Raw genomic sequence first — 72089 nt, 5'->3', positions numbered from 1 at the left:
CTGTGGCTTTCATGGTTTGGTGGGCTTAGCAGACATCTTCCAAACACAATGTGTTCTAAGAAACATGGTCAGAGGCCATTGTTCAACCCTCCCTTTGAGGAAACAGAAATTGTTGGGCTTATGTTCATCATATGTTAAAAATAAAGGGTGGGGGAACCTAGTTGGCCTCTGCTAAGCCCTCTGGTTTCCAATTAAATTATGCAAATGTTTCCAGTGAACTCACAGAAAGGACCCTTTAGAGAGCATCAAAAGGAATACCTTCTGAAATTAAACAAAATGATGTCATAGTTGTTTTACAGTTATCACCTCAAATTAGTCAACTTCTAGTTCTCTGAATAAGGAGTCTGTAAGAACACTAAAGCTTCACCTGCTATGCTACTCCATAAAAACGACCCAATCAATGTTCACGCTTCCTCATTTTGTTTGATATTTGCCGAACCAAAACACTCTCTCCTGGGACATTGATGTAAGCCCTGTCTAGCTCTGCATCTAAAACAATGTTCACTTTGTAATGCTCCACTTCTACTGTGGGATTTCTGTTCCTGTTTGTAACTTCTTGGCAGATCCAGTGACATTAGGATCCTAATAAGATGGATGTTAGTTTGTCTTATCTAAATACTGTGCTAGGCATTACATCTCTACACTGTCAACTGGCTGTTCCTAGATTGTATGAGCACTGCAAAGATCAATAAGGTTTTAACTCACAGTATTAAAAAATATATTAATCATCCTTACTACAGCTCATTGCTATAACAAAAAAATCCAGGAATTTTTATTTTAAAAATTTGTCTGAATGTTCCAATTGAAAGCCCACATTCAAATGAAGCATGAACTTGGATTAAATGAACAATTTTATGAGCAATCTTATCTCAGTTAAGAATTCTAATTGATTGTGTGATTACTTTTTAGTTAGCAATTTTATTTAAAACACATTTAGAAAACAAAGAGACTTCCTATTCATTTCTATGAATCTTAAATGGTTAATTATAGTATAAATTCTATATAATTTTGTATACTAAAATAGAAAAAATCTTTAGAGACATGTTTAATCACTTGAATCTAGTAGTACTGTGTTTATTCATTCATTTTTAGTCTATTAGCGTGTAAATTAGATTTGATTTGGTTGCTCTGATTGGCTTAATTGCCCCAGTTACAGCTGAAGTACAAATAAAATTGTAATAAATTGAGCAGATGCTTAACCTACTCTACCAAGATCTTTAATAGTCAATTCCAATTGTAATTTACATTCAACAATTTAACAAGACCCTTGGGAAACATATTTGATTATTAAAACAAGCTGTTTGTTTCTGTATATGATAGAAACAAGACCGTTGTCTCACATTCTCTGTCCTGGTGTGATTTTTTCTTGTATTTAATTTTATTTTCTTTTAGAACACAAAATTATATATATATATGTATATATATATATATACATATATATATATATAGAGAGAGAGAGAGAGAGAGAGAGACGAATAGATAGATAGATAGATAGATAGATAGATAGATAGATAGATAGATAGATAGGTAAATGTTTATAGTATTTAGTCAAGCTCCTTAAAATGTATTATATCCAAATAGAAGCCAGAAAGCAACAAATCCTGTTACATTTTTCCATGAGAATATTTAGTGATAGTTGTCTTTTGGCTGTATTAATAACTGTTCTATTGCTGTGAAGAAATTTCTATGATTAAAGAAACATAAAAGAAACCAGTTTTTTGTAAGCTTGCTTAAAGTTTCAGAGGATGAGTCCATAATCATCATGGCGGAGCATGGCAGCAAGCAAGCAGACATAGTTCTGGAGCAGTAGCTGAGCTCTAAACCCACAATCCTTAAACTGGAGGCAGAAAGAAAGAGTGAATGGGCCTAGTGTGGGCTTTTTAAACCTCCAAGTCAATCCCCAGTGATATAATTCCTCTAACAAGACCACACCACTCCTAATCCTTTCTAAAAGTCCCACCAGCTGAGAACCAAACATTGAAATACATGAGCCTAGGGAGGCCATTCTCATTCAAGCCAACACAGTGGACAATGAGAAAAACAGAATGACCATAGCAATTGGAAAACAACTTGTCCCACCATTCAGTATTTGCATGTGACTTTACACCTTGCTTATGTTGAAATTTAAGTATTACAATTACAAGAAGGTATGTGTCAGCGTTCTAATGTCTTCTGCAGTCTCTTCACTTTGACTTGAACAACTAGGAGGACCCAGTCTAAAACTATGAGGCCCTCTTAATAGCATAGATCAGAGACCAGCACACAGTCACTCTCCATTTCCTCTGTGGATGGATTTTATGTCTAGGTATAATGAGTAAAAGTCCACAGGGACTATCAGTCATTTTGCATTAAAGTTTGAATTTAGGGAATAGGAAATTTAATTTACAAATAGGTTAAGATTGCAGTTTGTGTGAAAATGGAATCATTGGAATAAAAAGCAAATTCATTGGGAAGCTGCTAATCCTGAAGCTAAAAATCAAGTGCATATAGGAATCCACAAACTTCAACACAAGGAGGAAAATACATCCCAGAGAAAGCAAGAAAGTAATCTTTTTGCAACAAACCCAAAATAAGATAAGCACACAAACATAATTCTACCTCTAACAACAAAAATAACAGAAAACAACAATCACCATACCTTAATATCTCTTAACATTAATAAACTCAATCCCCCCCAAAAAAAACCATGAGTCTGAATATGTAATCAGGCCAGCATTTTGCTGCATACAAGAAACTCATCTCAGTGACAAAGATAGACAATACCCTAGAGTAAAAGGCTGGGAAATTTTTTCCAAGCAAATAGTCCAAAGAAACAACCTAGGGTACCCGTTCTAATAACAAATAAAATAGATTTTCAATTAAAAGTTATCAGAAAAGATAAAAAAAAATACTTTTTACTAATCAAAGAAAAATCTATCAAGATGAACGCTCAATGCTGTACATCTATGCTCCAAATACACGGGCACTCACATTCATAAAAGAAACTCAACTAAATCTCAAAGCATATATTGCACCACACACAATAAGAGTGAGAAACTTCAACACTCCACTCTCATCAGTTGACAGATCATGGATGCAGAAACTTAGCAGAGACATGGTGAAACTAACAGAAGTTATGAGCCAAATAGATTTAATCTTAAAACATAAGAATATACCTTTTTTTTCAGCACCTCATGGTACCGTCTCCAAAACTGACCATATAACAGTCACAAAACCAGCATCAACAGTTACAAGAAGATTGAAATAATCCCATTCATCCTATCACATCACCACGGACTAAGGCTCGTCTTCAATAACAAGAAAAGTGACTGAAAGCACACACACACACACACACACACACACACACACACACACACGGAAGCTAAGCAATTCTCTACTCAATGATAACTTGGTCAAGAAAGAAATTAAGGACGTTTTAGAATTTAATGAAAATAAAGGCACAGCATAACCAAACTTATGGGACGCAATGAAAGGAGTGCTAAGAGAAAAACTTATAGCTCTGAGTGCCTCCAAAAAGAAACTAGAGAGAACGTACACTAGGAGCTTGACAGCACACCTAAAAACTCTAGAACAAAGAGATCAGATATACCCAAGAGGAGTAGATGGCAAAAAATAATCAAACTCTGAGTTTAAATTAACCAAGTAGAAACAAAGAGAACTATAAAAAGAATCAACAAACCCAGGAACTGGTTCTTTGAGAAAATCAACAAGATGGATAAACCCTTAGCCAGACTAACTAGAGGGCACAGAGAGAGTATCCAAATAAACAAAATCAGAAATGAAAGGGGAGATATAACCAAAGAAATTGAGGAAGTTCAAAAAACCACCAGATCCTACTATAAAAGCCTATACTCAAAAAATGGTAAATCTAGAGGAAATGGACAATTTTCTATGAAGATACCTGGTACCAAAGTTAAATCAGGATCAGATAAACCATCTAAATTGCCCCATAACTCCTAAAGAAATAGAAGCAGTTATCAAAAGCCTCCCAACCCCACCCACAAAAAAGACCAGGACCAGATGGGATTAGTGTAGAATTCTATCAGACCTTTATAGAAGACCTAATACCAATTCTCCAAACTGTTTCGCAAAATAGAAACAGAAGGAACACTACCCAACTCATTCTTTGAAGCCAAAGTTATGCTCATACCTAAACCACACAAAGACCCTACAAAGAAAGAGAACTATAGACCAATTTTCTCATGAAAATCATTAATGCAAAAATATGCCATAAGTTTTTTGCAAACTGAATCCAATAACACATCAAAATTATCATTCACCATGATCAAGTAGGGATCCAGGGATCCAGGAATGGTTCAATACATAGAAATCCATCAATGTAATTCACTATATTAACTCAAAGAAAAAGCCCACATGATCATCTCATTATTTGCTGAGAAAGCAATTAACAAATTCAACACCCCTTCATGTTAAAAGTCTTGGAAAGATTAAGAATTCAAGGCCTAAACATCAAAGCCAACATTAAACTAAATGGTGAGAAACTTGAAGCAATCCCACTAAAACTAAGGACCAGACAAGGCAGCCCACTCTCCCCCTACCTATTCGATATAGTACTAGAAACCCTGGCCAGGGCAATTAGACAGTAAAAGGCAGTCAAAGGGATTCAAATTGGGAAGGAAGAAGTCAAAATATCACTATTTGCAGATGATATGATAGTATACTTAAGTGACATAAAAATTTCCAACTGAGAACTCCTACAGTTGATAAACAACATCAGCAAAGTGTCTTGATATAAAATCCACTCAAACAAATCAGTAGCCTTCTTCTCTCAATGTATAAATAGACTGAGAACAAAGATAGGGAAAAGATACCCTTCACAATAGTCACAAACAATATGAAATACCTTGGTGTTACCCTTAACCAAGCAGGTGAAAGATCTGTATGACAAGAACTTCAGGTCTCTGAAGGAGAAAATTGAAGAACATCTCAGAAGATGGAAAGATCTCCCATGCTCATGGATTGGCAGGATTAATATAGTAAAAATGGCGATCTTGCCAAAAGCAATCTATAGATTGAATGCAATCTCCATCAAAATTCCAACTCAAATCTTCATAGAATTAGAAAGTGAAATTTGCAAACTCATTTGGAATAACAAAAAACTCAGAATATCGAAAACTATTCTCAACAATAAAGACCTTCTGGTGGAATCACCATCCCTAATGTTAAGCTATATTACAGATCAATCATGGTAAAAAATAGCATGGCATTGGTACAGAGACAGGCAGGTAGATCAATGAAACAGAATTGAAGATGCAGAAATAAACCCACACACTTGATTTTTGGTAACTTGATCTTTGACAAAGAAGCCAAAAATATTCAATAGAAAAAGCACAGCATCTTCAACAAATGGTGTTGGTTTAACTGGCAGTCAGCATGCAGAAGAATGCAAATTGATCCATTTCATGGCCTTGTATAAAACTCAAGTTTAAGTGTATCAAAACCTCCACATAAAACCAGGTACGCTAAAACTAATAGAAGAGAAAGTAGGGAATATCTTAAAACACATAAGCACAGGAAAAAATCTCCTGAATAAACAGCCCTCTTAAGTCAAACTCCTAGGCAGGAGTAATGCTGACCTAGGGATTCTCTAGTGCTCTTAAAAAAGACAGCATCATTCCGCAGTCAGAGAATGTGAGCACAGAAAGACTCAGACTCTGGGTTTTAAGTGGATTTCAGAGACAATTTCTTTCAAAGTAATACATTGCATGTGATACGACAAGAACAAAAATCTGTGAGTCCGGCTTATTCTCAGGCTGCGTGATGCAGTTTATTTCCCTGTACAACCTCAGCAATGTACTGTGGATGACCACACAGGTTGAAAGAACTGAAGGCAGTGTCATACCTTAGTGGTCACTCAGAAACTGGGACCTCTGCTTCTAGATAGCTAAGCCCAACTAGCTTTGGTTAGAAACACGGTGATGACCCAACATAGTCATACCACGACAAGTGAGTTTTTGGCTATCAGAGACTCTGATCTCAATCTGTAGAGACAAGTAGGCATCGTGCCTGACTCCTGAGCTTGCTGATGGGATACCATGTGGAGATCAGAATACCAGAATGTGTTCAAGGGATGGAAATGGTGGTTGTCATCATCTAGATCTTTCCAGATTTTTCTGAGAGAGAGGAAACTTTCCAGTGAAACTTGTGTTTGATTTCCAATGTATTCATGTGTGCACTTTTTTTTATTACCCTTATAGTTTGTTGGGGAATTATCACTTTTTACACTTAGGGTGATAAATGAAGAAAAACAATGTAAACAGAGATAGAGGAGAAACTGGACGACCATGGGGTTCTCCTTAAGGGGTGTTGAGGTCCTACAGAACTACCTTATAAATCTCATCTCTTGTATATTGACCTTCATTCAACAGAATCTCTCCCCAATCCTATCTCTGCACACATTTGAAAGAGATGATGGAGAAAAGCTACTAATTTAGGAAGAAAACATTATTTTATATTGCTAGATGTTTGTAGTCATAGGAGACAACCATTCTTGTGTGCACAATAAAAAAATAAAAGAAAAAATAGAAGTACGGTGAAAAGTTTTAAGCCAACTGTTCATTTGGAAACTGTTTCATTCCATCATGTTCTATTCTATCGGCATCCATGGCGACATAACCCTCTGCAACCCACCATTGCTGTTTTGATATTTGTTATGTAAGCATGACACACATTCTCTCCCTAGATAATCTATGCAAGGCTCCAAATTCATTTAACAATTATGCCATGCCGTTATAAAAGAAGAAAGAAAATATTTAATTTATAATTTGAATCTATCTATGTGATGCTTAAATGATAAAAAGAGGCTTGACTTGATGTGAACAATGCTTGCAAAAAGAAAAACAAAATGTTAACACACTAGACAGGAAAAAAATTAATCATTAGATGATCATTCAGCACAAATAATGTTCACCATAGATAAGTTGAACAAAAATCTTGAACACAGAAAATTATGTAATTTAAAATTATAAAAAATATGGTGCTTGTTACTTTAAAAATAAGTTTTTATTCTAGAGAAAATTATATATATCTGTAACCTCCCTCCTATATCTCTGTAACCTCCCTCCACTTGGGATGATATAGGAGGGTCCCTAGAATTCAGGACATAGAAAGCAGCCGGATCAATACAGAGAGACTGTCTGAAACCTAAAGAGCATATCATTCTAAAAAGTCAAAACGTATTGCAAATGATATCATATAATTTTATTTAAAATATTTTCTACAATTATGCAAGCAATTTTTTCTTTGAGTGTATGGCATAGTCAAGTGAACAGAAAACATCAGGTGCTGGGTTCTATGTGTGATGAGGAATGTGAAGAAGATTCTGTTGACTCCTTTGGAGGGAGACTCCTCTTCTAATTACCCATTATGAAGTGTCTGAGTGTAGTGAAGGGGAAGAGCTAAGTCACATCCTGAGAAAATGTCCTAAAAGCTCCTAAGACTTCTTATCCCTCACATACAAGTTTCCTACAGGTTTCATTGTTAATACCACAGTTACATTCTGATGTCAAGAGGATATATTTTAGTGAGGTGATTTTATTGGCCCCCTTTCAGATAACTAAATCTAATTCACAACTGATTTTTTGTCAGTGAAAAGTATGCTAAGCACCGTCTCATTGTGCTTTATATTTTATCCAGGTTTTGCTTATAAAATACACCCCCCCACACACACAGCAGATTTGTGAGAAGTAAGGATCATTTTTTTTTTTTTCTTGTTAATGGGAGACTCTGGAGAATATCGCCTTTAAACTCAGTACAAAGAACTTTAGCATTCTGTAGCATTCCCCTGCTTCCTAACTGGAGTTCATGACTATCAGCTTATTGTCAAGACTCCGTTATTTATCTGTATCCAAAACAGCTGATAAGTCCTTTGCAGGTAGTCTACATAGTTTTTTAAATGAACTCTTATCCAGTCTATTTTTTCCTCCATTTTGGATACCTTCTTCTATTTCTGGAAATACGAGCAAAAATAAAATATTTTGCTTCTGCTACTATGGAATTCATCTGAAGATTCACAGGTGTCCCTCATTTCTCCACCTGGAGAAATGCTACTTTTGTTCCTCCTGAGCCCTACCTGACAGTCACAAGAATTTGGCGTGCTGTAGATATCATTAGGCAAAGCTTCTGAGAATTAAAATTCAACAGAAAGACCAATGCAGTTGGAGGAAACATTGTGACGGCTTAGAGGTATGAGTACTTTTTCATCCTGTACACAGCCTTAAATTTTAATGCCTCTTAAGTTATGTGCTATCTATAAATTGCTCCCAACTGAGAAGAGCATCCCACATATAAAATAAATGGTGACTTGCAAGATTCCTGGAATCACTTTAACCTGCAAAATCTTCAGAGATGAGCATGTGTGCTTGTGTATGTGTGCATGTGCATATGTGTCCCAGAGAAGGAACGCCTTCCTGAACACATGACACTTCTTCAGTCAAATTTAACTATTATAAGCCTCTTACAGCTAATGGTGTTGTCCTATTGACATTTTCCTGAAACTATGGATTACCACCATATAGTAGCTTATAACAATATAAACTTATTATTATAAATGTAATTTTAAAAGATTCATTCATTTTATTTATGTGTCTGAGTGTTGGACCTGAATGCTTGCATGTGTACCACATGTGTTCTTGTTGCCCACGATGGTCAAAAGAAGGCAAAATCTCCTGACAGTAGAATTATAGATGGTTGTGAGCCACCACATGGGTGTTTTTAACCACTCATCCACCTCCTTTTTCTTCTTAATGTATTGTTTTTCATCAACTATACCCAGAAATTCCTGAAGTACAACCAAAGTATATCTTCCTCACCCATTGTTCAGAAGTTGAAAATTTAAATTGAATTGTTTTCCTATTTGTGATATTGTGGTACAGACATGAATGTTATGTGTATAAATTTTTTAACTTTGACATGTCTTTATTTCCAGTAGGTACACAATGGAACAGCCAGATCACTATGTAAATTTATTTTTAACCTTTTGAGAAATTGTCAAAATGTTTCCCAAAGTGGATACATCATCTTCTATTCCCGTCAGCAATAGAGGAGGGTGTTGTGTCTTGCCAGCATTCATTATTGTCTGCACTTTTATCATATTTATCCCAATGGGCGTGAGTGATGTCTCCCTGTGGTTTGGATCTACACTCACCTAATGAGTAATGGTGTGCCTTTCATAGCTCTGATTTGGAAAATTTTTATTTATCTTCTATTCTTTTTCAAGCCCAACACATTCCAAGTCAATTATTTACTGCACATCATCTATCTAAATCAGGTCTGAGCCAAAATTAAGAGCATAGAGCATCGTTGAACATGGCAGTGCTCTGGCCATCCATTCTACACTTCATAGGATGAGTATGGAAAGATTTGTCCTTAGCTCTGTGGGTCAAAGTTCATTTTTAGGTTTTATTTAATAAGTACAAAACTTAACACATTAATGAAGTTGTATGTCTTCTAGGAAGTTTTACTTTCATAAATTACTCTAGTGCTGCACACACAGTAACACACACACACACACACACATGCACAATCTATGTTGTCAATGTATTGGTATTTAAACAATAGAAATCTGTTTTGAATCAATGTAAAATGCTACCAAAAGCAGTTTATAGAATATTCTTGCTATTTCATAAACACTCAAGAAGGCCCTAAATTCATATTCTTGTTTCTTTTACTTCTCTTATAAACAAAATTGCTGAGCTAAATTATTTCTTAATCATTCCTTATTCGAAGGTGGGCTTATTTAAAACAATTCTCTTTGGTTTCAAAGCCATAGGAAAGTAGACCTAAAGCTAACTAGAAATTGGCATGCTTGGTTGCCTTTTTAAATGTTCCAGTTTACTCTGAAGTCTTTTAGATAACACATAATGAGTCTTTAAAAGTAGCCACCGTTTTATTAAGGCAAGATTCCCACACGGGGAAGAACATACAGAGCTGTGATCAGAGGCGACAGTTGGTTTACTCTTAACCATTTGATCACGCAATTCCTCTACCATCTGTGGGAAGCCACACAGGCAAACGTGTCATCACATCTAATAATGAAAAGAAAAAAAAAAACAGACAGAACATGCTGGAGAAACAGTCTGGTTTAATTACCCTATGATGATGTTCCTGGAGAATTCTGAGGAAAACTTAGTGTATGCAAGTTATTTATACTGAGGTAGCCAGAGATGTGGATTGCTTAAAAACAAACTGACAACAAGACAACAGCCAAAAGGATGCACACACTCAGGATTTCCAGTTGGGAGTGAATAGGGTAGAAAGGTCAGGTTGTGGGAAACATTCTAAAAATAGAATTCTAGATTTGTTCAGCAAACAAATGATCTGGCCATTGTCTATAGTAAGCTAGAAAGAAGCTCAAATTTTATTTCCAGATCAATCTATAGTTTTGCTGGGGATGGAGACGATGTGGTCTCAGGAGTGTGGAAAGAATCAGGATTGACCCATAGTCTCCTGATAAAACTGTCATTGGCTTCCACTCTCATTTTTTTCTTCTTTTAATTCTGCAATGAAGACCAGAATGAAATGCATTACGAGCTCCAGCTCAGGTGTTTTCACAAGGCCTTTCCCCTTCCCTAGAGCAATAGGAATTATGTTTTGGGCAGCTTAGAACAGATAACAAGGATGCAGTGATATCTAACATTATCCTTATCAGTGCTAACTTCTGTGACTCAGGATGAGTGTCACCCTCCTCCCCTCATGCTGGAATCTGTAGATGCCTGTATGTGCTTCTCTGTATCTGGGGCACTGTGCACGTGCCCCTATGCACATACTTCATGTACATGCCCATCTGTATTTGATTGTAGGAAGAGAGTTATGTTATGTGCATGTTTTTGTCTCAATCCCAGATGTGGGATATGGGGCTGCTTCAGTTTGCCCATGGTCATTAACTATGGATAGCTCTTGCTCTAGGAGGGGCATGATTTTTGCCATATTGGATAGTTTAATTCTGGGGACCCTGGAGAGGTAATAATACATGCCAGCAGGGTTCCCAAAGAAGAAGATGGCTGTTCCCTTCTCTTATTCCTGGCTGTTGTTGTGGTTCAGCAAGTGGTCCTGAGCAAAGAGACAAGAAGTTGGAAATATCCTGGAGAAGGTTGGACTTGCCTCAAGGAACCAGATACCCCTAGTCAGTATGCAGTAGTCTAAAAAGATCTATGCCCCGTCTCCCCTCTTTCTTTCCTAACTAGTGTTGGGGAGTTGCAAGGGATTAGGGTATAATAAGGGATGGAGGGCGGTAGAGATATAAGAACCCGATAAAATAGTAAAAATGATATGCTAGCATACGCCCTTCTGTACATCACCTATGTACATGCTTCTGTGCAAAGCATCTGTGCGCATGTCCCTAGGCTCATGCCCCGGGAGACAAGGAGCTGTTCCATCTGTTTGCACTTACGCTTGCTTGTGTCGTTGATACTTCCAGTGATCTCCAGTATGGCTACCTCCAAGAAGTCCCAGAGCTCTACCCTCTACAACGGGCAATGCTCCTGTCTCTAAACAACATTAGGATTATCATGTCAAAATGAATGAGGACAGGGAGGAATACCGAGGGAGTGATGGCTAGCTGGTTGCTATCTGTAGTAACATCAAAATAATCCACAAATATATTTTAAATTTGTAATAAGTATCAAAATTGCCATTTTAATTAAGATCTGTTTCTCCTTGGATGTCTTGTCTTTTAATAATTATTTTGGATGGAGTATATTTGTAGAGAATGAGTTTGTGTCCCGAGAGTTCATTCTCACACTATCTGTGTCTGCTGCCCTCTGGAATATTTCATTTATTCATTCAATAACTCTTTCAAGCTGTGTGCTAGCTTCACGAGGATAAAAAAGAGAAAAAAGAAAAATTCAAATGTACAATAATAAAAGCACGGTGCAACTATTCTTCCTAATTCATATACTATGAAAATAATGCCTCATTTCTCATTATATAATATTACAAGGTAAGAGAAATTCAAACTATTCATGATAATATGTATGGTGTGCCTCTATGTACATGTGTCATAGTGTCATAGATTTCCCATGCAAATGGAACTGTGCACATGAATGTATACGGGTATAAAACGTCTTCACCTAGGTCAGAACAATTGAAATATTTATTATAAGATTATCTTATTCCTTTTCAGAAATATTTTAGTGAACCTCTCTCTTTCAAGGTTTAGAGACTATTCCAAATAATGTTATTATAATAGCCCTTAAGACAGACTATACCTCTGTTCTCATCATGATAATGAATACAATTTGTAAAAGTACATTCACTATGTGAAAAAAAGGAGGCAGTTCAAGAAACCAAAGCATGGAAAGAAGATAAATTGAAATGATGCTAGAATTCTTTTCGTTTTTTGTTTGTTTGTTTTTTTAGTTGAACAGTGAGAGTCTTGCAGAGAATGTGATGTTTGGGTGAAGACCAAAAGCAAATGATTGTATGAATCACGAAAATATCTAGAAGAGCATTAGTAATATTCAAAATAAGTACAAATTATTTTTTACTTGTTTTTCTTCCAATACAAGCCAAGGGTGACTCATTTTACTTTTAAATTTCATAAGAGAAACATGAGCTATCCACATAGGAAATTAAGCGTGGTATATTTGGTTTAAGGAGTAAGTATATATTAAAATATACATTACATTTAACAACCCATTAAACACTGTTTTACAAGATGATACTTCACCATCCGATATTTGGTAGTTTTGCATTTTGGTCTTTAAACTATCAACAGGTTTCAGATTCCTTTTACAGGAACGTCCAGTAAGTCACGTATTCTGAGGGGACAATTTAGTTTTCAATAAGCAAAAACCTAAGCTGGAAACAGTCACCAGCACGATTGCTTTGTAATATTGGAGTTTGAAGTGGTTTTATGCTAAAGCCAAAAATGAGATACATAATCACAAGCATGATTGACAGCTCTTCAGAGTTTCTGTAGAGATGAGTTAGTAGGCCTGCCATCCATACCTTACTATTAATTAACCGAATTTCAGAATCAGGTTTTCTTATATTTATAAAAATTCATCAAAGCCTATTATGGGTTAAAATGTAAGAATATGTAGCATATAATAAATATAAATACACAGAAGCTACAGAATGGTCACTGACTGCCCACAGTAGGTCACAGGGTTTAATGAATACCTAGACGTTGGCATTATTCACTCCGAGTCACAGTTACCAATCTTTAATAACACCCTCTCACGACCATCAGCCCACACATGGAAACTCCCCAGTGAATCTATTTAAAGGGAAGGTAATGGTTTAGGGAATGATTCTTCTCTTCAGCAGTGTAAAGTAGATAATGAAGGCATTGCTGAGCAAAAACCATTGCTGTCTTCAAAACACTGGGAGCCACCTTTGGAAAACTCAAGTTTGGATGTAGTGCAGTTTCATTTGACTTCAAGACCAACTCCTTAGTAGAGAAATATGGGGGTTGTATGATTTTTAGAACAACAGAATTATGGTGGGAATTGATCATAGTTTTGATCTCTTCTAACACTTGTATTATTATTGGCTCAGAAAGTAGGCAGAGAAAGCCCCATGGTGAAGAGGAAGAAAGGCTCTTGAGTTTCTTGTGTATAGCTTATTTCTCAGAGGATCTGGAGCTAAGGTTTGTGTCTTAAAGCTCTGGGATCGTGTTACTTCTTGATAAAGCATTGACTCTAGCTTATGTGTTCTTGCTGGTCCCTCCTGCTGAGTCAAGTGAGGTTGAGGCCTCGCTGTCTCTGCCAGGTTGTGCCTCCTCTGTTGTGTACCCAACTCTATCAGATGGACTGCTGTGTATTCTTGAATTTTTTGTGAGTGGGTCGAGCTTCTGCTGCTGCTGTTGACATGTGAGCTGAACTGTCAGTATCCAGACAACACAGATGGGAGTGGCTCCTAAGAACCTTCCTAAACAGGTCCACTCCCCACCCCCCACCCCCATATCCTTTCATTCCCACTACCTCTGGTGGGTGATGGGCTAAAATGGAGGTTAAAGCATTTAAGAATCATCATTAAAAATAAAGTTTGAAAGAAATTAAAATTGCAAGTTTCAGCAAAGGTATAATAATGCCAGGGACATAGGATTGCGGGTTCTTCACTAGCTGAGATTAAATAAAACCCATGTCACTACTTTCCCATCCTAATAGGCAGACTGTTTTGAAGGCTGAGGTAGGATGACTGGAAGACACATCACTTTGCCCCTTACTGACATTCTGACTGTAGCTTGGCCTCATAGTGGTTGTGCAAATTAAATGTTCATATGAGTCAAGGATTTAGGCGATCACTTAGAATGTAGAGAAAATTCTGAGTGGCACTTGGCTCTCTTAGTCACAATTGACATTTATAGTGATCTTTACGTGAAGACTACCATAGTCAGTGTGGAGCATCAGTGTTCATGATGGGGAGGGGGCAAGATTCCCAAGAGCCTTCAGTCTAAGAATTGATATCAATTAGACCCTGGACATACTGTGTTGTTGCTCACTTATCAGATCAAGACATTGTCCTATGAGTCTGAACATCTTAAGGATAAGCTGCAATATAGAAAATTGAAAAGCAATATAATGATTTACAAACTGTCTCTTGTAAACAGACTAGCATTCGGGTGGTGATTTTTTTTGAGAGAAGGAGAAAGCATTAAAAGGGATACAGCATAATTTAGTATGTCTGTCGTTTCAAAGATTAGGAATCATCAACTGAGCTGTTGGGCAAACATGTTGCTAATGTCATCTGTGACTCTGTGGACTGCTTAGAAAAACGAGAGTCTTAGGTGGTTTGAGGATGATCCATTCATTCCTGTGATCAGTTTACTTAATGAACCACTTGGATCTTCAGTGTGCTTTGACAGCAACAGGAAAAAATTAAATTTAATCTTCTCTATAATTTCTGTGAAGGTCTTATTGACTAATACTTAATCTTACAACAGTGGTTCCTGAGAACCCTGTTCTAAGAAACAGGAGATAAGATCCTTCCAGAAAAAAAACAAGTCATGGTTGATTCACAGAAAAAAATAAAAAGAAAAATGTGAGTGATTTGTGTGCAGAATATTTTTTGTTTAACTTTTCCATAAGTAAATTGTCTTCAGAATTTGGTGCATATTATCAATAGACCCATATCAAGTGGGGACAATGAAGTCAAAAAAAGAAGTGAATGAAAGTTAACAAGAGCCCTGGAACTCGGCCAGGCTCGGCATGTTTATGTTCACGGACAGGTGGGCTGTGATTTTCAAGAGCACATATGTTATATATGTCTAATTTTGTAACTAGTCCATTTAGCAGTATTTTGCATGCCAACATTTGATAGGATTCTACCCACGTCACATTCAGAAAGCCAAGATACGCGAACAATTCTGAAACCTGTTCAGCATAGGACCTTAGAGCTTTAAGACGATTTAACAGACAGCCTATGCTTCCAAGCCCACGAGTTCGCCTGCCAACTTTGCAGGCTGTCTCAGAAGCTGCAGGGCAGTAAGCAACTGTTAACATCGGCTGTGCTATTTGTGATCTTTGGAGACTCATCCACCGGGAGCAGGACCGAGAACACTGTCTCCCAGAACATTACATCCATAGTCTCAAAATGAACAGCAGCTTGATTTGATTGCAAGGCACAGTGGGGAAATTATAAAAAGCATATTGGAGCTTCAGTTTCATGGGACCTGTCTACCTTCCCAACACCCCTTTCTTTCATTATGAAGGGCTTACCGAAGATATGGGAGGGATCCTGTGGCATTGGGCGACAGGTAGCAGTTTACCTTCCACATCATGGTGACCTTGGGGGAAGCTGTGAGGCTGTGCTGGCTGAAAGGCAAGAGGGGTTTGATAACCACCATGTGTGTTGCAGGGACATTTAGAGAAAGAGAATGAAGTAGAGGCATGCTTAAACAATCCCTTAACTCAAGAGACAGTGTGGGGGAGGAGGCAAGCAAACAAACAAAACCCCAACATTTTAGAGAAACTTGTTCTCTGCAGAACAGCTTCCCTGATCTTTTGAATATTTCTCAAAGATTTCCCTCTGATTGTTCTAGGAAATAATCCAGACAAGCTTCCATTTTTTGTTTGTTTGTCATTGTTGCTTGGTGTGTTTTATTTGTTTGTTTGAGACATGGTCTCTGTACATAGCGTAGCTATCCTGAAACATACACAGTAGACAAGACTGGCTGCAAAGTCCCAGAGACCTACAGGCCTCTGGTCCTAGAGGACTAAAATGAATGGGCATGTGTCACCGTTACCATGCTGCTAAGGCAAACTCTGTATGCTGGTGGCTCTGACACTGCTGGCCTGACAGAGACTTTTCCCACACTGCAATGTAGCTGGCTGTTGAGAATCATGCCCAGGCTCAGACTCCTGAAAGACTTAAGAGTGATCAAAAGTATCCCGAGAGCTCTACAAGAGCCACCTGCTGAAGGTACCAATGTCCCAATGTCCGCTGGACCCAACAGCTGCTGGGAGTCCTCTCCGGATTCATATGCTTCCCGATTTCCCCTCCTCTTTTTTTTTCTCATCATTTTCCTTAACTGGGGATCAGTAACGGGTCTTAGGTTCCAATTTCTAACTTATTTCTCGGAGGTTCCAGTGTCCTGAGGCTATGAGAGTATGGAATTAGAAAGATAAAATAAGAAGAAAATGTTATTCATGAATGTGCTTCGAAGTATATAAATGTGCATGCATGCACTCAAACCTGCAGGGTTGCAGGTCTGTGCCTGTTTATGAGCCGCAGCCACTCATGTCGTGCTTTCAGACTTAAGTAAAGCCCCAGTACCTCTCAGCTTTCGTATCAGTTTCTGATCTTGAAGAGGTTTTCAAAGGCCATGGCTGTGTGAAGGTCAATTCTGCCGTCTCAAGGTGGTTTTGCTATCTGGCTCTCAAATCCAAGGTCGATTTCCTCTTTGCTCAGAGGAAGATGGCGATAGGAATGGTTTCTAATGCATTCCTTCCGTCGGTAGCAGTTTGTCATGGTTTCATTTTCTACCCCTTCCCTGTCTGCCTCACTCACGGTGACCAATAAGCCTTAGGAAGATGGAAAATATAACAGTTTGCTTATTGCGTTGTTCCCAGAAAGTGAAGCTAGTGTATAGTTAACATGTAAAGGATGCTCCATGGTAGGGAGCTTGCATTCAGACCAGATAGCCTGATTTAGGTCCCCAGATCCCACAAGGTGGCAGAAGAGAATCAAATCCTAAGAGTGTCCCTCTGACCTCTGCATGCATGGCCTGGCATGTGTATACCGAAACACCGCAAACACACACATAAAAAGATATGTGAGTAAATAAATATTTAATAGGTGATATTGAAAAGACTGACTAAATGTTGTGAGAAGAGTAAAACACACACACACACACATACACACACACACACACACACACACACACACACACACACACACACACACACCTGAAAAATTAGTAGATGGATAAACCAGTTGGTTCATTAGTGATTGATTTTCCAGCCCTCCCCTGACTCATGAAGAGGTTCCATTGCTTCCTGGTCCAAGACTCAAATTCAAAGACAAACACAGAACTCAGAGAACTGAACAAAGAGGTAGGGGAAAGAGGAAGGAGGCCAGGGAGTTAGAAAAGAGGCAGCTTACAGAAACCATTGGTTTTGAGGGTTGGCAGAGAGGAAGGTGAGAGAAGGTTCTGGGCTTTGGAAAAAAAGAACTATGCTAGGTGGGTACTGTGTCAGCTGAGGAGAGTGGGAGGCTTGTAAAGAGGCCACAGAGAGAGAAGGAGGGGGCAGATGGGGTGGAAACAGAGGCTTCTAGTGCGCAAGAGAGTAGCTATGAGTCCTGGGTCCCCCACAAGCCTTTATTGTGGGAACTGGCTTCTTTAGTACCACACTGGCTTCTTCCCTGCTATTTCAAGCCAGTTTGCTCTCTTGGCTCCTGTGCTCTCATGTCATCATCTAGCCATGGTCTCCTACGGTCACTTTTCCTGAACAATAGCAAACGGGGGGGGGGGACTGTCTACTATTCTTCTCTGTATTCTGACTTCTTTTCACGCTCTGAGAACCAAGGCATGAAGTGTGGTGCCAAGTACGGTTTAGGTCTAACTTTTGGAGCTACTGTCTGAGGGTCGGCTGGCTCAATGTCAAAACAAACAAACACCAACAGCAAAAACGTAAGTTCCACGGTGTCCCCCACATTGCCTGGCCCGATTTTTTAAAGTATGATTTAAAATTACGTGATGGGAAATACTGTTCCCAACAGACTAATGTTCTCTTTCCTTTCTTCACATTCATTACAAATAGGCAACAAGAATTCATGTTTTTTTATACCTAATGGTTTTTTCCATTGCTATTCGTAAGCTACATTTAACTTTTATATGAGCACTGTTTCTTTTTCCTAATACACAGGTCATATAGATTCTTTGCATTCATTAAAAATATGCCGACATCTTGTACATGAGGCCCGTGTTCAAGTCCGGTTATACAATGGCTGTCAAAACCATTTCGCTTTCTGTTGCCACTTGGGAGACTGATCTATGAGTCATGCTTTTAAATCTAACCCTGCAGACAAGGAAAGAACTCACTGTCTTTAATTACAGGACAACGGGACAGTGACTAACATGGAAGAGACAGAAATCAGAGAACATTTCACCACAAAATAGCTAGTCATCATAAATACACATAAGAAAGGAGGCATTTGGATAGAGGCCTTCGAGGGAAGAGGTCTAACAGAAAGACCTGTGTGCATCAACAAAACCCTGGCCTTTACACAACACCAAAGAAGATCACTGAGAGTAGACATGTGGAGGAGAGTGTTCAAGCCAGTCAGGCAATCTATGAAGGCACATGGAAGGGGTATTTTTTTAATTGATAGGGACAAAGGTTCCAGTGTTTTTTACTGATGCTATCAGAGTTTACGTAGATAAGATCAAGTCCTATTTTTTTATTCTTCTCTCATACAATGTCTCCCAACTAAAGCCTCCACTCCATCTAAGTTGACAATCAAGAATAACTGTCAAGATGTGCTTTGTTGAATTATTAAACAGATAAATACATGAATGCCATCAGTTATTATAGAGGTAAGATATGAGCTATGCTATCACTTAATGTCTTAAATGATACCATTAGGCAGAGAAATGTCAGGTATCAATTGAACTCATGAAAGAATAAGTGTGCATGGCATTAATTCGCTAAGAATCAAATAATAAATTCAAAGACAAAGACCTTTAAGCTGATAACCATTTCCAGTTTTCTGACTATATCAAGATAAGAATTTAACTGAAAAAAGTTATTTTAAGAACGTCTTCAAAAACAAATTCATTAAAAAGAGCATTACAAAGTATTAGTGATAATAGTGTCCACAGGAAATATATTACCAATAATATTGCATACTATATAGTTTAAAAAATAAAAATGTTGATATATAGTTTTTACTTAATTTTAGTTGATAAATGTAGATAGTTGTAATGTAATGTCTTCATATAAATTATAACATAAATGATTAAATCAAGTCAATGACCATAATTATAATCTCATATGTTTATTTTTGCATATGTTGAGGACAATGACATTCTGAGATCTCAGCAGACTTCTGACAGATTCAGCCTGTTACTGTTCACCCTAGTCTATACCTGTGCAGAAGAGTTCTAAGACTTATGCCTACTGTTTACTCAAAACTATTAAAGTGTTTATGGGCATCCAATTTTCCTTCACTTTCCATTCTCCTAAACATTCTATAAAGTATAACTCTACCATCTTTATATATGTCTAATCTTTTAATATTCCATGTAATTGTAGATCACACAATTAAGCAAACATCTTAAAACTATGAACACGTATCAAAAAAAGAGATCACATGTCAATAAAGAATTCAGTTATATATTAAATAAGAATTATGAAAAAATATTTAAAGACCAACAAGAATATATCTATATATGTATATATATACAATTTCTTATATGTTTGTAATTGAATATTTATAGTTGAAACTTCATGCAAAAGTCATAAATGCTGCAAGCAGAAGAGGAGGATCTTTGTTTCATAGTTTGCATGCAAAATGGAGAAGATTCTAAAACAAGAAATTTCAAACAAGTGCATGGTTCTGTTTCTCTTAAAGCAGCTGTAATGACGTTTTGTCAAGAAATTTAAACAAAAACATAATGATATTAAGGGCGTTTTAAGGCCCAACATATATTGTCAAGATGTATCCAAGATAGAGTTACTAATATGCATGGGAAGTTCTTCACAATCAGAAAAATATACAAAGAAGAAATCATGCATAATGATGTCATTGAAATGTGGAATCCTGCATACAACTTCATGAAAAACAAATACTAATGACAAATATATATATATATATATATATATATATATATATATGTATGTATATGAGAATGTGTGTGTGTAAATATATAGATAGACATAACTTTTTACACACATATATAAGTTTTCCTTCTTTATGATAATTACAATCTTTGAAGTTCAGAAAAAAATCTTAAAATTGAACATGCACATATAGACACACGTTTATACACATACATGCACACATACACATGCACATATATACACATACAGCATGCAATCTGTATCACTGAGAAGAAAATAATTCAAAATAGATTCTTCTTCAAATTGTGTAAGACTAGGAAATTTTTTGATGGTCTTGGCCAGGCAACTATATTGTTGAATACTCATGGATGTATCCTCCATGTTGTATCGAAGGGACACTTTCTTTTTTTTTTTTTTTTTTTTTTTGCAAAATATTGTACCTTTTATCAAGGTATGTAAGGAGAAATATTATATATGGAACACTGTTATATATTAATCATATGGGGTTTTTTAGGAATACATTTTAAGGTTGTAATTAAGTATTTGTGGGTACATATATATATACATATGTATATATGTAACAATAATATAAGAAAAGAGGGTATTAGTTTGAGGAGAGGGGGGAGAGAAACTGGGAGGGGTTGTAGAAAGGAAAGGTGGATGTGATACAGTTCTATTTTAATTAAAATATATTCTTTTTTTTTGTGAGCTTGACACAGTCTGTGAGTTGTTTCTGGGGTGTTCAGAGCTTTCTGGGGTTAGTATCCCATTATCAGTGACTGCATATTATGTCTGTTCTTTTGTGACTGGGTTATCTCACTCAGGATGATATTCTCTAGATGCAGCCATTTTCTTAAGAATTTTGTTAAGTCATTGTTTCTGAAAGCTGAGTAGTACTCCATTGTGTAAATGTACCACAATTTTTGTATCCATTCATCTACTGAAAAAAATCTGGGTTCTTTCCAGCTTCTGGATATTATGAATAGAGTTGCAATGAACATTGTGGTGCATGTATCTTTGTTGTAAGTTCGAGCGTCTCTGGGGTAAATGCCCAGAAGTGAAGTAACTGGGTCTTCATGTAGTACTATGTCCATTTTTCTGAGAAACTCCCAGACTGATTTCCAGAGTGGTTGTATCAGTTTACCACCCCACCAAAAGTAGAGAAGTGTTCCTCTTTCTCCACATTTTTGCCAGCATCTGTTGTCATCTGTGTTTTGGATCTTGGCCAATCTGACTGGTGTGAGGTGGAATCTCAGGGTTGCTTTGTTTTGCATTTCCCTGATGGCTAAGGATGTTGAGCACTTCCTTAGATGTTTCTCAGCCATTCGATATTCCTCGATTGAGAAATTTTTGTTTAAGTCTGTACCCCATTTTTAATAGGGTTGTTTGATTCTCTGGTGTCTCACTTTTTGAGTTCTCTGTATACCTTGGATATTAGGCCTCTATCTGATGTGGGGTTAGTAAATATCTTTGCCCACTCTGTTGGTTGCCATTTTGTTTTCTTGACAGTGTCTTTAGCCTTACAGAAACTTTGCAATCTCATTAAGTCTCATTTGTCAATCTTTGACCTTAGAGCCATTGGTGTTCTGTTCAGGAAATTTTCTCCTGTGCCTATGTGTTCTAAGGTTTTCCCTACTTTCTCATCTAATAGTTTCAGTGTACCTGGTTTAAAGTGGAGATTTTTGATCCACTTGCACTTGAGCTTTGTACAAGGAGATAAGAAAGGGTCTATTTTCATTCGTCCGCATGCTGAGTGCCAGTTGGATCACCACCATTTGTTGAATAGGCTGTTCTTTTTTCATTGAATGTTTACAGCTCCTTTGTCAAAAATCAGGTGACCATATATGTGAGGGCTCATTTCTGGATCTTCTATTCTATTCCATTGCTCCACGTGCCTATTTCTGTACCAGTACCATGCAGTTTTCAGCACAATTGCCTTGTAATATAGCTTGAGGACAGGGATAGTGATTCCCGCAGATGCTTTCTTGTTGTTGAGGATGGATTTCGCTATTCTATGTATTTTGTTATTCCAGATGAAATTGCACATTGCTCTTTCCAACTCAATGAAGAGCTGGGTTGGAATTTTGATGGGGATTGCATTGAATCTGTAGATTGCTTTTGGTAAGATGGCCATTTTTAAAATGTTGATTCTTCCAATCCATGAGCATGGGAGATCTTTCCATTTTCTGAGATCTTCCTCAATTTCCTTCTTTAGAGGTTTGAAGTTCTTGTCATACAGGTCCTTTACTTGCTTAGTTAGAGTCACACCAAGGTATTTCATGGTTTTTGTGACTATTGTGAAGTGTATCTTTTCCATAATTTCTTTCTCCACATGTTTGTCCTTTGAGTATAGGAAGACTACTGATTTGTTTGAGTTAATTTTATATCCAGCCACTTTGCTGAACTTGTTTATCAGCTGTAGGAGTTCTCTGGTGGAATTTGTGGGGTTGCTTAAGTACACTATCATGTCATCTGCAAATAGTGATGTTTTTACTTCTTCCTTTCCAATTTGTATCCTTTTGATTTCCTTTTGCTGTCTAATTGCTTCAGCCAGGACTTCCAGTACTATGATGAATAGGTAGGGGGAGAGTGGGCAGCCTTGTCAAGTCCCTGATTTTAGTGGGATTGCCTCAAGTTTCCCACCATTAAGTTTGATGTTGGCTGTTAGTTTGCTGTATATTGCTTTTATTATGTTTAGGTATGGGCCTTGGATTCCTGTTCTTTAAAGGGACACTTTTTAACAGGCATCTTGAACCTCTGGCTCGTACAATATTTCTTCTTCTTCTTCTTCTTCTTCTTCTTCTTCTTCTTCTTCTTCTTCTTCTTCTTCTTCTTCTTCTTCTTCTTCTTCTTCTTTTTCTATTTTTAATACAATCATTTTTGTTGGATATTTTCTTTAGTTATATTTCAAATTTTATCCCATTTCCAGGATTCCCCTCTGGAATCTCCCTCTCCCATCCTCCCTCCCTCTTCCTCTATGAGAGTGTCCCCACCAACCTGCTCTCTCCAACCTCCTTACCCTGGCATTCCCCTATATTGCAGTATTGAGTCTTCACAGGGCTTATGGCCTCTCCTCTCTTTGATGCCTGATAAGGCCATCCTCTACTACATATGCAACTGGAGCAATGGGTCCCTCCTTATGTAGTCTTTGACTGGTGTTTTAGTCTCTGGGAGTTCTGGGGTGTCTGGTTTGTTCATATTGTTGTTCTTCCTGTGGAATTAAAAACCCCTCAGATCCTTCAGTTTTTGTTTTGTTCCTAAATTCTCCATTGTGGACCTTGTTTTCAGTCCAATGATTGGATGAGAGCATCCAACTCTGTATTTATCAGGCTCTAGCAGAGCCTCTCAGGAGACAGCCATATTAGGCTCCTGTCAGCATGCACTTCTTGTCATCCACAATATTGTCTGTGTTTGGTGACTATATATGGGATGGTTCCCTGGATGGGGCAGTCTCTGGATGGCTTTTCCTTCTGTCTCTGCTCCACACTTTGCCCTGTGAATATTTTTGTTCCTCCTTCTAAGAAGGACTGAATCTTCTCCATCTTCTATTTTACTCGACTTGTTTGTAAGGATTGCTGTATAGATGTGTCACTTGCACTTGGGTAGACCACAGTTCATGCAGTGGTTTGAATATGCACGGCTCAAGGAGTGGCATCATTAGAAGATGTGGCCTTCTTAGAGTAGATGTGTACCACTGAGCCTAGATTTGGAACTTTCTCTGTTCCAGGCTGGTTTGAATTCAGAGATCTGCTTGCCTAGTCTACTAGGAGTAGAGACTTATAATACCTTGCCTGCATCTAAACATTTCTTGCCCAGTATGCATGAAAAACTGGATCAAAAGCATGTGTTAACCAGTGTCAAGATCTGGTTCAGGCTGATCTTCAAGCTTCAACATCGGGATCACAGGTGTGACCTCCCCTTTTAGTATTGTCATTCATTTCCTATGTGGCCAAGTTGATAACCAGGAATAGCCACCACAGTTCCTGTGTCTCTGTATTTTGGCCACGTGGGGTCTCTGTAATAGTCTCCTTCTGCTGTTGCATAAAAGGAATCTTCTCAAATGAGGAGTTAAAGCTACACTTCCCTGTGGGGATAAAGATAAGTATTTAGAATAAAGCCAAAAATTATATTCTCCATTCCGGTCCATGACCTCACTAGCCATAGGTAGTTGGCTAGGGTTAGAATACCAGGCAGGAATTTTCCTCTTCTGAGCAGCTCTTAAGTCCAATCAGACAGTTGCTGGTTATCCCTTGGAGGAAAGTACACCACTGAGGATTTTGTTCTGGTACCATCACTACTGTGGTTTGTAGGCTTAGAAATCCAGAGAATCAAATAACCCTATTTAAAAATATGGTACAGAGCTAAACAAAAGTTCTCAACTGGGGAATACTGACATGCTCAACATACCTAGTCATCAGGAAAATGGAAATCAAAACAAACCTGAGATTCTACCTCACACCACTTAGGATGGCTAAGATCAAAACCTTAGATGACAGCAGATGCTAGCGAGGATGTAGGGAAAGAGGAACACTTCTCCACTGTTTGTGGGTTGTAAGCTGGTACAACCACTCTGAAAATCAGTCAGGTGGTTCCTTGGGAAATTGGACATAATACTACCTGAAAATCCAGCTATTCCACTCCTGGGCATATACCCCAAAGATGCTCCAACATCTAACAAGGACACATGTTCCATTATGTTCATAGCAGCCTTATTTATAATAGCCAGAAGCTGGAAAGAACCCATATGTCCTTCAACAGAGGAATGGATACAGAAATTGTGATATATTTACACAATGAAGTACTAATCAGCTATTAGAAACAATGATTTTATTAAATTCCTAGGCAAATGGATGGAACTAGAAGCTATCATCCTGAGTGAGGTAACCCAGTCACAAAGAAACACACATGGTATTCAGTCACTGATAAGTGCATACTAGCCCCAAAAAACTCTGAATACCCAAAAAACAATTACAGTTATTATGAAGACCACAAAGAAGGAAAGCCAGAATGTGGATGCCTCTGCCTTTCTTAGAAGGGAGAACAAAACATGCATAAGAGGAATACAAGGCCAAATAGAAGAGCAGGGATTGAATAAAAGATCAGACAGAGACTGCCTCATATAGGTATCCCCTCCATATGCAGCCACCAAACCCAAGCACTATTGCTGATGCTAAGAAGTGCTTATTGGCAGGAACCAGATATGGATGCCTCCTCAGAGGCTCTGCCAGAGTCATGCAGATACAGTTGAGGATGCATACAGCTAACTACTAGACTGAACACAAGGACCACAATGTAAGAACTAGAGAAATGACTGAAGGAGCTGAAAGGGTTTGCAACCTCATGGGAAGAACAACATTATCAACCAACCAAACCCTCCAGAACTACCAGGGACTAAAACCAACCATTGAGTTTCCACCCCATTTCTATCAGACTGTGTTCTCATTTTCTATAATAAATATTTTATATTCCCTCCTTTGTCATGAAACTAACTGAGAATTATACTTGCATATATATATATATATGCCTGAAAAAACACATGGAGAGACCCATGGCTCCAGTTGCATATGTAAAGAAGGATAGCATTGTCTGGTATCAATGGGAAAAAAGGCCTTTGGTCCAATGAAGGCAGATTTTCCCAGTGTAGGAGAATGCCAAGACACTGAGATGAAGAGGGTGATTGGGAGAGGGAGCACCTTCATGGAAAGAAGTGGAGGGTGAGGAGGGATGGGAGGAAAGAAGGGGAAAATGTTTTAAATGTAAATACAGAGAATATCCAATAAAAATTTAAATTAAAAAAGACTAGGTAGAGCAACTAACCATCCCTCTTCCCTTGGAAGCTTTACACAGTGCCTTCTGGTACTGAGTTCTAGTTCTCTGGGACAGTACCTGCTTCACAAACCTATTTTCAGGCAGACAAACTGTAACATACTTTTAACTGAATACCATGGGAAGTGATTGAAACAATAGAAGCAAGAGAAAAACATTATGTTTCTCCTCTCTGCTTGAGGGAATCTTCCTAGAAGCCAAACCTCTATTATCAATTTTTTATTACTGCAGTGATTTGAATACTGGATTCTAAATTAATTGATGTTTGCCGCTTGCTCAAAGTAAGTGACCCATAAGTATTTGTCAGATGAATGAATGAAGCTAGAATGCATTGAGAAATATGCTCTGTGTGAGGACCCTTCACAGTGGCTACTAACAGCTGCTTGTATTCCTGATTTGCACATAAGGAAAGGTGGTTCGACAAACTGTCAAATAACACAGAAGTATCTAGAATCTCATCCTCATCTCAAAGCTCATGTTCTTTCCATCCCATTCCTATCAGACAGTGACCTTGCTTTCTATAATAAATATACTATACCCCTTTCTTTGAAACCACCTGAGAATTATACTTGTAAATATGTGTGTGTGTATGTGTGTGTGTGTGTGAAAAATCAATACAAGAATCCCAAGTGTAAAATAATTAAGAGATAAATGAAAACCGACTTATTATGATATAATGCACAGAATACCTAGATCCTACTGTAGCAGAGGTTATAATGAAACTCTCTTCCCTTTACAAACAGACTTGCCACAACTCTAAGCTGCACAGTGCTTCAGGAGACAGGCTCTGGTGGCTCAGATACATGAGTCCCACTGTAGTGGACTACAGGCTATTCTCCAAAAGCCAGTCTTCAATTAGATCTTAACTGGACTTCCAGGAAGTCATTATACATTAAATAAATTAGTGTAAATATGCTGTAAACAGAATACAATTGACTAACACTTTCTTCTCCCCGTTAAATGTGCCTATTACCACTTTAATAGCTTTTCCAAAAATGCCCTAAAAGGGACAACTGTGGTTTTAGGGACCCTTTGTCCTCCTGACCCTTAATAGCTTCAAGGGAAAGGAGGGAGATTTTAAAGTGGCTTAACATTGTAGGGATCAGATTACTACATTGGTGACTAAAGTTAGCTAGGTCTACCCAGTGAAGGAAATGTAAACGAAAGTTTCTGAATCAAGCTCCTCTCCATCTTTCATGCTTGAGGTCCTTCCAGACTGGCCTCATTACAGTCCTAACCTTGTCAATGTAGAACTTAAGTACAATAGAAAACCCCAGATCACTGACCAATTTATGTGAGAAAGGTATAGTTGTTGACTTGAGCTTACCAGAGTAAGGCGTATCCTACCCCAGAACACTGTATGTTCCACACTGACTGACTGCTCTCTCCAGGGATGCTGTGTCTCATTTTGAGCATCAAATCTATTGAGCTACCAGTCCGAAAGAGAACCATCTTTGGCTGTCAGTGCTAGATGCAATGAGTGCCTCTCATATTTCTGAAACATATTTGGCTCTTGTGTACCTTAAGCATATCTTAACTGTGATAGTGCACTTAATAAACACCCCATTTGATTTGAAGTCCCATAGACTGCATTGACTCAGCAGAGCCCTGCATTTGCATCAGCACATGTTGGAGATGCTATTTAAGCAGCTGTCCAAATTAGTGCACTTAGCCTCATTTCCTTCCTTGGGGGAAATCCTATAATTTTTCTTACTATGAAATTGTTGTAAGAGGCCTTAATTGTTTGTATTCCCTGTTGCGAATGAGTCCCCTGGAGCTGTTAACAAATGACTCATCATGAGCCAGCCTAGATGGTCTCCAACATCCCTTCTCAGCTCCAACATTCTATGATTTTATCAGCAGAGTGCTAATTTGCTTCATTTCTACACAGCTAAAATGTCACAGGCAGATAGCGAGGAGAAAGTGGAGCTCACTGGACTGTCAACCACTTCTGTATGCAGAATAGAAGGGAAATGGAGAAGGGTATCTAGGTACCATCCCACTGGTCATGGTGATGAGATTAGAGTGTATCTTCTAGATTTCTCAGAATACTGTTTGCTTTTATAAATGGTTGGAGCAAGGAAGAAAGTCATGTATTAGAAAAGATGCTTTGAGAAAACGCTCCTGGAAATGCAGGGTTATTAAAAACAAGAAAAGGGCCACAGAACAAACATTGATGAGAGAGGAAGTTGCAGGTTTAGATGGTAGTTGTGAAAAGATTTTTTAAAAAATAAGATATTACCACCACTTTGCTAGACCATCATAATCCCTAGTTATATTCTAAATCTTAACACTACCCCTACTGATAAGTGTGGCTTCCAACCCTCTTCAAAGAAGTCTCTCTTTGCAGAGAATGAAAACCTCCCAGAAAAGTCACAAACTGGACTCAGTGCAGAGATTAAGAGACTGTAGGACTCTCAGTCTTCATGGACAGATACCCTGCATTTCTGGATCATGGAAGTGGAGACGGAAAGATTGCAAGAGTCAGCTTACTAGGAGATCTACTGTGAAATCATCTCTCCTAGAAATAGCTACCTAAAACCAGAACAGTTGAAGCATCATTCGACAGGTTAACATGGAAGAGGAAGAGCTTTGTCCCACCCTACAGGTAACTAGTGACTGCTAGGAAGGCAGTTGGCCTCTCTCAGGAATGAGCCTTTTTATTAGTTGTCCAATGCAAAGTGGTCAACACTGGAACCATACATATGCAAATGATAAAAACAACTCAACAAGTTGTGCCTGTATAAATAGATGTGCATAAACACACACACACACACACACACACACACATATACATACATGCATGTATATGTATAGCAGTGACAATTAGGAGACCATGAGCTTGAGGGTGGGTATGGGAGAGGCTGGAGGAAGAAAGGAAGTGATGTAATTCTATTTCAACTTAAAAAAAAGACACACACACAGATTTGTTTTCTGATCCCGATAATCTTTTTTTTCTCCTCTGATACTAGAAACTGAAGCCAGCCAAGTACCATCCCACTGAGCTTCATCCCTATGTCCTGCCTACATAGTCTTGAAGAAAAACCTTTCATCGTTGTCCTCCAAGGCTGTGGTAATGGGCTAGGTGCCAAAAGACTCCACCAGACTCTGTTAGAGCAATGTGGTAGGTCCGAGGAAGCTTTCGCTCGGCTCTACATGCATGTTCTTGTTAATTGTTGTTACATGTATGTGTATATACATATATGTGTGTGTGTGTTTGTGTGTGTGTATAACTTACTTAGCCAGTATTATGTTATTTGTATGTACATCTTCATTGACAAACACTGGCCAATTCTCTTTTTTACTTTATCATTTATCTTTCTCTATATGTGTATAAAAGTGTACAATCAGGTGTATGTGCGTGCGTGTGTGTGTGTGTGTGTGTGTGTGTGTGTGTGTGTGTGTGTGTGAGTGTGTGTGTGTGTGTTTAACTTGTCCACAGGTGTCTATGCATATATATTGGCCAAAGGAGCCTGCCTTATGTCCACCTCATTCTCTATCTCACTCATTTGAGGCAGGGTCTCTCATTGAACCTGGACGTAGGCTAACAACCAGCCTTTTCTCTCCAGCTACAACAGCCCAGTGTTGTAGGCACATGCAAGTAAGCCTGCCTTTTAAAAAGTCGCTGAGATCAGATCTCAGGTGCTCAGCTTTGTACAGCTCCTCATGTTATTCACACCTGGTCTCTTGGTTTCCCTTGTAAGTATTTACATGAAGGGTGTGCCCTGTTACCGAAGCCATAGGTTTCTACTTCAGCATGATCTGATTCCCTTGACACCCCTTCATGCCTCAAACCTTTCTCATATGTTGGGTGTGTTGAGTCTTACTCAGATTCTATTAATTGTTTCATTTCAATACCCTCTTCTTGCCCTTCTCTTTCTGATCCCATTCTTCCCACAGATGTGGCTGCTACCAAAGTTTTCATTGCTCTCTCCTTTGTCAATCAGTTATATTGACATCCTACTATGGAGTCTTATATTTAGTTCTCTACTGACATCCTACATACTAAGGCAGCCCTATCCCATGATGCATCAACTTTCTGTTTTGTTTTCCCCTGTTAATAAATAATTTTACTAGTCTTTCCAAGAACAAATTGTTCATTTATCACCTCTGGAAAATAAAATACTACTACACATAATAGACTAGAATGTTCTTGTTTATTTAATAGCATGTTCTGATCACAGGACTAGCTCCAACTTTAGGAACAGGAGTTATCAGACATGACATCAACCCTCAAGGAACTGCCTGCTTCTTTGCAAATCATAAAGTCACTAACCAAATGTAATTTCCCTGAAAAGTTTGATAGTGAAGATTTGACCAGACAAGAATGCTGAGATTTTTGTTTAATGTGTCTTTATGCACTTTAAAATATTTAAGACACAGGAGGCTTATTGTGGCGAATGGACTTTCACTAATAATGTGAACATATATTGTGAGTCTTTAAATAAAACCATTGAAGATTAAAAAAGAATGGAGGAAATGTATCTGCAGAGGATGTTATGGAGAAGACATAATGGTTAAGGGAAGCACCCTTAACTCCAGTCTCAAAGAAAACAGTTCAGCATATACAAAGCCCGTACGCAATAAGAAGTCCTGAGACTGAGAACAGAATGGGAGATTCTGTAGTCACCATGGCAGGCTTCTGAGAATCCCACTTGCAGACTGCAGACCAGTTGTACCTCTTCAGTGTTCCTCTCCAAATCCTTCAGAGGCTTTCCAAGGAGCCATTGTGCTCAGAGTTTCTCAAAACTGCCAGCAACCTTCCATCTTTTGTGACCACTGCACATGTGCAAATAAGCCTTTGGAATGGGTTTCTGGAGAAGGGAGAGATATTATTATTCAAATGAATACTCTCAGGAAAATTATTAGAAAAGTTGGCCCTGGCTTCCAGCAACTATGAAAGTTGAAGTCATAGGGCAGAAAACTGAGAATTTGGACTCGAGGGAGCTCATGGAGGAGTAGTGTGTCACAGAAGATAAAAACACACCCTGCAGTGGGAAGCTTTGCATGGAGCTGAAAAAACCCCAGGATGGTGTTAAGAAGATTTGGGTCATGGCAAAATCGAATAACTTCAATGAGAATGTTTGTAATTACAGTCTTGTCATGAAATATTCACCTCTGAGTTCACAGGTTGACTCTAGGTATGATAGTCTTTTAAACACTCACTCTCTACCTGAAAATTCATTTTTCTTAGCTGTACACTAGAGTATATTGTCTTCTTACTGTTGTTATAGAAACCAAAGAGAAGCTTCTTACTTACCAGAGAGGAATCCCTCCCCTCTTATCAATAACTATGATTAGCAAGTAAGATGACTCTGTGGGTAAAGACCCTTGCAGAGGAAACCTGAAAATTTGAGTTCTAGTCCTGGAACCCACAATGAAGGGGACATTGACTCCCAAAAGTTGTCTTTGGACATTCATGTGAGCTGTGGCACACATATTTGCACACATACACATGTATTCACATGCACACACCTATAAGCATTGTTCCCAAACATGCAGAAAAGTAATAATAAATTTTAATAAAAATTCTAAATTAATAATTAAATGAAATGTTTAACAATAATAGGGGCTAGAGAGAGTTCTGTGACTAAGAGCACCTACTGTTCTTGCAGAGGACCCTAGTTTAAATCTTAGCTACTATTCTAAATAGCATACAGCTGCCAGTAACTCCAGAGTAATCTGATTCTTCTGATCTCTGTGGGTATGTGAATGCATGTGCCTACACACACACACACACACACACACACACACACACACACACACAAACACACAAAATAAATTAAAACAATTTCATTTAAAAAATAAAAAATGCAATAATTGTTAGTTGATATTTCCTGGCATTGGTCATGTTTGTCTTAGGAAACTAAATTTAGATTCCTGGCAAGATAAATTCTCTCTGGGTTCAACCGTACTCAGTCGGCCACATTTCACCCTGGTCGGCCAAGGAAAGCAGATTTCTAGTGATCAACAGAGCAACCCCCCAGATCAGATTCGATCCTCCCACAGCATTTCCATGGCTATGAGTTTGCTCCATGGCTTTTCTTTTGCCATTGATATCTGTCTCAATAAGTCGTCAAATTTCCAGCGTTGTGGGCAGAGGCAGCAGTAAGACACAACCTGAAGAGATTCACTGTGACGCTCACATTCTTCCATTGAAGTTTAGCAAACGGGAGACAGAGTTTGGGAAATATCAGTACTACCAGAGCATTTGAACCCTGTACTGAAATAAAAAGAAGAAAAAATTCTAAAATCTAGATTTGTGCTATGGATTAGAAGCAGAGAATATTTTATATTGCACCATTAAGAAAAAAGGATGTCAGAAGACCGAACATGCCACATAAGATAACTCAGTGGTGGGGAGGAAGGATAGAATCTCTTGGGAAATTGTAGAAATAAAGCAAGCAGGAGTGACAAGGGAATGCAATGAAGGACAAGCTCATATCAGTAGACTAGAATTTAACAAGAAAAACTGTGGACTGTACTTGAATTAATATCACACTTTAATTATCACAAGCACAGAGCAAACTTTAATAATATCCGGCTGAATGATTCTCTTTCTGCCCCTCTTTTCTTTGAATACTTAAAATAATTTCACACTTTACATTTTTTTGAGATATGACAAACTAAAGTAACACTGTGGTTTATCAAAAGAAAATACATAATTAATTTGAAGACAACTTCTATTTTTATTTGCATGACATCAGTTGAGTAGTGATTCCATTTACTTAAGTCTGATTACCATCCTTTGGCAATGAAACTACACATTTTTATTAAATTTTTATTAAACCTATCCCAATGCACTGTAATTATTAAATCATCACATAGTACCTTAAAACAGCAAATTCTTAAAGGTTAGACACCAGTAGTTTTAGGATAATAAAGTCAGCTGAGCCTATAATCTTTGTATTCTATCTTCAATTTTAAAAATTCATGTATTATATTGTCATGCCTAAAAGTGTGTGTGAGTGTGAGTGTGTGTGTGTGTGTGTGTGTGTGCACGTGTGTGTGCAAAATAAGGAAGCAAATTCCTAATGCAAATACTTAGAAATCTACCAAGAAAAACTCAGATCAAATTTCTGGCAGCCAACTTGTGAATTTGACAAGCTAGTTACTATAATATTAGATAGGTTTTCAATTCAAAAGTCACTGGAGTAAGTAGCAATGCTCAATATATCTGATCTCAAAAAGGCTTTTTATTTGACTATTAGAAAAGCTGCTTTACCTATACAACTAGTACACAAAGACACATGTATGCTTTAGTGTAGCCTCAGCAGACATTGGTGAGTTACAGCCATGCACATCTCCAAACAGCTGTCCAACTGAAGGAGCCATTTTATATTCAGTGTGTTAAAGAAGTCATTTTGCATACTCAGTTTGAAAATGAGATCACTACAGAGATCAAGGCACATCTTAATTTTCTACCAGCAACAGAAACACACTTTAATAAAGTCTTCTATTTAAATATAATTTAAACAGAATAAGGCATATTACCCACTTTTTTCTGTCAGAGTTGAAAATATATCAATATTGGTGTCCAGCAAAACCAGATGAACAGGAACAAGTGATCCACACAAAACCTCACACATCTTGTTAAGTCTCTCACAACTCCTTAATTTTAGAACTTAGTTCTACATTATGGATGAAGTTCTATATATGTATACAAGTATATGTATTCATCTAGTTCTACATATGTATTAAGTTGTATGTTATTAATATACAGTTTCCTCCCATCGGATGTACTTTGATAATAAACTCAATAAAATCTAAAAAATAAACAGTCATCACCCCCTAACAGTTTAGTAATATATTTATATGAACAAAGGAGCTTATGCAAGAAAGGGAACAACCCTGACACTGATATTTCTGTGCCCAAACCAAAAATACATAAAACAATATAGATGTCATGAAAAACCCAATCAGTGAATGGAGCAGCAAACGCAAGCTGTGTATACAGTCTAAATAATCCTATGTTCAGAGGGAAGCTCAGCAATTGTCATGTTTTCATCTTTAACTATAAGAGAGAATGTGTTGTAAATTTCTTTCATAGAGACATTGGGTTTTACTAAACAGTACATCGAGATTCAAAATGGTTACCTCTGAGACCGAAGCTGTGGCTTGTATTGAGAGTACAGTGTCTATTGTAGGAGCTGCCCGCACTAGAATCTTATCCCCTCTGTGTTAGGAGAATGTTCTGGTTTATGAGGAGAGATAGGTGACCAGGGGTAGAGAACAGGAGAACCTGGAAACCTATAATCAAGACAAAAAGAAAACAAGGGAGGGGGTTGATAAACTTAGGCACCACATATATCCCTAGTTGATTAGAAGTGAAAGCTAAATTAAAACTTGTAGCCACAATATCTTTGTTGATGTTCTCTTCATTACAGACTTGAAGCCATATTCAGTGAAGGACTAGATGTGAGTGTGGAAAAAAAGAGACTCAAGAGTGACTCTGAGATTTGAGGCAAGAATAGTGGTTCTCCGATGTAAACAGGAATGTCAGAAGGTAGATAGACACTGCTACAGTGACTTGGGAATAAGGCTTAGCTGGACAGCAATAGGGCACAGAACTTAGAGAGAGATTTCTCTGTGACTAGGGCAAGCTACTTTTAGAAAATGAAGCTGGCTTAAATATCTAAAACTCAGGGTGAAGGGATTGTTGATATACTGTCCAGTAAGTCTAGTACAGATTTAAGAATAAGAATGATTGAATAACTTTTACTATGTAAAGCAAAGCCTGAAAAGGGAGGTGAGCCAGAGAGCATTATGGTGTGTGTGTGTGTGTGTGTGTGTGTGTGTGTGTGTGTGTGTGTGTGTGAATAATAAACAGTTTTTTATAACTTCTGAGTATGAACAAATCATACGACAATTTGGCACTAATAAATAAAGTCCCTTGTTATTAAATTTTGTTATTGGCTCATTAGTAGAAACAAAGTGTGATCACAGTTCAAGAAGCAGAGTGAATAAAGTACTGGGAGTCCTGGCAAGAGAAATTATAAACAAAAAGAAATCAAAGGGATTCACATTGGAAAGGAAGAAGTCAAAATATCACTATTTGCAGATGATATAGTATACTTAACTGACTCCAAAAAATCTACCAAAAAATTTTACAACTAATAAACAACTTCAGGAAAGTGATTGGCTATAAAATTAACTCAAACAAACCAACTGCCTTCCCCTATGCAATGAATAGACAGGCTGAGAAAGAAACTAGGGAATTGACACCCTTCGCAATAGTCACAAAGACTATAAAATAACTTTGGGTGACCCTAACCAAGAAAGTGAAGGATCTGTATGACAAGAACTTCAAGACTCTGAAGAAGAAAATTGAAGAAGATCTCAGAAGATGAAAAGATCTTCAATGCTCATGGACTGGCAGGATCAACACTGTAAAAATGGCCATCTTTCCAAAAGCAATCTAGAGATTCAATGCAATCCCCATCAAAATTCCAACTCAATTATTCATAGAGTTGGAAAAAGTAATTTGCAAATTCATCTGAAATAATAAAAAACCTATAATAACAAAATCTATTCTCAAAATTAAAACACTTCTGGGGGAATCACCACCCCTGATCTCAAGCTATATTGCAAAGCAATTGTGATAAAAAGTGTATGGTATTGGTAAAGAGATAGGCAGGTATATCAATGGAACAGAATTGAGGAACCAGAAATGAACCCACATACCTATGGTCATTTGATCTTTGATGAAGGAACTAAAAAAATTCAATGGAAAAAGGACAGCCTCTTCAACAAATGATGTTGGTTCAACTGGCACTCAGCATGCAGAAGAATGCAAATCGATCCCTTCCTATCTTCCTGTACAAAGCTCAAGTCCAACTGGATCAAAGATCTCCACATAAAATCAGGTACACTGAAACTATTAGCAGAGAAAGTAGGAAAGTGCTTAGAACACATAGGCACAGTGAAAAATTCCTGAACAGAACACCAATGGCTTATGCTCTAAGATCAAGAATCAAAAAATGGGACCTTATAAAATTGCAAAGCTTCTGTAAGGCAAAGAACACTGTTAAGACAAAATGGCAGCCTACACATTTGGAAAGGATCTTTACCAATTATACATATGATAGAGGGCTAGTATCCAATATATACAAAGATCTCAAAAAGCTAGACTATAGAGAATCAAATAATCCTATTAAAAATGGGATACAGAACTAAAAAAAGAATTCTCAGTTGAGGAACATTGAATTGCTGAGAAGCACTTAAAGAAATGCTCAATATCCCTTGTCATCAGGGAAATGCAAATCAAAACAACCCTGAGATTTCACCTCACACCAGTTAGAATGGCTAAGATAAAAATCTCAGGTGACAGCTGATGCTGGGGAGGATGTGGAGAAAGAGCAACATTCCTCCACTGTTGGTGGGATTCTAAGCTGGTACAGTCTGGAAATCAGTTTGGTGGTTCCTCAGAAAATTGGACATAGTTCTACCTGAAAACCCAGCTATTCCACTTCTGAACATTTACCCCAAAGATGCTCCAACATGTAACAAGGACACATGCTCCAACATGTTTATAGCAGCCTTATTTATAATAGCCAGAAGCTGGAAAGAACCCAGATGTCCATCAACAGATGAATGGATACAGAAAGTGTGGTACATTTACACAATGAAGTACTACTCAGTTACTAGAAATAATGACTTCAAACAATAGAGGAACAAAGGTTGAAGAAGAGATCACTTAGAAGCTGCCTCATCTGGGGATCCACCACATATGCAGTCACCTAATCCAAGTACTATAGCTGATTCCAAAATCTACTTACCGGCAGAAACCAGACAGAGATGCCTCCTCAGGATCTATGCTAGAGTCATATAAATACAGCTGAGCATGCTTGCAGCTAACCATCGGTCTGAACTCGGGGATCCTAATGAGGTTGCTAAAGAAAGGACCTAAGGAGCTGAAAGGGATTACAACCTCATGGGAAGATAACAACATTATCAACCAAACAAACCCTCCAAAAATCCCCATGGAGTAAAACACCAACCTCTGTGTGCACTTTGAGAGACCTATTGATCCAGTTGTGCATGTAGCTGAAGATACCTGTGTCTGGCATCAATGTAAGAAGAGACGTTTGTTCCAGAGAGGGTGCATTTTCCCAATGTAGCAGAATGCCAAGGCAATGGGGTTGAGAGGGTGATCAGAAAGGAGTGCACCTTTGTGAAGGCAAATAGAGGGGAAGGGGGGATGGGAGCAGGGTGGGGTAAAGGGATAACGTCTCAAATGTAAATACAGAGAGTATCTAATAAAAAAAAAAAAAAAGCAGTGTGAGAACAAACTGAAGCTGACAGGGGGGATGTGATCCTGGAAGGACAACCAGGTGAGATTTGGAATGGCTTGAACCCATGTAAGGCCCTTTCCTGTACTGTGCAGTTTCTGCCAAATTGACTGAACTTCCCCGGAAAAGTAAAAATAAAGTAAATGGCTCAGTGAAAAATTGATTTAAAAAAGAGGAGGTGGGAGAGAACAAGGTAGCCATAAGAGAGCAATTAGAAAGAAGGCCCCTGAGGAATTGACTTTTGGGACATTGTCAAGGTAGCTGTCGTAGACTATGTTTCAGATTCAAAGGACTCTTGAGAGGTCCCTGGACAATTATAGGACTTGTACTCGGAGTCTCCTGGATGGAAGGAATGCAGTGCAGGTGTCATCCACAGCTGGATACCTGGGACATAGATAAGGAGGACTCATCTGCAGCTGTCTTGGCTCCTAGGTAGGGACTTGGCTAAAATGCCTCTGCTGCCCTCCAAACAGTATTTGCCCTATTGATGGAGCTATGCTGACCCCTTCTGTAAGGCGACACACAAGAGCAGGAAACAATGTACTCACTTGAGGGTGAGGACTAGAGTATGAACAGGGACTTGTAAAACAAGTTTGAAATCCATCAGAAGTGGGCCAGTGTCGTGAGTCATTTAAAGCACACAGGAATGCAGCTATCTCTGAAATTTATTGAAAAGGTGTTTTGTCATCTAAAGCCTAAAGTAGATGAAAATACTGGTAAAAATAAATCTTGGGTTTCCTGATATAAAACCAACATAATAAAGTTGAATTTTCCTGAAATTTAATACCCAGATCAGACACACGTTAGGAAAATATCATCAAAAGAAAACAGAAGCCAAAGGAGAAAAGTAAAAACAAATTGACTCTTAGTATCTCAGCATGTTTTACTCATTGACATTTTCAATCCATCAAGGTTGAGCATCAGCAAGTACTGTACAACGACAGATGAAGAAAAATGGAGGAGACTCTGCCTCAAGCCTGCACAGAGTAAGAATTCACAAAGTCAAACTATGTCATGTGCATCTAGCCCAGCCATTCTCAACCCTTCTAATGTAATGACCCATTAGTATAGTTCCTCATGTTGTGGCAACCCCAACCATAAAATTATTTAGTTGCTACTTTATAACCATAATTGGCTACTGTTATAAGTATTATTATAAATATCTGATATGCAGAATATCTGATATGCAACCCCTAAATGGGCCATGATGCATGGGGTTGAGACTTGATGACTGAGAACAACATTCCAGGACATTCTGTTCTTTAAACATCACGGCTCTTAACCAGAGAGTACAAATGTCAACAAGTACTGTGTCAAAATGCTTTGAATCTCCGTAAATGAGCATAGTTCAGACATATTTCATGGAGCAGAAAGCTATGCTAATGATATTGATGACAAGATTCTAGAAAATATCATTCCATTTTTTTCTGATGCTTAATAAGTACACATTAAATCAGCAGGCTTATCTCTGTGACTGAGTCCAGTGTTTGACATCTATGCCAAAAATAAAGCATGTAAATTACAAACAAAAACTCCATACTGCGTCAACTAACATTTAATATAAGGTTCTCCTTAGGCTTTGAAATTAGCCAGACCTGCATTATGTGTAATGTGCTTTGTTTTCATAGATATATAGACTCCTAACAATACTTTGCAGAAGGCTTTTTAATGACAAAAACGTATATAAGAGCATCTACTTAAAGATAAAAGAAGAAAAACATATTTTCCAGTGACAAACTTTTCTAAAACACTCTTAACCTAACTGCTCACTGAGAAGAACCTCCACATTTTTTTTGGAAAGGTCAAAACACTGGGTGACTTCTGTGACTGATATTCAGAATACTAATAAAGATGAATTTAACTGATTAAGTCTTTGGAAAGTTACTGTAGAAGTGAATGATTCAGATAAGAGAATATGGCTCACAATGCCTCAGAGGGATCAACCATTAAGGTGGTTATAACAAAATGTAAAGTCAGTTCAATTTGGCAAACATTTACATGTCAGGCTGTAGAGACCTTTGAGATTGAAAAAATACAAAATTGAACAAAACACGTTTCTCACTCTCAAAATCATTGCAGCAGCCTTTAGGTGAAGCCAGGGATACCAACTCTATAACATAGCACAGATCAAAGAAATCACAGTGTTAAGACACTTTCAACTCTCATAAGAAACATGTTATTGGCTGGGGAATCAGAGGAGGTCTCCAAAGAAGGCTGCACCTAGAGTAACCCTTCAGAGAGGAGACATGGAGAAAGAGCAAAGAGAAGGGAAAAGTGAGCATCCCCAGGGCCTGGGAACTGGTTATTTCAGTACAGTGCCTACTATGCATGCATGAAGGTCTGGGTTTGGGTTTTCAGCAACCATGTGACATGTGTCTTTAACTTCAGCAATAGGTGGGTAAATACAGGCAAATCCTTGGTCATGTAGTTCATCAGAATGATGAGCTCCTGGTTGGGAGAGAAACTGTTTCAAAACACAAGGCATGGAGTGACTGATGAAAAAAACCACCTCTGGCCTACCCACATACATATGCAAACACACACACACACACACACACGCACACACACACACACACCACTTTATAGGAAGGAAACTAAGAGACTGGAGAGGAAGAGATGTCTTAACAGTTAACAGCACATACTGGTCTTGCAGAGGACCATTTTTTGGTTTTTTGCTTTGTTTTGTTTTCCCAGCCTTGACAATAGGCAGCTCACAACTGCCTATAACTCCAACTACAGAAGATCTGGTGTCCTTTTCTGGCCTCCATGAGCATGTGCACTCATGTATATAGTCACACACAAGCAAACAAGTTCACACATAATTTTTAATAAGATATATACATATATGCATGCATATGTATATGTGTTCAAATTTGCAGTGTCTGAACAGAGTGGGAAATCGTAAAGCAATGGGATCTTATATAACTAAAGTGTAAAAAAGAAATGACAAAAGATACGAAACTAGTGTGAGTGGTGTGTAACACTAGAACAACATCCCTTGAGTCCCAGGAAGTGGCTGCTGACTACTAGGTTGAGTGTCAGAACAATTAGAACACAGTTCTTGATGCCTAATGTTCCACTGCTGTATTTGTCTTGAGTCTTTCTTGGGTTTCTACATGATGTAATTAAAACAATGCTGCTGTTGCTGTTTTTATGGCAGCATATTGCTCTGACTTTCAAAATGAAAGCTTAATCTATAATCACAAACCAAAGCTCTTAAGCAAAGGATATGATCTTTATTCAGAAAATCACTCCCTTGAGTATCCGTTCTATGTGGGTTATATTAAGGAAAGGAGGGAGAAGATGGTGCAGGGGATGAGTGAGTGAATATGCATAAAATTGCTTTTGCTATAATGGACTTGAATGTACAAGAGGCAAAGAAAATGGATCTGCTTTAAGAATTCCTCAGGGGGAAGGCAATAGTTATTTTCACATTGCCAACCTCTAATATGAGATACTTCTTATAAAGAATAAAGGCTCACAACCTCAGAAAAGCAGTAGGCTCATCCAGCATCTCCAGTGACTACAGCAATGAATCTTTCTAAGATGAAGACATCAAAGCACCAATTGGTCAACTGTCTTCAGACGGGACCATTCCTAAATCCCCTAGGCCAAGGAAAACGGATGTTCGTGCAGGAGAAGACACGGGAAAAGCTGCTAGAGAAGTAGCATACATCTTCACTAAACTATTTTAGCAATTCCAGCCAAAATGACCAAATTCCTTCTCATGACTCAGTCCAGAAACTCTGATTTTACCACAGGTAGACATCCTTTGAGGTTTACAAATGTCTTCCATGAAGAGACTCAGCAGCTAGTTATTATTGTCTGGGCAGTCCCCCATTCCAACCCAGAGAAGCCCTGAGTACCTAATTCCATCTTCTTCTCTCATTCTTAATAATTTCAGGTTTTACATCTTCGTTAATAAGTCCAATTTTCAAAACTTTGTTTATTTTAATAATTAGTGACACCACCACAAGAATGCTGCCTGAGCCTTTAGAGAAAGTGCAAAACCTAGATAATTCATTCCAGCCAGCAAATGAGCTGCTGATGCTGTTGCTAGGAAGCAACGCTAGGTTCATTAGATGTCTTTGCCTGGCATAGCACCTGCAGATCTCCTTTTAATTCTCCCAGCTTTAGAATGTTTCATGGGATAAATGAGTCATAACCTTTTTATTTTAGCCAAATACTGAGTTGCACCTTTGTTTTCCGTAAGGCAAAATGAAACCTACCCCACACAGACTACTAGTTCTTAATGAGGATGGTGTTCCTTGTGAGTATTTTTTAACAGTCTAAGAGACACATTTTCCATCTCAGTAATTGTTTAATTAATGGATACAATGCAGTCTGATAATGGAGAACACAAATAACATTTAGCACAAATTCTGAACGCTCATGACTGAGCCAAATGGGCTGAATTTTTATTCTGCAAGGCATTTTAATGAAACAATTTCTTATGAGCTTTGACAATTCTGAGTAAATTGTAAAATAAAGCAAGTGAGAAAGCTTGTCATTTCAAACTTGAGGCCCAACTGTGTCTTCTCTCCTCACCTCCAAAACTGTGTCCCCTAACCCATAATAGGAACTTGAAGCACCCCTTCTCTATGTGGTTGTCTGAACTGGCCCCTCATTAGCCAACTTTACAATATATCTTTAAACTCAGTACCATCCATCATGAATGTATTGCTCTCCAGAACAGAACAGTGACCCAGATACCTGCCCAACTCTACCTTATTCCCTATTGACCCTTCTTTCTTGGATGCTGAATACATAGTCCAATAACTTCACCCGTGCTAGTGGCTTATAGATTTTCTATCAGAAAATGACCATATAGTTCTATTAGAGCTATGATCTGAGAGAATAATTTTAATTGAGAAGTTATTCTCTAACAGTTAACAGAGATATTTATAGCTAAGGTTGTTTTTTAACCCCTCACAAAATCACAAACTCAGCCACACTTCAACTTTACTATCATTCCAGTGCATGCTGTATATAATATTCTAGCATTTTCCAGAGCAGTTTCATGTAAAAATCAAGAAGTTTCCTCTCTTCTTTGCTGATTGTATTATATTGTTGATTCATTAATATTGAACTCAGGGCCTTCTGTGATCAACTCACATCATAATGAAGCTTACCTAGCACATGGGAAGCAGTACTTTCTTACTTTCACAACTCCATACAGCACTGCGTCACCATGCTGAGGGTCATTTTGGACAGCCAGCACATTCCAGAAAGCATAAAAAAAATATTGCAACATGACACTAAATTGACTCTGAAATTGACTATGAAAAGGATACTTAAGTTATGAGAACTGAAACAATAAAATAGAATGTTACCTCATTCAAACCCTAGGAATACACACAAACACACACACACACACACACACACACACACACACACACACACACACACATGTACATGTTCACACATACACACACACTCTCACATGTCAACTTGAGATACTCTGCTTTAGGCATGACTACAGAAGACCACACAACCTTATAAGCACTAATTTTTGGAAACACAAATAATATGTAGCTGGCAGCCAAATGTATCGATATGGAACCGGCAAACAGTGTGGACTAACTGATTTACCCTCATTGTGTGGATGAGGAAACAGAGGTAGAAATGGTAAATAATTTGTTTCAGCTAGTCCAGCTTTGGGGAAATGCAGCAGCAAATCCTCAAGTCTTTCTAGATGCAAATTCTCTACAGAAGTCACATCTCAATCCTGTCATTACTACGGACTGTCATTCTAAAATGTCACACTGCCTGTCATTCCTGTCTGCATTTGCTGTTTCGTGGAATATATTCCACCTTACTAAGAAGTAGAGATTAGTTCTTTCCATCTCTGCTCAACGGAACAGAACACAATCTGTGTTTTACTTAACCTAACGTCTTGATCGTGGGTGCCAATGAAGCAGACTGAGAGCTTTGGTCCCACAAAATTAGTTATTAAAGCATCAGCTCTCTATTATGATGGCAGAGTTCCGATCCCCTTGATGAAGTATGCTTTGTAAGAATGGCTTTTGTGACTTCAAGGACTATCCTGAGGCATTTCTAAAAATGGCAAAAGAATGGTGACTTCTTCACAAGGAACACTTGGAAATGAACATGTCTTTCTCTCCACGGCTTGGTTCCCAGGGACTTCCCAGAACCTGTTCTGCAAAAAGACTTTTCCATCACTTGGCGTCCGCACACAGGCTCTCAAAAACCCAGGAAAAAGGCAAAACAAACAGCTGTCACTTCTACAGTGACAATGATAATTACAGCCACATTCTCCTGCAGAATCCCACAGCTCTGTCTCAAGCATTCTATCTTCTGTGTCGGGGGCCATATCTGCATAAAGTACATTTATGATAGTTCAAGAGTAAAGGCTCCAATATTCCACAGTTGAACACAGCTGAAAACCACCCAAGCCAGCTCAGAATTAAAGTTAAGTCTGCTGTGAACAGTTGCTTCTAAACTTCAACCTCTTTAAAAAGCATTTGTGTTTTGATTTTCAATTCTGGTCCAGAAATCACTCCATCTGGTCCGGCCAATCAGAATGCACAAGAAGCACTGAATTTAGTTTGTTTTATTTATATATATAATACCAGAGGATGTGTTAATGCAAAAACGAAACGAGGTTCGGAATAATGCTGTGGAAAGGAGGGGGAGATTTTTGTGAGTGTAGTTCTAAGCCCAAAATCGTTGAGTAAAACAGACTTAAGCACTTTCCAAAGAAAGGTCACACTCACTTCTGAAGACGCTACTGAAGAAATGTCTGCCTCATGGAAGGCTGGGTTATAAATAGGAATAATGATGCTATTTTAGAATCTAAGCCAACTAGGCAAGGAAAGATGGTGATGTCATTTGCTTTCTCCATATCCTGGTAATGGAAAGATTATGACTTAACTCTCTACTTCTTTATTGACAGTGTGACCTGGACACATTACAAACTTCTCATAAATCCTTAGGTCTTCATCTTCAAAATTGAGGGGAATAAAATCAGATGTGCAGCTTTATCATAAGCATGAAATTTGAAAGTGCTGTGCTACAGAAATCTCAGTGGATCTTCATATATTCCTCCTAACATGATGAACCGTTGATCAGTAAGGCATGTCTGAGAAGAGTTGTCATTGGTGTATCCCAATCGTTTATTCAGTGTTCCATGCCCAGCTACCATGGTGTGTTGAGTCCTACCATGGTGTGTTGAGTCCTCAATATCAGAAACCTTGACCAAAAAAGAGCTGATTGAACTTTCTGTCCTCTATTCTGGTCCCATTGAATGTAGACATAAAAGATACACACATAGAAATGCTTTTGTTCCATGAAGATGATAAATGCTGTCATACAGATACACATAAGAGGAAATACTGTTAAGAAAAGGGTTCTTAGGAGATGGTCTTTACAAAGTGAAGGAGATATAAACGGTAGCACAAAATAGAAGACAGTAAATGTAAGATCTTTGGGTCTCAGCAAACACTTCGTAAGTATCATCTTGTGTTGTTTGCTATCTACTAATGGTCATATCTTATCTCCCCATCCATCTTCTTGACAGCCATGGGGACTGTGTATTATTGCTCCATTACTCTAATATCATTGGCTTAGAATACATATGACGAATGACCAGCTCTCCAGTGTGAATTGTATATAACCAATGGCCCTCAATCATTCACAAAATGTTCGAATCAACTCTACGTCTGAAATCCAATCTTCTCCATATGCACTCACATTAAGATGATCCTACTTCAAAGAATATGTGCAGATAAATATTAAAATATATTACTTCCTGATAAGGAAAAAAACTCTGCAATAAGTTCAGAGTGTTTGCATTGGAATCACGCAGTTGTCCCCAAGTTGTAATGAGTTTAGTCATCAGTCATGACTCATTTGCATATGATTATATACTAGGATATGTCCATGTAATAGAGGACAAGTGCCTTATCTTGTCTTCTGTGATCTCTGTGGCCTCTTCCTTCTCTTGAGTTTGATTAGGTGTTTCAAAGGGATTTCATCCATCCCTTGTTAAAAGCTGGATCTTTGTCCTTTAATGGGCATGATGATTTATGTTTCCAGTTAAGTTTTGTTCCAAGGGTCATTTTAAAATTATGTTTCAATGCTGTTTTTATATCTAAGACAATATTGAGTCATGAAGTTACTATAGCCCTGGATCAACATATGCTCTTGTAATTTGTTGGCAGAAATGCAGTTTTCGTGTAGTTTGGAAAAGGTTATTACTATGGTTTTTGGGGAAAAAAAATAAATGGTTGGAGAAATAGGTCTGATATCATTTTTCTTAAAAATGCATGTGTTCCAGATTCTTAAAAGTTATCTTATTGCATGTAACATGATTATCAATATCAACGCATTACGAACAAGGATCCATGATACTGTGCATCTACAGTCTTATGATCCCTTTGTCCAACCGACATGTACTTGTTGAACTGGAATTTTCTTCAGTCTCTTTTTTATCCTCCAGATTACTTTTGTATGATCTTACATTTTCATATAGCCTTTTTATTCTCATTTGGAAAGCTAGAGGTGGAAGATGAATTCTAAACATTTTGTGAACTCTTTGATAATGGAATATGGACAGTGCATTATGGTACAGTAAGCCCGAACCCTACCGCACTGGTTTGACAGGAGTTTAAGTAATGGCAGTGGTCTCATTGTTTTACTAAAGGTCAAGTTTCTAACAAAGTCAATGAGGATAAACAGAAGGGTTATACAAAAAACTCATAAGCCAAAGTCAATCCTCCTGCTAGTTTTTGGTCCCATAATGCTTAGCTTCAATATACATGTTTGGAAGGATATTGATGGACAAAATCATGGGTCTAGAATTTACTACTAAGTCTATAGGTGTGTAACAAATTTTACCCTTTTTTTCTAAGTACCAGAATTTGAAATGCATTGCCTTTTCTATGGGAAGTAGGAGGGGTGAAGGGATTGGGGAAAGGGGATAGCATCTGAAATGTAAATACAGAGAATATTAATAAGAAAAAAAGACAGCCCATATCTGTTGGAACAGGGGACCATTTAGTTTGCCAGCTACAAGGTTTGCTCCCTAACATCTTATGGCTGGTTGATAATGAAGCTGTTCTTAAAGCTCCTGCCTTCTAATTTTATATTATTAAATCCTCAGCTAATAGACTATATTATCATGTTATCATTTATAGAATCACATATTCCTTTTTATTGTCAAGTTTTCTCTGGTAGGCAGAATGATGCCCTTCCTCATACCCAAAGATGACAAAATCTTAGTGCCTAGAATCTGCAAATATGCCATATTTCATGCTAAGAAAAATTGAAGTCAAGATACAATTGAGGTTGTTGATCATCTGACCTTAAACTTGAAAGACTTTCCTGAGTTAGACGGGAAACCCCCCTGTCATCATAGATCCGTACTCCTGAGATGAGAAGATACATTAGAACTGGTGGCTTGGCATGAGAAACACTCCACCCTTCCTTTGAAGATGGAAAGGAATGGGAACCACACAGGAGTTCAAAATGGCAGGGAAGTGGTCTTCTCCCAAAAAGACCTTGCAGTGCAATGCAGCCATTCTGACACCTTAACTTTAGCTCACTGAGACTCATTTTCAAATAAATAAACCTGTGATGATATAAGTTACTTCATTTTATAGTTTACTAGGAAATAAATAAACTCCTTAAATGTATATTCAGTCAAGAGTGTTTGGGGCACATGAGATGGGATTATGTAGGTTTTTTCTCTTTCTGTTAAAATTCAAGTAGCACATAAAATACCATTTGTAGGACATACTTGCTTGAACCAGTTTAATTGCTCAGTGAAGGTCCTCTTAGAGTTTTTACAAATTATCCTACAATGTCTTTCTTATTCTTAAACTTGGAGGTGTGAAGTGAAAAGTTTTGGTTTCTTTGAAGACTCAATTATGTCATATGATGCTTTTTCTAGAAGCTGTCTTATGAGAGGATATTTTGCTGAAGCTGACATGTGAATGTTTTTCTGGGAATATACATGTTTTTCTAGAAGCTGTCTTGTGAAAGGGTATATGATGCTTTGCTGGAGCAGGTGTTTTAGGGGGCATGTGATAGTTCGAAATAACATAAAGATAGCACCACAGACCATAACAGACTGGTCTTGCATTGATTCACCTTACAATGCTTTGCTGGTCTTTTCTAATATTCATTTGTTATGACTGTGTAGAGAGAAATGCACCAAAGAACTCATGATATTCTGGCTGCTTCTTGCCACTTCTGTGGACTCATGCCGTTCAGCAGAAGCCTTGCAGTTTCCTCTGGACCACTGCTACTGATTCATGTTATCATGTTCTGTACTGCTGATATCCTAAAAATGAAACTTAGAGTCTCCTATAAAGAACTACTTCAAAATGGGTCCAAACTCCCTGTTTCCTTTTAAACATTTTTCCCTACCTCTCGTAGGTGGGCTAGAAGGGAGGTTGAAGTGCTTAAGAACCCTTATTAAAGAAGGATTTCATATTTTTAAGCCTACAGAGGTGGACAACTGAAGAGACATTAATATATAATAACAAAGAATCTGGTTCTGATGATGAGAATTATTTATGGATGATTAAGGATCATTTGGCTCAAACACACCTACTTAATGAATCAAGTTTACCTTTATTTAATTCCCTGACTTGCTTTTTTTTTTTCTTGCCACTTGGCTCTGTTACCTTCATCTGCCCTTCCATAGAACCTCACAATGTAAATGCTTCTAATATTACAAAGTTTCCATTAAATCATTAAGTTGACAATAATTTCACAAGCATTTGCCCAATAGTTTTGTGAATGCCTGTTTCCCATTGCCAGAATTTTCAGAGATAGTGCTTGATATCCAAATACACAATGCAGTAAATGAGCCAGAAAGAGTGTTTTCATAATTAACACATACAGTGATATTAACATTAATAGGTTCTGAAGATATCTAGACCTCCTCTTCTCTTCAACAAACTGGCATGATTTCAGACATTAAAACTTTTGATATTTAATTTGCTTAGTCAAAAAAAAAATAAAAAGAAACATTAGTGGAGTCATTGTGTCCTTTGTGCCTGTCTTCAGTTCAGCACATCCAGAGTATATGGAGAACTACATGCGTCTGTTTGAATTTAGTTTTTTTAAAAAAAAAACAAACAAGGACAACAAACCCCACTGATTTCCTTTAGCTAGCAAAGGATAAAGAGAAAGAATGTGCCTTTGTTTTGCACCAAATCCTTAGCATGGTGCATGACCTTCCCTTCTCTTCTCTCATCAGCCATGGTTACTAAGGTGTGACAGTTATGTTAACTGTCACCTTGACAGCCTCTAGAAACATCTGGAGAAGGCCTCTGAGCATGCCTGTGGTGACTTACCTTAATTACGTACCTGAAGTGGGAAGACCTAGCTTACTTGTAGGCAGGCTATTCCTGAGCTCTGTGAAGGACAGAATTTAAGCTGAACACTAAAACAGAAGCCTTTCTCAGTCCATTATCCTGTTCCCTGGGAATGCCAAGTCAAGATTCTGTTACTGTGACTCACCGGGCTACGATGGAGTGTAACAAGAAACTGGCAGCCAAAACCCCTGCCCCTTAAAGTGCTAGTTTCATGGTGTTTTATCAGAGCAACAGGAAAAGAAACCAAGGTCCACAGGAAGATCCCAGTGGTTGAGAGTATTTAGTTTAAGTCTCAGAATAAGAACAGCATGACGCAAGGCTCACTAATACCGGATGAGCAATTAGTTGAGTTGAAAATTTAGTCTGCTCTTGGATTTTTCTCTTTATGGAAAATAAGCCAAAACCACAAAATTTAAACTGCTTTCACAATATTTTGTGTTTTGGTGCCTGTATTGGTATTAAGGGCACCTTTTGTGGCTGTACTTAAAACTCCAGCCTATGCATTTCCAAGCTGATAACAAACTACTAAAGTTGATATTTGTCACTGTTTGCATCTCTCAAATATAAGCATTTGATAACATTGAAGTGTAGATAATATTTTAATGTGAGATTCTAATCATTTCTGTGTCATTTAAGTTAAGAGTGTAATATTTTCACACTACTTAGATAATTTTAGTGTACTCTTTCTCTTCTGCTAAGTTGAATAATGTTAAATGTTTACCCTGTAGATGCTCCTGTTTCTTGCTGTGGAAAATAAATAATATAATGCCAGGGAACTAGCCCAGTCCATATAGTAATTAGCAATTAGCAATACATATTTTTTCTCAAATGCTAAATTCTTTCTGATAACTAAATATTGTAAGAACTGATTAAGGATGTGGTGGAATGCTTAAAGCACATGGGCCAAATTTGTATTGCATAAATACGTTATATATAAAATGTAAATACTATGTGTACTTTAAATATAGTTTCATCTGAACATTGCATGTACATGCATTTGTATATGTATATAACAATATATAATGATATAAATTACATATATGTATAACCTTACCCACAAAGATACATATATATATGTGTGTGTGTGTGTGTGTGTGTGTGTGTGTGTGTGTGTGTGTATACATAGATATATATGAGACAAATACAGGAACTAAATGACCTGAAAACACAAACTATTGGCTATTTGTGATTTTACAGAAAACTGTAACAGCCTTTGAATTGGTTTGTTCACAGCCTGGACTAGTCAGTTTCTTGTATGAATCTAATGCTTTGTGCTGTGTACTAGCTATAGGTCATATTTCCTTCAAAAAGTGCTAGTGGGAGACTTGAAGTCCAGCAATCCCTGTCTGAGTGTGCCATTGCCCAGAATTTTATAATAAACTGAAAAGTGTACAGTACAGGGCACCTAAAAGATTGCTGAAGGTCTAGCTCCCTGAATATCATAAAGAAGTATGGTGCTTTCAGCTCACAATTCATTTGAAAACATTTATTTAAAATACCAATAACTTATGTTTCACTGTGAAGATTTATAGATCAATATTGAGGAATTGTCTATCCATGGATTTCTAGAGTTGGGAACTTTTAAATAAATACCAGTGTTGCATGGGTGGGGTTTTCTGGTTGATGGTGGTGGTGGTATCCTGAATATCAAGTTGACAGATTTGAACCACCTAGAAAATCCTTGTGTTTGTGTTGAGAGGACATTTCCAAAGGTGAACTGAGAGGGTAAAACATATCAACAAAGTCAGTGGCATCTTTCAGTCGGTTTCCAAAAGACGTCCAGGATAAAAGCTGTGCATACCGACACAGCCTCGCTTCTAGTGTGTCTGTAGCTACCACTCTCTCAGCTCGCCTCTACTTACAGGTCAGCTTCAGAGCTTTCGATTCTCCAGAAGATCCAGACAGATGACATGTGCAGTCTTCAGAACCTGGAAACCACTGTAGTCTCAGTTTCTCTACCATTAAAATGATCTACCATGTAAGCCAATCTGATAAGTCCTCTCTTGTAATACGCACACATTTTATTTGTTCTGTTTCTCTAGAGAACTCTGTTTGACACAGTAGCCAGTCATCTGTCCTGCCTTCCACGGAGTCACCCTGTAGAAACTGGTCAAATCACTTCCTCATTTTTCTCTGCTGCCATGTCCTCTTCTACCCCCACAACCTCTCACTTTGAACTCATTCCAACTGGTAAAAAAGGAGTCAGGAAAAAGAAGCTCCAAGCAGAGGAAACAAAAAGTGCAAAGGTCTGGAACTGCTCAAAGAACTATGGGAGTTTGAAGTAGGTAGATCAAGTGAGCAAGTTTGGAGAAAGCAAGAGATCCATTGATGGCAGCATTGGTGGTGGGAGGGGGCGGAGTGGTCTAGGCTCCCTTTTGAATGACATGGAGATTTCCTCAAGAGTTTTACAAAGCATTGTCATGATTTGGCAGTTTTCAAAGGGATTGCTCCAAAGACTATCTTGTGGGGGAAAAGTCAGAAAGTATTAGGCAGTAGTGGAGATGAAGGTGACTGGATCCCTGATGGATTTTGAAATAAAGCCAACAGATGTTCCTACAGATGTGTCAGTTCCAGTGTGTGAGAGAAGGGGTGGGCAGGTGATGGGTGTTAAGGTTTGAGCACTGATAAAGATACTTTCAGCTTATCAGGAGCAGATATGAATAAACAAATTTATGGGAAAGATCATTTTTACACGTTCCTTGTCCATGTTTTTGTTCATTGTTACCCCAGTGCTGAGCACGCCCCTCCTGCCAGGCAGTAAGTATGTGTGAAATGGAAAAATTAGGGAATGAAGAATAAAAGCAACCCATGTGAGGAGGGAAACTTGGAGTCTCATGGACCTCTTTAGCTCTTTAGAGCATAGGGCTAAACTTCCCTCTGATTTCAGAATTTCAGTTGAAATCTCTTCCTCCCCATTTACTGCCATCTAGGAATTTTCAGCCTGACCTGAGGATGGAACACTGGGACAGTTTGTAAAGATCCAGAGCTGGCTTTTGCTGCCTCCTCTCTGGATATTCTTTCCCATCTCTTATTCCATGGTACCCTTGTTTTCAGAACTAAAACACCCGGTTGTGTAGTCTCCCACATCATGAGTGTTAATACATGCTTTTCAAACTTATCTGATATGATATTTGCCTGACTTAGTGGGGAAAGTGAGAGAAGCCAGAGAACACAAACAGCATAAAGCACAACGAACCCTGTTTTGTTCCTTCTTGACAATTTAGGTTGAAATAAATTTGGCTCCGTCTACATAGTGGTTTTATGATTGTCACTAGCCTGCTCATTGGTCCAGAGTAGATTAGTCTGATGATATTTAAGTAAAACAGCTTCTGCCCGTGAAATTATATGAGACACGAGAAGGTCCTCACTGGTCCTGTGGTGCAAGCTAATAATTAGACAGCATCTCTGTTGTTTGCAGGGAGAGTATAAAGCAGCAAGAGGTCTGTTGGCAGGACAATTCCAGGGGAAGATGGCTGGTGGGGGAATTTGAGACAGAAACAAGAGGATGTAATGATGGGAGTAAGATGGGCAAAAGACTTCTGGGAAGAAGAAACAGAGACATTAACACTCGGGATGTAGCATTCTCCACAAAGCCTGCCAATGTTTTTATTCTACATAATTAACTCAATTTATAGGTTAATCTCCATCTCCTATTTGTAAAGATGCCAACTCCCTATTAGCTCATTAAAGAACAATGGATATTTTTTTAACTCCAGAAGGAACGACGTTTTTGAAACCCTTGAAAAACACCAACTTCCCAGAGATCATTTCAGTTTCCTCATACAATAGAGTGTAACATAACTTAATATATATATGCAAATTATTCAACTCTCACTTGGTGATCAGTTCTGTCCTGGAAGAAACACTCACTAAACCCATTTTAAAACGTTTGCTTTTAAAAATTTACATAAGGAACATACGGCTGGCCTGTTATAGATAGAATTTAACATTTTCCTCTTTATCCAGAAGGTCTGTTTTCCTACGAAGAACTAATGGTTTTTCATTTTTATTTTCTTCGTGTCAACATCAGTGCCTGATGCTGACTTCATTTAAGACATGGCTTTTGGGGAGAACAAAATCTTTCCATAGGCACACAAGATCATATGTTGAGCCCCAGATCACACCCAAAGGTACACAACTGGGCACTCATGAGGCTTCAGGGCATACTCATCTCCAAAAGATTCAACTCTCTTCATTCACACCCTGCGAATTTTTCTCAACTAAGTTGCTAATTATTTCACATTATGAACTTTCTCATCACCTGTAAAGATATGACCACACATACCAAATTCTTAAAACAAGGGTTCTTTTCTAGTTTCTTCTGAAATTGGAGCAATTAATTTGAAGATACACGGAAACCTATTAGCAGAGACTAAATTTGAAGAACTCTTTACTTCATTTAACAAATATTCAAGATCAGGATATAGTACTACACGTCACGGAGAGATTATTTTCTTATGACCTTCTTCCTCAAACTTAATATTAACTTAATATAAGCATTGGTTAAGTAATGATGGAGTACCACCCACTCCCTCAAGTACTAGCCTTATTGTAGTGAATGAGATAGATAAGACAACTTGCTTTATTTCAGAAAGACAGTCATGTGTAAATAAACAAAAATTAGTAATGGGGTGTACCATATCACCACCAACAACAACAACAAAACCACAAACACACAAAACAAACAAACAAACAAAGAACCTGTAGCAGAATGTTGTATTAAGAATGACATGGGAGTATATGTTATCTATAATCTAATAGATATGATCTCTATAGATCTGTAAATCTATCAGGTGTGTACTCTGTTGAAATACATGGCTAACACAACTGGTTTGTAGAGATTTTCACCATACTGCATTGTTGACTTTTGCCAAAGATTTTATGCATCTGGTGAGATAATCATGTAATTCGCAGTCCTCATGTTTATTGATTTGTGTATGTTGGCTCATTTTTGTATGTGATGGGTGAATCTGTATTGCTTATGATGCATGATCCACTTAATGTACTGTTGAATTTAGTTTGTCTGTACTTTCTTGGGACTTTTTGCCTCCAGTTTATGAGGCATACTGGCCTTGATTTTCTTTCCTTCTAACATATTCATTCACATTTAGTATAATAAGGAATAATGAAAGCCATGTGGAATAATCTCAGAATACTCTCTATTCTTCAACTTATAGAAAATTTTACGATGATTAGTCTTAACTCTTCAAATATTGATTCAATGTTTTCTGCCTTGTATCTTAGCTATTGAAAACAATACATGGTGGTGGTGGTGCATATCTCTAATCTAACCTCAGTGTCTATCAGTGAGTAAATGGTTATAGAATTTAAGGTGTGTATGTATTAATAGTGTTATTTCAATATTTAAAATAAATAGAAATCTAAGCACTAGGGGTGTGTCTCAATAGTCAATAATCACTAACCTAGCATATAGATGGACCTGCATTCAGTGTTAAGTTCCAGGCCCTACAAAAAAAGAAAGAACGAGAACGAGTGGGAGAAAGAGAGAGAGAGAGAGAGAGAAAGAGAGAGAGAGAGAGAGAGAGAGAGAGAGAGAGAGAGAGAGAGAAATCTTGCCATTATAGCAACATGAATGGACAAACATAGACATTGTTCTAAATGAAATAAGCCAGGCACTGAAAGATTAAAAACTATACTATCCTTTTCATTTTTTAAAAAGACCTACTCAGTGCTAAGAGTATAACTCTTGCTATTAGTGAAGAGAGAGGAAATAAGTTGCACATCAGTGGGTATGAACTTATAGCTACATCATTCAACAAGCCCCGGGACATAGCACGGAGCAAGAGAGCGATGCTTTATGTTGTCTCATAGACAGAAAGCTGCTGATCACAGGCTCATGTCCCACATACATCACAGAGAAGGAGTATGGAGGATAAGGGAAGTGTAGAATTGCTCTCCTGTAACACTCATCTCACTGTGCATGTCACAACGCTGTCAGGTACGCCTCAAGCTGACACGCTGAAGGAGGTAAGTGTGCCAAAGAGAATTAAAATCACTGATCAGATCAAATGGAGGAATGGTGTCGGGGCTGGGAATCTATGTTCATTGTGGGATGCTTGCCCAGCATGAGGGAGGTCCTGGCTTTGATTCCCAGCTTTCTAACATCAAGCAACATAGAAGCTCTCAATCATCTCTTCGTCTATTACTTCCCATTTTGTTTCTGCACACACCTTTTTACAATTGTGTCTTTGCTTTCGAGGTTAGAATGTACTTTCTAATGTACGTGTATAGAGGTAGGTTTTGGTTTTGGTTTGTTTTTTTTTTAAGAGAGAGCTCGTGACCCTCTGCTGACTCACAAGCTGATTTACTTCTTGGCTTTGTATTGTGTTAAGTATCTACAAATGGTTGTGCTTTTCGAAAACATGATTTTAATGATGGAGTAATGTTCCCTGGTACCATAAATTATTTAGCCAGCTTTTCACTGTTGGGCACTTCTGCTGTTTCTAATTTGTCACCATTTTAAATAATGCTAAAATGACTAACGTTAACATGGCACATAAATATTTAAACACAACTCTGATTATTCTGTAACATTTCTGCATTCCTGCAAGGCCACCTCATATAGATTTTACAAAAAAAACCCCACAGATTTCAAATATTTGATTCCTCAAGTGATGAGCTGAGCTTTAGTACCAGCCAAGGTGTGTTTTTACGTAGTTCCATGGCATTTCTGCAGCCTTAAGATGTATAAAATGCCAAATGATGGATACAAGCTTACAACTGTGTGGTGTCATTCATTATAAAGAAGCACTCAGCACGCCATGCCTCTTCTTGTTTTAAGCATCAGGCATTCCGACTGCTAATGCAGTTGAATCCAGTCTCAGAGCGGTAGACATAATCTTGAATGTGGCGATTGCTCATGTGTTCAAACAGGAGAGGGAAGGTGAGAAACAAGCCGTGCGTGTCACCCAGCCCTGTTAATTGAGGGATTTTCCTAATGAATGTGCTGCAGCCTATCAGCCAAGATCAAAGGGGTGATGCTCTTTTTCTCAGCTGCCACAATGGAGTTCGTGTATTGGGTTAGAGACAAACTCCACTCAACCCCGTGAACCTGGATGAAGAGGGAGGTCAGTGTGTGCTTTTGCATCCTGTGGATGGCTCTCAAGATCTGAATCAATAGTCACTTTTTACAGCTGTGAGTCATGATTCTAATTAGTAACTCCCCTGCTTCCAGTTTGCTAAAGCAAACTGTAAGTCAGGTTGTATTTGTAAATCCCAACAAGCTTCCTGGGCCAATATAAAACTGTCTAAATGTGACCTGCCTATTAAAAATCCTCTATCTCATGCCAAACGATTTATATTATCAAATTTAAATTCTGTTTAAGAAGACTATGAGCTTTAAAGAAAGGAATATAGGACATTGTGCTGTAATAAATAACGGGGTATATGACAGACAAGCTTACATGTAAGCAGGAAAAATGTTATTTGTACATATGAACATCTTCAAAATAAAAATTAATAGGACAGTGCTGTGTTTAAAAAAGGACAGTGTAGGTGGCATGGCTAATCCAGGAAAACATGTTCAGAAGAACAATCACCCACAGAAACCCCTCACTTTGCCAAGGTACAGGAATCAAAGCATCGCCAAATGAACCTGGTTCTGAATTTTGCCTAGACATTTAGCACATCCAGACAAAATTAAAGATAACTTTTTCTCCAGCATCCAAGAGTCATGCTCATGAAACAGGATCAATAAAGTTAGCTGGGAATCCTTTGGCTGGGACAGGCACATAGAATGGTCAGGCTACAGCACGGCATCTCGGGCTGATTGCTAGCTCCCTGTCCAGGGCACAGCCACTATGCCTATTCAGTGAGCAAACCAGTAATTCATTCCAGGCACAACGGTGATTGGATATACGGGAGCTGACTCCTGCCTTCACCCCTGTAACTTCCATCTCCGGGGGGAGTAGGTGTGCAAGTTGCATGAATGAAAGACCGATTGAATCAGTGACTTGGTTTGTGTGTCTCTTCCACCCTCCCTTCTGTTTTAATTTTCTGCCGTTGCTTAAGATGTGCTTTATGAAATCGCCTTCTGAGTTTGTTCTAGAATGCTTCCTTTCCATGATATCCCCTTCTCTTCCCCAGCTTTTAGGAGAAGTCCTGAGGGGACAAAAATGACTGATATCAGGATTTAGAGTCATATGCTTTCGGATGCTGTTGTTTGCATCATAAGACAGGTTCATGTGGCAGACTGTAGTGGTTGACATGTCACAGTTGCATATGCGATTGAATTCACCAGAGCTCAAAGCTCATTAAAAAACCAACAAACAAAAATACCTTCTTAAAGTCAGGTATGGCAGGTGACACTTTACCAAAGTGAATGTGCATGGTCTCAGCTACACTCAGTAGACTGAGGCAGGGAGACCCCTGAGTCTGAGAGTTTGAAGCAGCCTGGGGTAACACATGAGATTCTGGCAGAGAGAAATGGTGTGGGAGGAGATCGAACAGAAGAATAAAAGGACGTATGGCTTCCAAATCTCTTTGGTGGAAAGATGTTCCTGCGTTCCTATCCTTCCATGGAATCCCAAAGGAACCAAAGATACTCAACTGGGTCCCAGCTCCCCCTTGTTGAACGATGTCCTCACAGCTGGGTGGTACTGCATTCACTTGTGCTTGCTCTGAGGCTTTGAATCCCCAGAAGGCTTGGATTACATGAATGTTTAAGGCATGAAGACTGAGGGGGTAAAGTCAGAGAAATCCTCAGGGCTGCAGAAGGAGACAGGGACCTCAGATTCTTTTTAAATCTTATTTTAAGTTTTATTTTTATTTTATGTCTTTTAATCCATATCTTTCTGTCCTCCATCTGCATGGCTGATGCCTTCAGAAGCCAGAAGATCTCCTGGGACTGGAGTTCTAGATGTTTGTGAGCCACTGTGTGGTTGCTGGGAATTGAATTATAGCCCTCAGTGTTCCTAACTACTGAGCCATCTCTTCAGCCAACCTACTCTTTAAAAAATCATCTCCATTTTAACAGCAATATATTCATCTGGAATCTTCACAGCCTTTACCATCTTGTCTCAAATAAGCATAATAATATGAACTTAAACACACACACACACACACACACACACATGCTCTCGGTGTAGAGACATTTTCACCTTCAGGATGTAGCCAGAATGGTAGTGTTGTCGTGCTGATGGTGGGGAAACTACATTTGGGTTTGCTCCTGTTTCTCCACATTATGGTTCACCTTAAATCACATGTTACACAATCACTGGACTACACTGGAGGTCTGTCTCATTAACTTTTAACCAGCAATGAGACAAGTGCATTTATGTCGTGAGAATAAGATAAAATTAGAGAAAATTTAAAAGAGAGCCTTCAGGAAGGTTCTTCTCGGCTGATCCATTGCTATCAACTAACCATGTTGGCTTCCTTGGCCTGGTAACTGCAGGACCAAATGTAACAGCAAATTCAAGTGTACGTTACTCATCTGTTGCTACTTCCCCTATGTCCTCCTGCTGCTGCAGAACCCTCTGGCCCTATAGACTCTGTTTTGTCCTAACTTCTGCACTGTATGGTTTAGTTTGTTCAACTGTTGGCCACAATGTGACCCAGTCCATGTTCAAACCCTCCTTTGTCATCACTTACTCAGACAAATTTAAATAACTGTCCGTGGCTACTTCCACTTCTGCTAACTGAAGCAGCCAGTGCCTCAAAGGGGTGCAGTCCTTGATCCACGAAAATACTGCACCCTTTAGATCAATGGCACAGGGATCTCAATACTGTTAGAACAATGAACTTTCTTATTCTCTCTCCCTTTGCCAGAATATCATATGCTATCCAAGATCCAAGATGCTTCAAATTCTCAGGCTCGGGGGATTTTTCTACCTTGGCCTACTAAAGAGTGTGCATTCAATACTGTCATCTATTTATTTTGTTACTTTAAAGTACCCCCTTTTGCTTAAGAAATGATTCCCACCCTAAAGCATACTGTCTGACACAGCACAGTAATTTTACCAGGGTTACTATTTGCAGAGCATGTGGTTTTGACCTTTAGTCCCTCTCATATATCACCATCTTCATATTAAAGGGTATTTCCTGTCTGTCTGTTTAGAAAGGCGATGCCTTCTCTGGAATGTAGTGTCGTTAGATTTCTGTGCTGCTGTGTCTCCGCTGACATTTGGAACACCAGCATCTTTCCACAGTTGGTCATGGCAGGAACAATGGACTGTCATGAATTTTTTATCCTAGCCAACAGATACTATTGTGACCCAAATCTTGATTAATACCTTATCGTTATTTCTTTATGCCCTTCTTGTAACTGGAAAGCAGAGACACCTTCACAGCTCTTTCTTTCCAATTCCAAATGTCTAGAGGAACACTCGTCATGAATATTGCATTTTCTCTATATTTTGAGAGTACTCGATGACCCAAATCCCTGGCTTTACAATTTTTTCCCTAAACATAGACACTCGTTCCAAAAGAATTTAGTTAATTCCTCTTCTACAAATAGATATTTATAATGCAATAGTGCTGGCTGCAAAGAAGTAATTTGAATATCAAAGGCCCATACTATTTCTATTTTTCTTTGCTTTCTTTCCTTTACATCCTGATCACATCTTCCCCTCCTTCTTCTCCTCCCATTTCCTCCCTCTCATTTCCCATTTCTTTATCCACCTCTCGTACCCTTCTCCTCAGAAAAGGAGTCGTCTCCCATAGATATCAACCTACTTTGACATATCAAGTTGTAGTGAGACTGAGCACATCCTTTATTGTAGCTAGGAAAGGCTAGTTATGGGGAAAGGGTCCAAAGGGAGGCAATCGAGTCAGACACAGCCACTGCTCCTGCTGCTAAGAGTCCCACATAAAGACCAAGCTGTACAATACGTGCCAAGAGCCTAGGTCAGTCCCTTGTATGCTCTCTGTTTGTTGGTTGGGGCTCTGGGAGTTCCAATAGGCCCAGGTTAGTTGAATTTGTATGTTTTCTTGTAGTGTCCTTGATCTCTCTGGTTCTGTCAACCCTTCCTTCCCCTCTTCCATAGGATTCCCCAAGCTCTGCCTGATGTTTGCTATGCATCTCTGCATCTGTTTTCATCCGCCTTGGGTGAAGCTTCTCAGATGACAGTTATGCCAGGCTCCTGTCTGCAAGTCTAGCAAAACACCATGACTGTCGCCAGGGGTGGGCTCCCTCTCATGGCCGGGTCTCAAGCTGGGCCAGTCATTGATTGGTTACTCCCTCAATTACTGATCCTACTTTACCTTTGCATATTTGTTGGCAGAACAATCTGTGGGTCGAAAGTTTTGTGTTTGAGTTGGTGTCCCAGTCCTTCACTGGAAGTGTAGCCTGGTTCCATGCCCCCATTGCTAGGAGTCTTAGCTGGGGTTGTCGTTGTAGATTTCTGGTAGTTTCCATCATTCTAGGTTTCTAGCTCCTCCCAGAGATCTACCTCTCCAACTATTCTAGCTCTTTCTCCCTGTATTTTTTCCTACTGGATTCCTCTTTCTTCTTCCTCCCTTTCTTCCCTTTTCCCATCCCAACCCAGTTTCCTTCATCCATCCACCCCTGATGTCTATTGTTTTCTCAGTGAGATTCAAGCATGACCCCTGCTTCTCTTGATCCTCTTCTCTTCCTGTGGTCTCTTTCCCAAAGATGAATGTTACCAGACAATAAGGCCAAGTTCACACAACTAATCCATCTTAGATCAGATTACCCATTCTAAATCATAGTGCTTTATTGGCGTTATCTGGGATACTCTCAAGTGGCAGAACCAGGATTTAAACCAGGGTGTTCAGGTTTCTTCACTATATCACACAGCCAGATGTAGAGCAATGAGGTACCATATGTAGGTATTTCAGCCAATGATAGGGCACATATATAATTATGACCTTGTGGCTGCCTTGGTTCAAGTATAATCTGTGAGCATGTGCCTGGAAGAATAAAAGAAATATAAATGATGAATTTAAGATGAATTCAGGAAACTGAAACTAGTTCCTTTGTTCCACCAATTCCACTCTTTTTGTACTTTTCCAAGACTAGTGTTCCCCTAAAATATCTGAAACTCCAACTGTAGTGACAGATGCTCAAATAAAATCATAGTGGATTAGGCTTCACCCTAATCTCAATGATTATCATCTTTAGAAGGTACATGAGATTAGCAGATATACAGAAACAGAGATGAATCACAGAGGAATAAGGCCATTTAAAAATAAGACCAGTTGGCTGAGTAGATGGCTTGGTGGTTTAAGTATTTGCCTTGCAAGCATGAGAAAATGAGTTCAATCTTCAATTCCAACTCCCATAGAGAAAGAAACGGGGTCAGATGATTGTGTTTATAACCCCAGTGCCAAAGTGGTAAAGACAGGCAGATGCTTGAGGCTCCTTGGCCACACAGTGCAGCCTAACCAAAAAGCCCCATATCCGGTCAGAAAAACAAGATAGATGGCTCCCACAGAACAACATCTGATCTCTAAACGCACGCACATTCAAGAACATGCACATGCAGGTATACACACACATACACACACATACACACATGCACACACATACACACAAAATAAAATAATAAAGTAAAAACGAAGTTTAAAATTGAGACAAAGATTAGAATGATGTTTCTATAGCTAAGGGACATCAGGGATAACTACAATCACCAGAGGCTGACAGAAGCAGGCCAGGGTCTCTCAGAACATGTCCATTTCAAATCCCTGCACTTATTGTGGCAGGATGTATTTCCACTGTCTTTGAATACCTGGGTTTTTGGAATATGTTGTAATTTTTATAGCAACTCCAGGAAACTAATACAAAAGCTTATCTTGTCTCTTAAAAAAAACCAGTGGGAAGGAAGCAAGAAAATTTTTCAATGGCTTTTCTTTCTTTAAGTCTCTGATATTGACGTTGACAGGGACTTTCTGTGTGGGCAAAAGATTCCTTTTTTGTATTTTTTTAATCCTAAATTTTTTTTAAAGAGTATCACTTCCAAGTACAGAAACAAAACTGAATAAGTAAATAAATAATAGAAACTCAGAGGTGATATTAAAATGCTTTGCCTGGAAATCTGGGACAATAAGAAAATGTTTACGGATAGTAAGTAGAGTCCTGCAGAGATCGCACCATGAGAAAATGTTTAAGGATACTAAGCAGAGGCCTGCAGAGATCCCTCCATGGTTAAGAGCAGTGGCTGCTAATGTAAAGGTCCTGGGTTCAGTTCTCAGCACCCATATGGTGGCTTGCCATCTTTTGATGCTGGTTTCTGTCCTTGACAGGCACCAAATATATATTGTACACTAACATTTATGCATAGAACAAACCTGTACACATAAAACATTACGCAAAGAAAGCCTTGTAACAAGAAGATTAGCAGGATTCCGAATGTCTGAGTTCATGGGAACAATGTTCACGTAGGCAGAAATGGCACAAGTATAAATTATTGCTAATAATTATGATGCCAATTATTAACATCTCTGATCTTTCACTATCAAAATTATTCTTTCACATTCAGTCTTCTAATTCTATTGCAGGAGGAGTGCGTGCCGGAGCCTGTATATGAATGCCAGAGAAAAGCCTGAAAGAGTTGGTCCTCTCCTTTCTGAAGACTGAGTAAGACTAAGACTGTCAGGCTTAGCGGCAAGCCCCCTTATCGACTGTGCCCACCCATCCTGCCACCAGCACACCACCTAATTTAGAACAAGCTTATGTGGATAATTTTGAAACCCTAATATATATGAGATCTCTCTTTCTCTAGAAAAGAGTTTTGAAGGGGATCCTTATAAGCCTTTGTGTAGCTCCATATTTTCTAATTCTCAGGCCAAATAAGCCAAATGAGAAACTTAGTGTGTGTCTGGTTTCCTTTCTGTTGTTGTGACAGAACATGCCAATCAAATCAACAACATATATACATATGAAGGGAGATGGGAAACGGGGAAGGGTGCCCTGCTAAGTATTCTGGTTAGTCCTGACTATAAACATCACAGTGTCTAGATTCATCTGCAGCAAAGTCTCAATGGTCAAATTACACAGATCACATTGGTCCGTGAGGGAATGTCTTGATTGTCAGTCAATGCAGAAGGACCCTGCTGACACTGAACAGCACCATCTATAGGGAGGTGGACCCTGGTTTGTTTTTAAGAAAAGAGAAAGGAAAAACAAAAAACAAAAAACAAACAAGCAAATCAAAAAAAAAGAAAACAAACAAACAACAACAACAACAAAAAAAACCCAACCAACCACACAAACCCTAAGTGTGAGCTTGGGTTGGAGCTAGCAAAGAGAATTCTTCCATGTGCTCCACTTCGTTGCTCCTTAAGTTCCTTCCCTGACTTCCATCACTAATAGACCATGACCTGGATGTGTAAGCCTTCTAAGAAAACGTCCTCCCTAAGTTGATTTGATCAGCATGTTCTATCACAACAATAGAAAGGAAACCAGAACACACTTAGCTTCTCATTTGGCTTATTTGGCCTGAGAATTCGAAAATATGGAGCTACAGGAAGGCTTATAAGGATCCCTTTCAAAACTCTTTTCTAGAGAAAGAGAGATCTGTTCACTCAGCGACGTTATGAAACGTACACAGGATGATTATAGATTCTCCCACCAATCACAAGATCTTCCATCCACTCCAGGTGGCCATCATAAATGAGCATTAGCACAAATCCCCCTAGTTCTGTATGATTCATCACCTCAGTTGAAACCTATCACCACCCAGCTCTACCTGGGATAGAAAGACAACATAGTACAATGCAGTCAGCATGTAAGCCGTGTGGTCACCAACATTTCTTTGTTCCTTAAGGGTTTCTCCAGCATCACTTTTCATCTTTTCCTCTGAGGCAGGATATCTTCTTGAGCCCATATAAGATAAGATGTAACCAAGCAAGCCACAGAAACCCTGCTATCTGGTCTCAATCCACCTCTACACTAGAGCTACAGGCACTTGAGGAACTACATCAAGACTTTTGTGTGAGCTCTGAGATCCAAACGTCCATCCTCATGGCTACAAAGCAAGTGATATTATTAACCTTTGAACCCTTTTGCCCACCCCCACCTGCGTGATGCTTTTGGTGTAAAGTTGTGCTGTTCTTCTTGTGTTCAGAGAGCACAACTGGTCATATGGAAGAGTAGTATTCTTAGACCACTAAGACCCAGTGGTATTTGTGGTGGTGTCAAGAATGGAGCAACTCTGCCTAATGCTTGGCTTCAACCTTGAGATAGACCTCCAAAACAACCTTTGTCCCGGAAGCATAGAATGAATAGTGCAGACAGCTGAGAGCAGTGAAACTTTTCCATCACTAAACTATTTAGGTTTTCATACCTTCCATCTTTTTTCCTGCTCACTTGGCACTGACTATGCTAAAAGAGGCGCTTCCCAGCTAGTGAGCGCTCCATGTGGATCTATGTTGTGGACACCACCAGTTCCCCAGGAATTCAGTATAAAATAGAAAGGGCTCAAAATGATATGCTTGATAATGACTGATTATTAATTTATAAAGTGTCTAGTTGTTTGATGAGTATAAGAGAAAGTGTTGTGATTAAGGAGAGAAGCTTTAGCACTTGAGGATAGGGATGGCTCAGTGGTTCAAATGTTTGTCGCTCTTGTAACAAGGTCAGACTTCAGATGCCAGCCGCCCAGGTGGTCCTGGCAGCCTGCCTATATTTCCAGCCTCAGACAGTGGAGACACTTCTTTCTGAAGCTAGCTGGCTAGCCAGACAAGCCAGCATTGAGCTCTGTGCAAGAGGCTGCATCAAAGAACAAGGTGGAGAAGTGATGGAGAGATTTCTGACATTAACCTCAGATGCCCACCCACATGCATGTACCCACACGAATGCCAATCCAGGCAAGTATGTGCATGTAGACTGCACACACAGAAACAACACATGAAACAGGGAAAGAAAGAGAAAGGACATTTAGAGAAAGGTGAATCTTTTTATAAAATCACCTTTCATTTGTTGAATTTTACTTAAAATATGATTCTTTCCATATTGGTCACTGAAGATACTTTAAGATTTATGAAAAAAAAACAAACCTTCAAGTAGAATAGATTTTGGTGGCATTTTATCATGGAGACTAGAGTCCAAGTATTGGGGTTTTGCAAAATTTCTTATATTATTGTTATATTGTTAAAGAGTCCACTCTCTTTCTGAAGTGACCCACTGAGACTTTCTCAGTTTTGGTAGACAAACTGTGAGGCCCCGGGAACCCCTCCATACCACATGAAACTGAATGGCTGGCCATGAACATGTGCCCTTTCATCCTTTGGATGCCTTGTACTTTTATCCCCAAGCCTCCCTTTCTGTTGCTAAAAAATGACCTCATGCAAATGTTATTTGGAGACAGAAAAGGACATTTCTCTTTGTATGTCTCTATTTAAAAGCCACAAGATGTCCTAGATAATGTCCAGCATGCTTCTAAATGTACCTCATTGGCTAGAACACTATTGTTTCTTCTGTCTCAACCAGCCACTGGCATACAAAGGGAAGTGGACATAACCAGTTCATCCTAATGCATATCTGGCCCTCTGAGCTGAGACACACACCTCCCTCTAGGCCAGTACAGTAACAGGTCATCAATGAAGGAGGGCGGTGCCGCTGGCCTCACTTGTCTGCTGTGTTTTATGCCTGCATCCCTGTTCCCTGTAAATTCCTTAGAGAAGGAGAGACCTTCTCTGTGCCCATTTTGGGATACCTAGGGGAATGAAGAAATGAGACTTTGCCTAGTTTGAAAAGAACTCCCAGGTGATGGTGAGACCCTATACTCTTCATGTTGTGATAAGAAAGAACCACTGGATACAGCTGGGCTGTTGTGCCTGCAGACATGTAAGGATATCATTTCCAGAGCTTCAACTTCTCATGAACATCGGACTGTGGCTTGACCCAAGGGTTATCAATCACAACCCTTTAGTTTCTTCACAGCGCAGTGCTCTCATTTGCATAGCGGGGGACTTGTCTATGTGCCACCTACCTAGTCCTGCCCACCACCTATTGTCACCACTTCACATGGCACCAAAGGCTGTGTGGAGCGGTGTGCGGCAGAAGTCATCTGCATGATCCGGCGCTTAGGGTGTGAGGGGTTTAATGTTCAGATCGTGTAAAGTGACTGCAAGAATTGCTAGTGGAATTGCCAATTTATCTATAAAACAGCCCTCATGGGAGGAAACGCTCTACTTTGTCTGGCAAAGCCAGCAAGCCTCATTTGGAATTCATTCTCAATTTCTCCCCAGATTTACAAAAGCCAAAACATTGAATTTAAGCCTTGGTGCTCTTTAGTTCCAGCATCTCAAGGATAGTCTGAAGGAGCCTTTGAGTTCTAGGGTTAAAAAAAAAAAAATTAAAAGTGTCAAACATTAAAGCCAGCCATTTTTCTGCTTGAGCTGATAGTGTTGTGAGATTCAGAAATGACTAAAGCAACACCTTCAATATTTTCAATGGACAGTGACCCTCTGAGTCGCTTTGTCGGTAGGTTTGTGCTGAGGATTTTAATCGGCACTGACTCCCCCTCTGCAAAGGACCCCACATGCCATATTGTATCAACAGATCTGAAGATCCTTTACAAACACAAATATTTATTGAATATTCTCCAAATGGGTAGAGACAGAGATCTCTGGTGGTTTAAAATAATTAAAAAGAGCCCTGTGTGCAAATGTCAAAATAGAAAAAAAAAAATAGTAGCAAAGAATGGGTCCAAGTGACAATACAAACGGCCAGAGCTACCTATTATCACTTGCTGTACGTCTCACAAGACAGCCGATTCCCGCTCTGTATGGGTTCCAGCATCCAGTGATTTATTGGGTAATTCAGCATTTGCCAGTATGTCTTGTGCTAATTAAATGCATCGCACTCTATTCAGAAATGTCACAATTGATTTGTCTTCTGCAAGCACTGACTTTATTTCAATCTCTGGAAAAGATTTTATGAGGCTCAGATAACTTATCCTGGCACATTCATCTCCCAGGATAGTTTCTGCAAGTGAGGGCAGTAAGAGAGGGAACCCTTTATGAACATTCAATGCAGGTACCTTTTCAGACATCTTATTTATCCACTATATGCTATATAATCTGAGCAGTGTGTAGGTCTAGTGAAATTACAAACTGCTCCATTAGCCTGTAAATGCATTTACACATGACAGAAGTTAACTTGAAATGATATTGGCAGGAATTATGGGATAATGTTAGATCAATCCAAAGAAAATGTGCTGTGAACGTGTACTGTTTATTAGGGGGTCTTTATTCATTCAAATTGATCTTGACAGAATTTAGCTATTAACTAGGTTGCATACAAGAGGAAATTTCATGTCATTTCAGGGCCAGGAAGAGGAGTCAGTGAAACAAGATGGGGTCTTGGGAGCTGGAACTCATCACTGTTATTTAATCCCTGTGGATTCACCCATTGCATGTAACCCTCTATACTCAATGTCTCAACAAATAGGGTGCTCTTCAAGGATGAGCCACAGGGGAGGAGGGGGAATCAAGCAGAGTTCATGAGAATTTAGGTTCCGACTGATGTAGGGAAAGTCAACTCTCCGTGACACTAGTTTGGATATCCAGATGTACTTCAAATAACACAGTCATGTTTTAAGTCTTTGTCTGGGGTTAACGTCAAAATATCTAAAATAAATAACCTCCATATATGGAAAATTCTCCAGCAACACTACAGAAGAAATTATGACCAAAAGTCTGATTTTCTACATGCTAAACTTGAAAATGGGCCTTTTTTTTAATTTGAGTTAATAGACTAGGAAGTCGGGAGGAAGAGCCTTTAAGGACTATATGTACATGATTACAAAGAGTGACAAGTAAACAGAGCTGAAGCCATAAGACACCAGTGGGTGTCCACATCCTAACTACTCGTATCACCACTGACACTCTTACAGGGTACTCAGTAGACAAAGTCCAAGCACTATCAGGAAAGATGGAATTGCCCACAACGAAATTATTCAGCTTACAGTAGCCTATCCTTTTTGGGGGGGTGTCTTGCAATTCTGGGGATCACCCAAAGCACCCTGTGCATGTTCTGTGTGACTGAGCCACACGCTGCCTACCTATCTTTTCAAACAATGGGCAAGATGAGCAATGCAGTATGCTGGCCAGATCCTTTGTCTTAAGTGACTATCATTCCCAGGTGCAGGGAAGGCCTTCCAGAAGGCTGTATACCTGCCCAGAGGGCAGCCATATCTCAAGGCTGGCCTAAGGGAGAGAGTCTTTACATCTCTGCGGGGATCCTAAGGTCTCTGCTTTAAGGGACTTACCTTTGCATTTCTCCATCAAGTTAGTTTGGGTTCCCATACTTCTTCACATGGGTGACACCTGACACAGTTCCTGACACCCATTCTCCAACTACAGCCTGTTCAATAAAAAGTGTAACCTCTGATCATACCCGTGACCTCAATCCTAAACCTCAGTAAGAATATCGTACTCTGAGGACATAATAAATATAAGCCGAAAAAATAACCATGTACATGCAGCTTTCTAAACTTTGCTGTCAGCCATAGATCACTGAGCTGAATCATATATATCTCACAAAATTATATTTTTAATTTTACTTTTTTTAGTATTAGATGTAAAGGTGTTTGTGATATAATTTCACAAGAAATGAGGCAACTCTTATTGTAACAGACTGAAAAGTGAGTAGGTATAAAGTTTAAAACACATGTGTAACTGTAGGCTTTTCAACCCATGCCCAAGTTCCCTATAACAACTACTCTGAGACTTAATGTTTAATGACTAGATGCCTAGGTCAAAATCCTTGGCTCCCTGACTGGCTTGTAACTTAGTTAACTGTTGGTTCTAAGTTCCACCACATAGCTAGGTACTGCTCCTCAGGTTCTCTATTAGTGTTGGGAGCCAATCTTTCATGTCTGACTATTTTCTAGAATTTTCTCTCTGTCTATGTCTAACTCTCTGTCTCTACCTCTGTCTTCCTCTGTCTCTCTCCTCTTTCTGTCTCTCTGTCTCTGTCTCTGTCTCTCTGTCTTTCTGTCTCTTTGTCTCTCTCTCTCTGTCTCTCTCTCTGTCTCTCTCTCTGTCTCTCTCTGTCTCTGTCTCTCTGTCTCTCTCTCTCTCTCTCTCTCTCTCTCTCTCTCTCTCTCTCTCTCTCTCTCTCTCTCTCTCTCTCCTAATGTCCCACCTTCTATCTAACTCTTCCTTAGCTTATTGACCATAGGCTTCTTACTGACAGGCGAGGCTTCCACACAGTACATAAAGATTGTCTCTATAACATGTTTGAAGGCATTCATAAATAGAACATAAAATTATTTTACCCCAATTTCATAAAGAAACATTAGAGGTGAACTGAATAAACATGCATTATAATTTAATTCAGTGCTGTAATAAATTTTCTCCAAACTTTGGGAAATATGCAAATAAGAATGACATTATGAATTTTCCCAACAAGTTCTCCGTAGGAATAATTATTCAAATAAAAGGTAAAAACATAAAATACAATTTTCATGTATATCTGCGGACATATGTGTGTGCACACACATGCTAATGTACGCTTGCATGTGAATGTCAGATGCAGGTGTATACATGTTATTTGGGTGTGGATGACATAGGATGATGTTGGCTGTCATTTTCAATCCAGTTTTTCTATTCTATTTTTTTGCGACAGGATCTTTCACTAAACCGGGAGCTTAGTCATCTTCTCGTCCAGCTGCCAGCAAGTCACGGGGCTCCTTCTGTCCCCATGGCCTTAGTACTGGGAGAACAGATGAGTAACACTCACCCTACATTTTGTTATTATAGGGAACTGAGGATGGAAACCAGGTTCTCTTGTGGAATAAGTATGTTACCAACTGAGCTACCTCCCCCAGAGTGCAATTGTGGGTCTTTTAAAAATTAAATTGCAAGGTAAGATTTAAATAACCCTCCCAAACGGTATTTATGGCAATTTACTCTTCATTCAGGTTAACAAAGAAACAACAAAACTTAATGGATGGTATAGTCCCAGTCTTATATAGTCCCAGGCTCACTGAAATTGAACATTTACTTGTAAACTGCTCAAACTTTCCCCAAAATGAGAAAAGACAAAGATATCATTAGAAATTGTACTATATATCGTATTGTTCTAGCCAGTGTGGGTAGGAGAACAAGATCAAGAATTAAAGAGCAAAGAATAAGATGTTTTGCAATAAAAAATTAGAAACAATTACAAAATTTTCAAGATTGTTAGTTCTAAGGAGATATAAAAAAATCAGATATGGTTCTAAAGATCAGCATCAAGGAAGAAAATTAGTTTTAAAAATTACTCCATGTAGGAATGCCAGTTCTGCTGATCCAATTACCCTCTTCAGCAATACACAGATGCATGTGCTAGAAAGACACCCATACACGGAAGATAACTTGTAAGTAATAAAAGCTGGAAACATAAAGTTGGCAAATAATGTGAGGCAGAAGATAACATCAGGGAAAATGGAGGGTGTGGGAATAGAAAGTGCCCTTCCCACCTCTCAGGACCTGCCATATTGGAAACTTTAGCATGACTGCAAATTCAGCACATAACAGCTTTTGTCCTCAAGACATTGAAAATGATGAACTTAGGTAACATCAGAGTGTTTGTGGCCTTGCACTCAACTGTATAACCTACCATACCTCTACCCTCCCAAGTCTGAACAGGATGCCTCATAAACCCACCACATCATTTTGTTTACAAATGAAAGTTCTTTAAGGGTCTGGAGAGATGATTCAATGACTTAAGAGCATTTGCTGCTCCTGCATGAGATATGGGTTCCAGGCACCCATATAGAAGATCACAGTTGTCTCAAACTCAGTCAGTCTTGGAGAATGTAACATCCTCTTCTGACCCAGTATGTACTGGCCATGTTCATAGTGGATATATGGATATGTGTGTGTGTGTGTGTGTGTGTGTGTGTGTGTGTGTGTGTGTGTGTGTACATACGTGTGTGTGCAAGCAAAATTCTCATAAACTTAAAATAACTTTTTTTTTAATTTTGAATAAAACTTTTTTAAGGTAAATCAACTCAGATTTTCCTAAATTTGAAATTTTACTTAGGTTCTGAACTTTACTTAGTTTGTAAATTTTGTTGACATTATATTTTTTGGCTGACAAAATTATGTAATTTAAAGAGCCATTTACTCAGACACATGCGCACAGAGACACAAAAGCCATGGTGAAGATAACAGGGTCTCTTTGTCTCTCTAAATCTCTATAGTTAACTCTAAAGTATGTACTTCCTTGACTGAATAAACTCAAATACTTTGTTACAATAATTATTCCATGTAAAAAGCATCAGAAAATAGAAGTCAGAGATAAATTTACAGACAGCTATATAAAATTTATACACTAAAACCTATAAAACTTTATTAGGTAGAATTAAAACATAAATAATTTGATGAATATACATGTGGCTTATGTCTTAGTCAGTGTTCTACTGCTGTGAAAAGACACCATGATAATGGCAACTCTTAATAAGGAAAATATTAAATTGGGGCTGGCTTCAGAGATTTAGTTCATTATCAACATAGTAGGAAAGATGATGGCAAACAAGCAGACATGGAGCTGGAGATGCTGAGAGTTCTACATCTGGATCTGCAAACAGAAAGAAGAGAGAGCCAGTCCACCTGGCTTGGGTTTCTGAAACCTCAAAGTCCCCACCCCCAGTAGCATACAACTTTCGACAACCTCAGACCACTTAATAATGCCATTCCCTGTGACCAAGCATTCAAGTCTACAAGCTTATGGGGACCATTCTTATTCAAACAACCACAGCTTACAAGTTCACTATTACAATGATTTTAGTTAAAACTGAGCATACACATTTCTTATCCAGCAATTCTACTCTCAGATTATTTACCAAAAAAAATGAATATACATATGTATGCATACACACATATGCATATATAAAGACCATCATTAATATTCATATCATATTTATTTATAATAACGAAAACATGGAACTAACTCAAATGTCCATTTTTACATAAATGAAAAAGAAAATCCTGTTCATTTATAGGTACACTGAAACACTGGTGACCAGTAAGAATGACAGGCAAAAGATGCAACCATGTCTCAGAATGCTACAGTCAGAGTGAAAGCAAGTATACAGTATACACTACATTTCCATTGTTATAAAATTCTAGAATAGAAGTTGGTGGTGGTACAAAATCTCATGGAGCTGGCCCAGGGCAGCATGAGAAAGGAAGAAATTTAGTGTGTGGTAATCTATTGAAAACCTTCTTTTCTCATGGAAATATTAAGTAGGGGGATACATTTTTAATGGAATCTTATAAAAATGTAAGCATGGTAGTAAGTAAAATGACATCATTAGAATGGTTATGATTTTCCCAAAATAAATCAGTCTGACACTTTAACAAAGATTATTACTAATTTCACTTCTCCATTCTATTGATACATATTTACTACAAGAAGTCATGCTCCAATAAACAAGGGATGTGAGCAATACAGAGGG

Source organism: Micromys minutus, assembly GCF_963924665.1.
Source record: "Micromys minutus genome assembly, chromosome: 6".
In the NCBI taxonomy this organism is placed as follows: Eukaryota; Metazoa; Chordata; class Mammalia; order Rodentia; family Muridae; genus Micromys; species Micromys minutus.
Note: the sequence above shows the minus strand (reverse complement) of the source record.